Genomic DNA, 51,452 nt, shown 5'->3' with positions numbered 1-51,452 from the left:
CTTTGCAGCCCCCCCCCCCCCCAAAAAAAGTGAAAGAAGCACTCCAGACCCAGCTGGCAACCCTCTCTAGTCCCTCGCTGGGCCGTTTGCTCTTGAAACAGGTTGCTCCGTCTCTCTCTTTGGAGCACTCCTGCCAAAAAGGAACTCAATTATTTCCCAGCGGACAGCAGAAGTGGACAGCACTGACAATTATCAGCCAATATTGGCATCTTTAGTCTTATTTGAAATGCTCGAGGGCCACAGTAATAAGTTCCCCATCATTATTTATTGCAGCCAATGAATAAAATATCCAGAGGGGAGCAAAAAGACCTTAATTTTTAACTAATGCAATGTGGCGGGCCCTGATGTGATCAGGAGATGCTCCGTAAAAGCCTGATATAAAACGACAGATGCGCTTTCGTGTGCAGCGTTGTGTATTAACTCCTCTGAAAAGTGTGTTTTCGTAATAAGGGCATTATGCTCATAGCAGAGAGGCAAAGTGGCTGAGATCCATCTTGTTGTAGGTTCATGCCTTTGCCCCAAATAACATCAGATAAGAGAAAAACGAAATCAGCAGGCCAAAATGATAAGTCTTACAGCCACTCTTGTTTGGTGTATAAATCATATAATTTCTGTGCAAGCAGAACGGGCTCCTAGGTATATTTCCCCCCGTTTTCAAATACTTCTTCAATGATTGCCACTGCAGAGTCTGTAATCCATTTAACAGTAAATTAAAACGTATCTCTCGGCTTTAAGCTTGAGAGCAAATCTTGAGGCAATTTTACTCATACCTGCCGTGACATCTCCAAATAACATCAGGCCTGCAGAGCTGCTAAGAGCCACACAGGACCTTCAGACAAAGTTTCTATCTGGGCCTCCCCCGTATGACCCTGATCAAAACCAAACATCATAACAAAAGAAATCACTTGGCTGGCTGTCACCACCATGCATCTCTAACAATAAAAGGATCCACTTATCCATCTGTCTGTCCATCGGTGGTGGGCATAACTCCAAAAATAAAACAAGGAATCTCAAAACTGGCCACCAGCGTCTGGACAATCATGGGAGTTTTAGGGCCAAAATTGAAAGGGAATGTCCAGGACCTTGTTATATCCGGACCTCCCTCCCGCCCTTAGCTATTTGCAACATGAGCTAAGCTTGTGTAGGGGTTAAAGCAAAGGTATCAAACTCACTTGATACAAGAGCCAGACCTGACATAAATATCACTTTGTTGGGTGGGGTGATAAAATGGAATGCCATGTACAAGAGACAAGCATTTTTATGAGGGACACAGGCAAGCCCAATTAAAGCTATTATCTTTTACTCAAAAGACAAATATGCTCTCACAGTATTTCCTTAAAGAATATCCCTGATGCCTACTTCCACCAGCAATTATTGCTCATTAGCACTGAAAAAGTGTACAGCCTCATTAGCATTGGGAAAGTGCACAGCCTCAGCCATCTGGCTATAAAGGCAATGACCAGTTCCAGCCTGCGGACCCTATGTTTGACTCACCTGGGTTAAAGCATGGGAAGTCCAGGTTCAAATCCCTCTGCTATGAGTGTTTATTGAGTGATCTTGGGCCCATTACGCACTTGTGAGGGCAAAATGAAGGAGAGTTGGTTCTTATATGCTGCTTTTCTCTACCAGGAGTCTCAAAGCGGCTTACAGACACCTTCCCTTTCCTCTCCCCACAACGGACGCCCTGTGAGGGAGGTGAGGCTGAGGGAGCCCTGATATTACTGAAGAAGAGCTGGTTCTTATATGCCACTTTTCTCTACTCGAGGGAGTCTCAAAACAGCTTTCATTTGCCATCCCTTTTGTCTTCCTACAACAGACATCCTGTGAGGGAGGTGAGGCTGAGAGAGACCTGATATTACTGCTCGGGGGCAGAGAACTCTTCAAGTCCCCCTTGTGAAAAAGGCAGGATATAAATAAACGTTCTAACTTCTGTTCCTCATTTGTTACCACTAAGGCAGATTAATATTTGTTATCATGTGAGTGGAGGGGGGAGCAACCTTTTACTACTTTGATAGATTACGGGGAACTATTAACACACACATACCCCTTCTGTTCGGAATATTAAGAAAGGTTTGCTGCAGCACTATTAAATATGTTCTAAGATGCCAACCAGGATGGACAAGGAGTTCTGAAAAATAGGGGAGAGGAGGGAAAGTGATTTTGTGTGTGGCTTTGCTGCGTTGAGCAGGGGGTTGGACTAGATGGCCTGTATGGCCCCTTCCAACTCTATGATTCTAATTGGGAACACATGAGCAGCACATCATGAAAGGAAGGGACCAAAACGAAGGTGGGGAAAAGAATGAGAGAAATGTAGGAAAAAATAATGGAAGAATTAAAAAAAAAATTGTTACCACCAACTAGCCTTTTGCAAGACCTAGGCAGGAGCTGGGTGGAACGAAAGGAAACCTTAGGCCTTGTTCGGAGGCTGCATTCTGGCAAGGACTGTAGCTTTTACTCTCAGATTTTATCTTGCTCGAATGCCGGCTTGGCTGATGGGTTTAATATGATCTGATCAGCAAATGTTTCCCTTCAGCCTCCTATTAAATCTTTGCTAAAGGGCCCAGCCAGCAAACTCAGAGCTTTTTACTGTGTCCTTAGTGGCTGCAGTCAGAACTACATTGGGAATTTTTAAAAAATGCATTCTGCGAAAACAGCATGAGGCTTGCTTCAGGGACCCCCGGCTGATGTAGGCCCCCTGGACGCTTATTCCCTCACCCGGCAGCCCTGCAGGCCTATTGAACTCACCTGAGACTGGGTTGTCGGCCACTGATTCCCATTTCATCTTGTAAACAATGAATGGGTCCATTTCCAGAAGTGGCACAGGAGTAAACAATTGCCAATGGTTGAAAGAGGCCACTGTGGTTAGAACAAATAGGAGGGCAGAATGACTGGAGGCCTCTGTTTTCCCTGGAACCCCCATCCAGGGATAGCCGATTAGTAGATGAATTGACAGCTGGGCAGGACTCCGCTTTCTTCTGGACTAGCTGGGAGAGGAAGGGGGAGTCAGGCCTGCTTGTCTTGGGTGGCTTTAAGAAAAGATGACCATACTCTGAAAAGCCTCACCTGTTCAGTGACAGCTGCACACCAAACTGCTGTTAGAAGCACAAGAGATGGGGAATGGGGGGTGGGGAGAGGTCACTTGGCAACCTCATTTAGTGCAATTCACCTGGATCCTTTTAAATGTGTTTTTTCAATACTTGATTTTAGTTTTTCCTGCTGATATGATTGTGGTTCTCTCTTTATTTGCTATCCTGAGTATATGGAAGAGCAGAATATACATCCAGTCTGTACACCTTTGCCCCCCAAAGCAGGGTTTCACAGAACCTACTAGGGGCCCTGCACTAAGGGTGTGGGTAAGATTCCCCACCAGAGGCCACCATCTCCCTGTTTCTCGGCTCAAAAACAGCTGGTGGGGCAGGGGGACCTCAGAAGAGGGGAACAAAGACTCCTCCTTCTAAGGAGGACATCTGTAATTGCCCCATGTTTTCCTTCCTTCTGCAGCAGCTGAAGAGAAAGGCTTCTCAAGTGGAAAAAGCCAACTTCTTGGAGGAAGGCCATAAAATGAAATGGTACTGACTAGTTCTTGCCCCATTCTTTGTACTGGAAAGTGGCCCCGCACCCATGAGGGAGTGAAAAACTACCCCCCCCCCCAGGAATAGGATGCCTATGATAAACAAAGTGTCTGTGTGTGTGTATGTGGGAGGATTTAAAATCAACACAAGCAAAAGCAACTTCTGGTAGGAACGGAAATGGATGTACCAATTAAGGGTCAGCACAGCCACTCAATGCTGCTTGGCAAGTGGTTCGGCACTTCCAGATGTTTCCCAAAGTCAGCTGCAAACTGCAGAGTGGATTTCTGAACTCTGAAATGGAAGCAACAGTTTCTGTTGGCCCAGCCTGGCAAAGTAGTGGGAAGGGCCGGGCCCTTCTGGCAAGACCTAACCCAGCAGGGAGAAGCTTCCCCAAGGAGAGGCTGTGTGGGGTTTGTGCCCCAGGCCAGTGATCTCACCTGGTGCAATGGCAGTCTTGACCCACATGCTGAGGACCCTTGAGCCATCATGGTCCTGAGCCCTACTCACAGCCTGTGCACACAACTGTCCCGACCAGAACCCCGGGCCCCAGGAGGGAAGCCAGGCAGACTAGAATCACAGTAAAGCAGCCATGTGGTGGATGGGGCAAGGGTGACAGAAGGCAAATGTTATTTTGGGCAGCCTCAGCAAGATAAGGAAGCTTGTGACTTGGGAGCCAGGTCATCTTCTTTCCCTCTCTATCACCAGGCCTTGAGCCACTAACATCAGGACAGCTGCTGTCATTCAATTGGGTTCACTCTCTCCTATGGCTCCATTTCCATTAAAAAAATAACCACAACAGCCTGAAATTGAGTTGACATCATAGTGGGGTGCTTTTGCTTTAGCTAGAAGCATAATTGCGCTGCTAAGTAAGTTCATAATGTTAATATTTAAACCCCCCTCACTTTGTGATTAAAAGCAAGAGAATCTCTTTTTGAAAGCAAAAACTGAACTCCTGTGGCCACAGTGCAAACCAGGACATCTGATTTCCAGATATGCCTTGAAGGTCTTGCTGTAACTTTCTGAAGGTGGCTTTCACCAGCTGGGTAAGAAGAAAGGTGTGGAGAACTACATTCTTTTTGCCTAAACTGACTCTACTGGTCCCCACCCCCCGCAGGACAGAGAATCCGCAGGACAGAGAAGGCACCTTGGTGAGCCCAGGCTGGGGAGGCTGCTAAGGACGTCTTTGCAGAGGAAGGCAAGGGTCAGCCACCTTTGCTTCTCACTTGCCTTAAAAGCTCCTGGCCTGGGTTGCCTTAAGTTAGTCATACACAGAAAACCCCCTGGCATTTTCAGGTAAATTTCCCTCATCCCACTCTTTCTGTAGTATTCATTCTTATGTAAACCTCGGTCACAGCTTCCAAACATTAGCCTTTCTTGGGGAGGGAGCTCCAATCCCTCAGCCCTTTGGCCTTGCTCCTTGCTGCTGTCTCCAGCACTGCCACTTCCCTGCTGAGCTGGAGCTCCCAGAAAACCAGATGTGGTATTCTAAACATGGCCGCACCATGGCTTTCTACGTAACACATCACAACACTGTTTTCAGCCACAGTCCTTATGCTGGACACTTTCCCTATTTGCAAACTGTGGCTTGATGGAATCCCCCCCCCCCCGATTCTTCTTCCTTAATAGACCTCCCCACAATTTAGCACTACAGAGTAGGGAAGCCAGGCACTCCCACTGTTGGGGGGATGGAGAGGGGGTTTAGGGATGCCAGATCCAAGTCGGGAAACCCCTGGAAATTAGGGGTCGGGGCCTGCGGAGGTCAGGGGCCTCAATGGGGTACAGTGCCCTAGAGCCCCATCCTCTAAAGCAGGGGTAGTCAAACTGCGGCCCTCCAGATGTCCATGGACTACAATTCCCAGAAGCCCCCTGCCAGCAAATGCTGGCAGGGGCTCGTGGGAATTGTAGTCCATGGACATCTGGAGGGCCTACCCCTGCTCCAAAGCTTCCCTTTTCTCCAGCGGAACGGATCTTTGCAATGTGGAGATGAGCAGGCATTCCAGGAGACTCCCGGGCCTCACCTTGAGGCTGGCACCCCTGACTGTGCCAATGGAGGGAGAGGAGGTCTCTGTCAGGAGGGGGCTCTTGATTCCCCCACCCTACCCCACCGCACCCCCATCGCAATTGCAGGGCGCGGGGGTCCCCCGGCTGCTTTGGCTCCCCCGCAGGCTCGGGTAGCTGGGCGGGCCTGTGCACCGGGCGCCGCCCATGGCCTGGCCTGGCCTGGCCTCCGAGGCCGCGCTGAGCCAGGCAGGCCGCGGGCGGCGGGGCGGATCAAAGGTACGACCTGGCGCTTCGCCCCGCGCGCCCGGGGCTGGTGCGGGCCGTCGGGAGGACTGAGGCTCGCTTCAGCGCAGTGCCAGCCGGCAGCAGATGTGCCCGCCCGCCCGCCCTCCTTGGTACTGCGCGGCCGCCGCTCCCTCCGGGCCCCCGGCTCCGAAGACAGTCGGCCATTCTCTCCAGCTGGCGGCGGCCCAGGGGGACGGCAGGGCCCGAAGCGCGGCCGGCCGAGTCCCTGCCGTGGCGTCGCCGAGGCGGCCTTGCTCAGAGCGGGGTCTCTCCCCTTCCCCTTCCCCTTCCCCTTTCTCGCCGCGCTTTGCGGGTGGAGAGGGGCTGGCACCACCCACCCCGTGCCCAGACCAGCGAATCCGGCGGGAACCACCCCTGATCCCGTGGAAGGCTGCCCACTGGTCAGAGCAGGACGCTCAACTGGATGTAGCCTGATAAAACCTTCTCAGGGGGCAGCTGTTCCAGGGCCTCTATTGCTTAGTCCAGGGGTAGTCAACCTGTGGTCCTCCAGATGTTCATGGACTTCAATTCCCATGAGCCCCTGCCAGCGTTTGCTGGCAGGGGCTCATGGGAATTGTAGTCCATGAACATCTGGAGGACCACAGGTTGACTACCCCTGGCTTAGCCCACAATCTAACAACTTACCAATGTCCCCCAATTTATCTTTCCATTCGCTGTCCTTCTTTGCCTTAAAAACACCAGCACCATGAATGAGCCCCCTCCCCAAATAAGTTTATTTAGTGCAAAGATCAGGTTTTGCTTTCCCCCCTCTAAAGTATTGTTTTAAAAATTCCACCAGTATCTCCAGATGTACAGCTATTTTATACACCTCAGACCCATTTCTAAAATAGGTCACTGCCAGCTTTCACAAAGGAAAATAACTTGGCAATGAGTAACATGGGATTTCTGGGGGCTTCTAACGCTTCCATGCTCAAGAAAGCCACACTGGCAAGCAGAGCCAGCCCACCAGACGTTCCCATCAGCAGTAAAGCAGGAAGCCGGAGGCACCAAGAAGACTGTGCCCTGCCCTTCCCTGGCAGAGGCACTGGGCTCCCCTGAGTCAGGGAGATACATGGCAACCTCAGGCACCAGCCATGCAGACTACATTTTGACACTAGGAAAAGAAGGGAGTTTACTGTATGGCCAGTGGTGACTACTGACCTCATTGACCAAGTCATGCAGTTAAGCATCATCCCCATCTAGACTTCTGAATTAGCACTGCAATATCCAATCCAACTGCTCATTTTCCCAGGTATAATCTATGAGCCGTGTGTGTCCAGGGGAGGGGGGTTACATAATCCCTTTTCAGGCAATTGGCCCTGGACTCAGGAGCTTGCACACTGTTAGGTGTCACTGAAACCCTGTTGAATGAAAGGTAAAACACGAACTATGGTACTAGGCAAGATGCCTATCTGAAGCCTCATTTAATTGAACTCAGTGCTCTGGATTATTCTTGCCTGAAGTCTGTGTTTTTGTAGAAATCTGTCATGTGAAAGGTTTGACGCTTGGGTTAAAGTAGAGCTCAAAGTGGGCAGCAAGGAGGAAAGAGCGTCCTGTCCCCCCACCTCCAGGGTCGAGGCAGGGGTCATGTAAAGCAGGGGAAGTCAACCGGTGGTTCTCCAGATGTCCATGGACTACAATTACCATGAGCCCCTGCCAGCATTTGCTGGCAGGGGCTCATGGGAATTGTAGTCCACGGACATCTGGAGGACCACAGGTTGACTACCCCTGACCCCTTTCTCACCTAGATATCTCTGTTTCTCCCATGCTGTCCAAAGTTGGCTGGCCAGATTGCATGTCACAGTCACATTAATCACCCAGCCCAGTCGCTTGGGAGCCTCTGAGTGCGGTTTCTAATAACAGAAGGGTTTTGTTTATGTGTGTTCAGGCTTCTAGAATGCCTGGCTGGAAATCATTTTGGACATTAGAGTGGAAGTGAATAAGGGGGGGGGACCCTAGAATATTCAGGGATTGGAAGGCCTGGGTAAAAATGGGGAAACATCAACAACCCCTCATATTTATCCCCCTTGAGGATTCCGTTCCCCATTTTCCCAAGGATGAAAATGATGGGGATTTAGAGGAGCCCTGGGGGTGGAAACTCCCATTAAATATTTCCTTTTTTGGCATGAATGAAGGGGGGGGGAGAGAAGGTTTTTCTCAGTCAAAATGGGAAGTATAAAGATTTTTTTATTGTGAGAATCTAGTGGGGAATGCTGTCAAGTCACTGCTGGCTCACAGTGACCCTCCAGGGGTTTTCGAGACAAGAGATTTTCAGAGATGGTTTGCCATTGCCCGCCTCTGCGTAGGAAGCCTGGTATCCCTGGGTGTGGTTACCCATCCAAATACTAACCAGGGCAAACCCTGCTTAGCAGCCAAAATCTGACAATGTCAGGTAGCCTCCACTATCGAGCTCAGAGCATCTACAGTCTTAGAGAAGGATCATTTATTTCCAAAGATATAGTTATTGTTTAATTGGAATTAATTTTGTCCCAGTGAATAGGCTATAAGATGTGCGATGATAACCCTTCATTGAAGATTGAAATGGGTACCTGTGTTGGTCTGAAGTAGCACAATAAAATCAGAGCCCAGTAGCACCTTTAAGACCAACAAAGATTTATTCAGGGCGTGAGCTTTCGAGGGCAAGCACTCTTCGTCACTCAAAAGCTCATGCCCTGAATAAATCTTTGTTGGTCTTATAGGTGCTACTGGACTCTGATTTTATTGGTTTTCATTGAAGAGTTCAGTTATTGAGTTGTTATAATGGTTGACTGTATGTCAAATCTGATACTACCCCTAGTGTGACTGTAGGAGACTGCTTTATCCAAACAACATGCTTTCTCATTCACTACAACATTTGGGTTTTCTACTTTCAATTTTTATTTTGTCCTATCCTCCCAGATGGCCGAATCAAAGATCTATGTGCTCAGTTAGCACAGAGCAAAGCAACTAGTAGCTCTCTCCAGTATTTAGGTTTATATGCCGTTTTGCTTGTAGAAAATGAAGGTATTTATATGTTCATACTTGGGCATTTCATAAATATGCCAAATAGGACACTTTTATATTCTAACTAGCTTATAAATAATGCATGTTATACTGTTACATTAGTAAAACGAAAGCAGGTTTGATCAAGAAGTGGCACGTATTTCAGTTTCCCCCCCCAAAATGTCTATTATTTTCGGGAGAGGGCGAACCAGGAAAAATATTTTCCCCCATGGCTTCAAAATTTCCAGAAATTTTACATCTCTGATTCCTGATGAATATAGATGATTGCCCACTGTCCATCAAGCATTGCTAACATAAATGTATATATATATAAAGACACACAAATGGGATGAAGAGTTCCAATTTTTGTAGGTACCTCTTACCCCAGTGTTGTCTGGCTGGGTTATGGACCAGCAATATCAGACATAATCTACCCATTTGCTAAGGGTTTTAATAAATGCTGGGGTGGGATGGGGAGGCACACCAGTGCAGCTGCTGTGTAGCACTGGTGGTGGGAGGCATAGTACACAGAGAGTCCTCTGGAGGTGAACGTCCATGCTACCAATGCAGAACTGTAGCCTAGTGTCGCCACCATTAGTCTGGAGTCTTGAAAAATGCCCCTTCTGTATCTGCCTCAGTCTAATGACCTCTACATGATCATGCTGGTTAAATAAAGGTGGTTTTGTGGGTAGGAAGGTGGTCCTGAAAAATGGGATTAGGTTGCTGAGGCCTGCCCTGTGCTAGCCTCCCAACTCATCGTCGGACCATGAGGAAAGCAACACAAGTCTGGAATAGAAATTCTGGCAGAGGTCCAGCATCATGGAGTGCTAGCGAAAAGAACTGCAGCACCTTGAGAAACACAGCAACCCCAATGGCCATGCTGGGGTGTTGGGAGATGGACAACAGCCACATTCTGCACCTCTAATGCCATGCACAACTTGCCAAGGGGCTCAACTGGCAAGAAAAAGTTCAGTGTCCAAGAAAAACAAAACAAAAACCTGGCCTTGGAGAAGCAGCCAGCATCTGAACATTTCATATAGCAACTGCCAGATGAAATACAGTAAGACACAGCAATCTAGCTTGGACTCGGATCCTGCTAAAATCTCAGGGCATGGCTTGGTGGATGTCCTCTGAACGTAGCACTTTGTAGACCACCCAGTAGAAGATGTTGAACACCAAGAATGTGAAAGGGAAGACAGCCCGGGAGATGGTGTCAATCCGCTTGGCCCTGTCCAAGTAGCGTCTTCGGATCGTCTCTCCATCTTTCAGGAGTGAGGTTGGAGGTGGTGGGCTGTATATCTTGGGGCTGTCCATGGCTGCTCCATCCTTCATGTGCAAGCAGTGGCCCAGGCCATAGCCCCGGAAGTAGAATCGGCTTTCACGAACAATCTCTTCTTCCTAAAGAGATGGAAGGAAGGGATCAGAAAGCATTGCACAGGCATGTCATCTGGTGAGGCTGCCATTTAAGAAGAAGAAGAAGAGTTGGTTCTTATATGCCACTTTTCCCTACCCGAAGGAGGCTCAAAGCGGCTTACAGTCACCTTCCCATTCCTCTCCCCACAACAGACACGCTGGGGGGTGGGTGAGGCCGAGAGAGCCCTGATTTCACTGCTCGGTCAGAACAGTTTTATCAGTGTTGTGGCGAGCCCAAGGTCACCCAGTTGGTTGCATGTGGGGGAGCGCAGAATCGAACCTGGCATGCCAGATTAGAAGTCCGCACTCCTAACCACTACACCAAACTGGCTTAAGAGTTCCCCTGCTGGCTTTTGTCCAAGGACAGCTCAGGGGAACAGGGCCAGTATATAAGTCCAGTATGGCTTGGCCAGCTGTACTTGACCCATCATTCTTCTTAGGCACTTTTTGCCATTAAAGGTGCAAAGCTTATGCTCTAATGTTGAGTGCTACATTTCTTTTTGCACTCGCTGGGGAAAGTGGGGCTGCCCTGGAGGCACCAGCAGCCAGCCAGCCACAACAGCAGCACAAAAGTGATGGGGGTGGGGAAGGCGAGAGGGGGAAGGAACCTCTGGCTTGAGGAGTATACTTTCTCGTTGACTCCAAGTGGCCAAATGAAAGCCATTCCTTTCAGAGGGTCCCTCCAGCACGGAGGTTAGTGGGGCAGCGGAGAAACTTGCTCTTGAAGCTTGAACCCAGTCAAAGCTAATGCAGGTCAGCAGGAAAGGGGACAGAGCAGAAATCATTAGCACTGGTTGCTTTCCTATTGTGCCCTGTGAAGCATCCTGTGATACTCAAAGGCCTGCATACACCAACATCCACTATGCCTGGCCAGTTAAAAAAACACACACCATTTGTGCTGCTTATTTCTGCATCTTAGTCCCAACTCCTTGCATTCTACTTTTCTCTTCCTCCTTCTGTCCTCATCTGACTCTTAAGAGCAGTTTGATGCATCCCAGCTCCCACCCCCCAATCTGTGCATTTAGGGGCTTGCAGGCAAAAGGGGGAGGTGAGGGAGGGGGAGGGCTGGGGTAGGGCAGGTGCACATGAAGTCCCGGGGGAGGGGGGAGCTGATGAAGGGGAGTAGGTGGGTTTGGTTTTTACCCTGGAGTTGGTGCTGCCGAATAGAGAGAGGGTCTCAGACGTGGACTCGCTGCTGGGCAGGGCATCCAGTTCCCGCAGGGACTCCAGGCTGGGCGTCTGGCTGGTCAGACCCTTTTAAATCCAGCAGTGAGTGCAAACAGAAACAGGACAGTGGGTGACTGAGGGCTCTGCTTGCACAGATGCGCTTTGGGCTGGTTCACATATGCACACACAACATTGTTCGCTGAGAGGTCTGCACAACTTCTGAGGATTAACCAGCCCTGTGTTTTGCAGTCCCAAGCAGGCTCTTGATGGGCTGCGGCTGGCAGGTGCCATTCGGCTGGGGAGCTCAGGAGTTGTGCTGACATGCTCAGTGACCTCCCACTCAATGCTTCTGCAGAAACATTTGAGGTGAGGGTGTCCAGCGAGTGGCGTTAAGGTGATACCGAGAGCCAATATGGTGTAGTGGTTAGAGAGTCAGACCAGAATCTGGAAGACCAAGGTTCAACACTCCACTCAGCCATAGATCCTCACTGGGTGATCTTGGGCCAGTCACACACACTTTGCCTAAACTGCTTCACGGGGCTGGTGGGAAATTAAAATGGAGGAGGGGAGGAAAAAGCCGTGAGGCTCTTTACAGCCCTGTTGTGGAGAACCATGAGGGGTATAAACAAACCAGCTAACAAACCAATAAACAGATGCTTGTATTTGTGTGAATCCACCCCAACAGAGTAGGGAGACTTCCAGATCAGAGTTAATGACAAGGCTGAAGGCATTCTGGGATCTTGCAGTCAAGCCAGGCATGTTGGTATTTGGGGGGGCTGGACATGATGTCTGTCTAGCACAGGGGTAGTCAACCTGCGGCCCTCCAGATGTCCATGGACTACAATTCCCATGAGCCCCTGCCAGTGAATGCTGGCAGGGGCTCCTGGGAATTGTAGTCCATGGACATCTGGAGGGCCGCAGGTTGACTACCCCTGGTCTAGCAGCCTGAGAATCTATAAAGCTGTTAAGGAAGCCAAAATCACAGGAGTGTTTGGTTAACACTTGATGAAAAATCCTGTGCTAAGGAGGAAGTGAGCTCAGCATGGCCCCTGTGCTTTGCAGAACTCCTTGCCTCCGCCTGTCAATTGTATGCAATTGACTTATAAGTCAATCAATCCCTTTAATTGGCTTAATTTCTGCAGGTTGCTGAGTCTTGCCTTTTCCAGCACAGAATGTAATTGGTTTGGACTTTCGGACAATGCAGAATCCACATGGTGGTTCTAGAAGAAGATCACCCGGTGCAAGGAAGAGGAGGGAACAGCAATGAGTGGGGAAAAGAGGCAGAGATGGGGAGAAGGAAGGAAGCAGCACAGTCTCCCTGACCCACTACTGGGATGCGACCCTTGTTCTGGGGATCAAGCCTGCTTGAATGGAAGCCACCGTGTGCCCATTGTCTGTCCCCCGACCCTAGATATGTGGGGTATGCAAAAATCCATTCTGTACATGCTCAGAGTCACGTTTTGTCATTAAATGCTTCACACATACCTAGGCTGCTCCTGGCACAGGTTATTTCTCTGGCCACTCCTCAGGAAGCAGCACAACCTGAGTGCCACCTGCTTCTGTGTTTTGCAGAGAAGCCAACTATGGGCCTACTGCACCAGATGATGGAGTGGGAGGGGAGCAGGCCCTGCATGGCATTTGAGGTCCTGTGCTATAGTGCCTAGAGGCTTCTCTGTCAAGGGTCTCTACGGAAGGGAAGCTGCCTGGTCTGTGAGGTGGCCTGCTCTTCCACCTTGCCCACTGACTACCAGCTAGTCAATCTACTTCCAGGTTGTCTTTCAGGTGAGCATTATTTGCCCTGTGAACGTAGAGCTGGTGGCTCTTGAGGCCCTAGGCAAAAGGGCTGTAAGCAAGATGCTGCTTTCTGTTATTTTAATGCCTTGGGATTCGCACTTGCAGCCTTGTTCACTAGAGGGCAGCCCAGCCATCCCAATGAGCAACAGGACCCAGATGAGCAACCAAATGGAAATTCACGCATGGGCCAGAGGATGCCCTTCCTGGAATGCTTGGCCAGTTGCCAGCCATCTCCTTTCACCTGCCTCTTTCCTACCCAGATGATTGTGAAAGTTCTCCCCCTCCCCATTCTGTGAATGGTGCTGCTGGAGTTGCATTTTGGCCACCCCCTGCCTGCAATAGACTTGAAACAGGCTAAGGCAGGCCGTGAGGGCCAGCCTTCTGTCAGGTTACCTGCCTTAGCTGTGTTCACCACCTGCGCGAGCTCTCTCTGGCCAGTGGTTTTTCTCATCAGATTACAATTTCTAACCAGCAACCACCTTCCAATCTGGGCCCTTCAGCGAGGTATGAATTGACACATGCTGAGCTCTATGTCACATTTAAGAGGCCAAAAGTGGTAATTTAGAGGGTTTTAAATTTTGTGTGTGTGAATTCAATGTACCTTCAGTTGTCTAGAGGTGGTTCCACTGAGGCCCTCCTCTGTAGATTGTTCCAGACCATTCAGAGAAGCTCATCTAACTTTGAAAACACTGGGGGATCCTCCCTGTTTTGGGGGTAAGTCTGGAAATCTTACTGTTTACTCCTACTGTTTTGGAAGTCTTTAGATTTTCTTGTCTACAATGAAACCAGTTTGCATGACAGAGATGTAGGGAAAGTGAGGGGCTTTTTGAACGCAAAATACCAGTGGTCGTGATGGAAGGCAGTTGAAATGGATGGAGGAAACTTGTGTAAAAATAACTTCCATTTCCATGAAACGTTGACTTTTTTGCTGGGGCAGGTGGTGAGCAACTAGCTTACGTTAGAATCATAGAGTTAGAAGTGACCTCCAGGGTCATCTAGTTCAAGCCCCTGCACAATGCAGGAACTCACAACTACCTGCCCACCAACAGTGACCCCAATTTCATGCCCAAGTGACTCCTCCACCAAAAATTCTCCAGGATCCAGCCTGGCTTGGAGGAAATTCACCTACCATCCTACAGTGGTGATGATCAGCCGTTCCCTGGGTCTGCAAGGAAGGGCCACGAGAGACAAACACTGGCACATCCCTTCCTGCCCACCCGCTCACAATCTGCCTAAGCTCATAAAATAAGCATTTCTGTCAGATGACTATCTAGCCTCTGCTTAAAAACTTCTAAAGAAGGAAAACCCACCACCGCCTGAGAAAGCCCATTCCACTGAGGAACCATTCTGTCAGGAACTTTTTTTGGATGTTTAGCCAAAAATTCTTTTGAATTGATTTCAACCCATTTGTTCTGGTCCGACCCTCTGGGGTAGCAGAAAACAACTCTGCTCCATCTTCTGTATCAGGGGTAGTCAACCTGTGGTCTTCCATATGTTCATGAACTACAATTCCCATGAGCCCCTGCCAGCAAACACTGGCAGGGGCTCATGGGAATTGTAGTCCATGAACATCTGGAGGACCACAGGTTGACTACCCCTGTTCTATATGAAAGCCCTTTGAGTATTTGAAGATGGTTATCATCTCCCCTCTTAGTCTTCTTCTCTCCAGGCTAAACAGAGCAAGCTCTCTAGAAGAAGGCTAATCGGCCCAGCTGCTCTCTGTGTTGGAGGGGGCTCATTTATTGCACCAGGGAAATGGCAGCCCTGCAGCCCTTGCCTCTCCCGGTGGACATTCTGCCTGGTGGAGAAGGCTGCTGGGGAAATCCCATCCCACAAGAAGCCAGCCCAGAGGAAGAAGGGGGCTGTTCCCACCGGGCCAGGCCCACTCACCATCCGCTGCCGCCGCTGCCTTCGGCGGAGGCGCATGAATTCCTTGTGTTGGCGTGAGACAAAGTTGACTGCTGCATACTCCAGCAAGGCGGCAAAGACAAACAGCAGGCAGACAGCCATCCAAATGTCAATGGCCTTGACGTAGGAGACCTGCAAGAGAGAAGCGGTGTGTCAAGGTCAGCAGGAGGGGCCCTTTTGCTCACTCGCTGCATCCAGGCCACATGCACACATGGTCTCTCGGGGTGATCTATAGCAGTGGTCCCCAACCTTTCTATCACCGGGGACTGGTCAACGCTTAGCAATTTTAGTGAGGCCCGGGGGGGGTAGTCTTTTGCTTTCCCGCTGGCCCCCCTGACTTCCCGCTGCCCACTGGGGGGCGCTGCCAGCAGCAGCTGCGCAGTGCCACGCCGAGGGGGAGCCCCAGCCATGGTGGCCCCTGGAGAGCACCAAAGGTGAGCCGGCGGCAGAGTGGCAGGGCAGCCCCTGAGGCAGCAGCCAGGGAGGACAATGAGGAGGAGCCGTGGCCTGGTACCGACTGATCCAGAGACCGGTACCGGTCTCTGGACCAGGGGTTGGGGACCACTGATCTATAGCATACGTGCACTATATTTGCAAAACTTCACATTTAGCTTACAGCATCCAAGTCTCAATAGCCAAACAGGTCCTGCCTTGGCTAGTACTTGGATGGGAGCCCACCAAGGAACAAGAGGGCTGCCCAGCAGTGTCTCTTGTCTTGTCCAGATCACCCAGAGAGCATGGAGATTTTTGCAGGTTTAACTTTCTTTGATTTCTCCCCTAAACGCAGGACCTCAAATGCCACGCAGTGCTGGCCCCTTCTTCTCAGCAGCTCCCAGACCAACCTCACTGTGGATTCCTATAGGCCAAGCCTGAGGCTTCTAACGCTGCCTCACTTTGGATGGGGTGGGGTGGGGGATGGAGCCAGTCCCCTGTGGCAGCATAGCTTGAGACGATGTGCATGGCTGTTTGTGCTGGCCTTGTGGGCAGACAAATGACGGTGACACATTTCTTGGTCCCTGTGATGCAGAGCTGCTCCGCTAAATCTACAAGAGGAACTTGGGCTCCTGCCCACCTCTTGGAGCCGTAGAAAGAAGACAGGGCAATGCTGGCAGCAATCTGAAGGTGAAACGGGCTGTTGTAACTTGGAGCCGTTGGGAGCAGCACGGAGCTGTGCTCCTGACAGCAGAATGGCCAGAGGACTGCCCATGAAAGGGCCTCAGCCAAGAAGGTTGGCACAAGCACCTTCCCCCGGCTGCCTCCAGATCTGCATTCTTGGAACTAGGCAAGGAAGCGCAGATTTGGTAAGAGGAGGCAGGCAGCCCCAGGGGAAGGGGCCATCAGGACATGACTAATGCCACCCCCTTCTTGCCGCCCAAGGTTTCTGAGCAACAAAGCCATCTGCAAAGTGTGCTGTCCAGAAGCAGCAGCATTTTTCTTGGGATACTATAAATACCCCTCTAAGCAGAGGGGCCGCAGATGTCAGCAAAGTGGAGCTTGGCAGACAAGGGGGACCCTTCCTGGCAGGGTGAAGATGGAATATTGAACTTCTGCTTGGCCTGAGGCTGGCTCTGTAGGATTGTCCAAACTGAGCTCTTGAAGGGTAGCAACCATCTCACCCCCCTCCATTTACCATCTGAGGACCTCCTCTGGAGTAAATTAGTATTCGGTTACCTTCTCATCCCCTTGCTTACTTGAGATGATGGTTGTAGGCTTAACTTACTGTGATTTCCCCCCCTAAATCAGGATTTTTTTTTTTTGCCATAACGTTGCAGCTGATTTTTGGCGATCCTGTGGGATTTTCAAGGTGAGAGATTCAGAGGGGGTTGCCATTGCTTGCCTCTGCTTTGCAACCTGGTATTCCTTGGTAGACTCCGTCCAGGTTCTAACCCAGGCTGACCCTGTTTGGCTTCTGAGACCTGATAATGGGATACTGTGTGTGTGATACTTCATGGGATACTTCAGTGTGAAGTTTTGCAAATATAGTGCACATATGCAATAGAAAAGGCCAGGATGTTAGTGAATAGTGACATTTACTGGTCATGGCAATGCTTTTAGGAGACCTGCAAAGAATCTCAGAAAGCATCTTCATTCCCCAGTAAGTCTCAAGAACCACCAAGTGTCCCTGGCAAATAATATTTCACTCCCATCATTATTGCTAAATGGCAACATTAAATAAGGCATACAAATAGGAATCCAAAGCAAGCCTTGCCTCATGGCAATTTACCACTAAATCCTGAGAACGGATACTTCTAGTGAGCCTATGTGATTCCCCTTCTCCTCACCACAACAACACTATGCTATCATAGGAGATAAAGACTCATACACCTTCCCCTTACTTCTTTTGCTTATGAATGACTATGTGCAGAAATGTTTTATCATAACCTGCATGCGATTCCTTGACATTATCTCAAGAGGAGGCACAGCCAATGGACAGGGACGGCAGGGAGGAACTATGGAACATGTGACAACCTGTGCTATTGTGGAGGGCCCTCCCACTCTTTTTTTAACTCAAGCAATAGGGGGGGGAGGGAACATGAGAAGTGGCTCATGTGCAAGAGGTGACAACAAGAATTAGAGACATTTCTCCTGCTTGCTGGGTTTCTCTGCATAAAATTCCCATTCTCCCCCTTTCCCTGCCCTCTGGCACTGACCTTTGGCAGAGATGCCCGAGAACCTGCGCTCTGGGTAGTCATCGTTAGCACTGTGGTGATGCCGAGTCCCACACGGGCTGGTGCAGCATCCATATTAATCCAAAAGGAGACCCAGGAGAGAATGACAATCAGCAGGCTAGGGATGTACATCTGGATCAGGTAGTAGCCCATCTGTCTTTCCAGATGGAACTTCACCTCAATGCAGGTGAACTTCCCTAGAAGGAGAAAAACGAGGGCAAATTCAGCAGCAGAGCAGATGTCGTGGAAAGTGGCACAGGGGCTCATGCTGGTCACAATCACAACATGGTTTGCTCCTTGCTTCTGGAAGTATTCATATGTTCCACAAAGGCCACAAGCAGGTAAAAAGGTAAAGGTAAAGGTATCCCCTGTAAAAGCACTGGGTCATGTCTGACCCTTGGGGTGATGCCCTCTAGCGTTTTCATGGCAGACTCAATACGGGGTGGTTTGCCAGTGCCTTCCCCAGTCATTACCGTTTACCCCCCAGCAAGCAAGCTGGGTACTCATTTTACCGACCTCGGAAGGATGGAAGGCTGAGTCAACCTTGAGCCGGCTGCTGGGATCGAACTCCCAGCCTCATGGGCAAAGCTTTCAGACGGCTGCCTTACCACTCTGCGCCACAAGAGGCTCTTCACAAGCAGGTAAACAGACACAATTTTTAAAAAATCCCTCGGGAAAGACCCATCATCTTGCTGCACGCTCCAGGTCATGCTGGTATACATGTGTTAGGCAGGGCTAATGGTCTACACTGGAATGGTGAAGGGGCTACAACTCACCAAGGGAGGTTTGTTACCTGTGTTGTAAGATTTTGTGCAATAGCCCAGATCTTTCTCTTCCCGTAGAATAAACTGAGGGAGTGTTAAGCCTTCGGCAACCTGGACAGCTTCCTGCTCCTTCACCCACTCAAATATCAAGTCGTTCATGGTGTAGCCAACTGCAAGAAAAACGGGAATGCAAATGAGAAAGAGAAGGGCCATGCAGAATGGGCCTTCCCAGTGATCCATCCAGAGGCCACCTTCAGCCTTCTCTAGCAAACATCCCTTCCATTCCCTGGACTGAACCATCACAGGTAGTTCACTTCCCTCTTTGCTGAACCACAGCCACCTCCCCCCCTTGTTCTGCTTCCCAGCAACTTCTTAGTGCTGCCCTTCAGCCCTTCCTCCCTTTATCTTCCCACCACTCCGGAAATGCTTTTCACCAAAGAACTTTGGTAGCATCTTGTTCTACCCAACCCCCCTCTAATGAGCCTCTTCCTCTCCTGATTAACCATCCTTTACTCACCTTGAGGTCTGTCTTACACCCTACTCATTCCCCATAATTACTGACAATCCCATTGGCTTTCCCTGTTTGTGCCTGTCAAATGTTGGTTGTTCCCCCGCCTCAAGTAGGGACCACATATCTTCTGCAGAGGACCTGGAACTCTATCGATATGATGAACCACAGAACTTACAGCTCTCCAGTTGCATGGTGCATGTCTGGATGTCCATAGGGAAATTCTTGAGATCCATGGGACAGGAGAGGATCAGTGTCAACCTGGGCAGGGGAGAATGAAGGAGAGGGGAGGGCTGTGAGTGCTCTGTATGAATGCCTGCTTTGCTATCAGGCAGCAGTGCCAGCGAGGGGCAGAAAGAGAGGGCAACTTCCAAGCATAAGGCAGAATGGAGATCTTGCTTGGCCCACCTGATGCTGTAGAGTACATTCCCATTCTTGAAGATGCGCAGAAGTTTGTTGTCTGTAGTGACCTCGTGGAAGTTGGCTCCCTTCTCATTGGCAAAAAACAAATCTGGCTTCCAGATGGAGTCAAGCATGGAAGGGTCAAGATCCAATGAATCACCAGGGTACTCCCGGTAAGACAGGCGTGGGTCATTCCACTGCTGCCGTAGGAAGACGTTCACTCGGTAGTCCTAGAAGCCCAGAGTCTGGGTTACATAAGTACTTGGGGGGCAACACTGCACTATGTACATACACACACACACACACACACACACACACACAAATTGCTAGCCTAGTGGCTTCTGTAGCTCATCTAGAGTGAGTTGCATATCTGTTCCTTGTGAGGGAGATAGGAATTCAAGGAACTGGGGGGAATTCTAGCCAGTATGTTGGGCCTTAATCTGACTGCTCAATTGCTAGGGATGAGTATGTCCTTGACCTGGCTCTGCACTACGTAGGGATACTACCAGACCTGGCAGGAAAAAGGGGGCTTTTTGCACGCCTTCAAAATAGCACAATGGTTGCCAATTGAAAACGCTACTGATTTGCTGTTTTGCACAACGTCGTCGACAATCTGCCACACACCTGAAACCAATCTGCAAAAAGCGCTTCCTTGTAGCGCTTTCAGGGAAATCCCCAAAAGTGGATTCACCCTCCGGAAAGCGATACACTCCTGCAACCAATCTGCAACACTAGCGAAAAAGACCTGTGCGTTAACATTGTTGCGGTTTCTACAAAGTCCCTCCCCCTGGCTCTCTTCTCTGATCTTCTGGCGAAGCGATCGCCATTTTTTTTTCTCCGAGCGAGCGGGGATAAACGCACCAGCGAGCCTCTTTCTGTTTAGAGGCTTCCCTAGCTTCAGTCCCTCCCCTTTAGTCACTAAGCACAAACCACAGAAAAGCCCGTTTGCTGATGTATTTTCACTTTAATTTTTACACATTCATTCAGCCGAAAATCGGGCCCGTGAGAGGGGGGGGGATTTTTTTTTTCACTCAGAGGAAGCGTGGCAACGATCAAACGACAGCTCAAACACATTAGGCAGCTGGATGGGTCTCTCCGTTGCAATGAATCTACACAGATTCGTTGCAATGGGTCTTTTTTTTTTTTTAAACCTTTCTTAAAGGGCAAGGGGCTGTTTGGGAGCATGCTAACGGCTGCCCATTGGCTGCTTGACGGCCAGGGGCGGGACGAGCTTGGCAATAGCGCTTCCTTTCTAGCGATTTCTGCCGAGACCGGAAGCCTGTGGGAAACGCTACAAAACGCAACTGGATTCCACTACAAAGGCAGGTATGCATAACGACGAATTCCACTATTTTAAATGGCGATTTTTCATTCAGTGACCAATTTGCTACAAAGATCCCGGTGCGTAAAGCCCCCCAGCTTCCTAGAAAGCATGAAAATGTAAGGCTGTAGGCAACTGTCAAGTTATTTTATCAGAGCATCACAGAGAGTAATAATTCACAGGTCCCAGGAAAGGAGCCCCTTCTAAAAACAAGCTCCCAATCAGTTCAGCCTCCCATATATGTAGGTTTTAAAACCATCTCATAACAATAGCTTTTACGAATTGTCTCTTAACAATAGCTTGATCAGGGTGCACATTCTTGACTAATCGTAGAACTTCAAATGCCATACATGGTTATCTGTACTTCATTATCCTCTTTAAATATATAAGAACTATTAGTTCATTCTTGTATTATAACAAAGTATATTTTAAAAGAGTACAGGTTTCTCATATGCTCTCAATTTGATCTTTGAATGATATATGCATGTTGGTGTACCTCTTGCCTGGAATTAACTGAGCTGATAGAGCAGGGCTAATTAGATGCCTGGGGATTCTTAAGGGCAGGGGTAGTCAAACTGTGCCCCGCCAGATGTCCATGGACTACAATTCCCATGATCCCCTGCCACAGTTTGATCACCCCTGCTTAAGGGCATGGGGATAGCTGATTCAGGCCTGACGAGAGTCATCCAGAACATGACGGACAGGCCTGAAGGCCGTAGCCCCGCCTTCTGGTGCCTTCTTAAAACAAGACTTCTTCCTCTTAAAAGAAGAGTTGTTTTCTAGTACCCTGCTTTTTACTACCCGAAGGAGTCTCAAAATGGCTTATACTCACCTATCTGTTCTATCCCCAACACAGAGTTGGTGAGCCTGAGAGAGCTCTGAGAGATCTGTCACTGCCATAGGGCCACCCAGCTGGCTGCATGTGGAGATGACTGATGCTAATCATGACACCAAGCTGGCTCTTAGTAGCTCCCTCACTTGTCACATCATGCCCCTGTGCTTGCCCTTGGAGATCTGCTCCAGTGGACAGCTGTTATTAGAACTGGGTTTGAATCTGAGAAATCCATTCGCATTGCCTTGCTCTGGAGGTCTGGGGGGAGGGGACAGAAGACACTGTATCATTAAGGAGGAGAGAGGAAGTGAGAGACACCTTACCATCGTGGTTTCTGTGACTGAACCAAAACTGTTGATGAAGATGTTGCATGTCACGTTGACGGGCGGGCCTGCAAGCCAGTGAAAATGCATATGTGAATGGATATATGACACTGTCTGAACTAAATGGGCGGGAGAGATCTTTCAGGGGCTCGGGCACCACTTGCTTCCCTCCCAGCTATTTTGCCTTCCCCACCCCCACCCCAGGAAGCTTGCACCCTGCTGGCGGCTGGTTGGAGAAGGGGCTACTGGATCACGTGGGTTTTGGAACTTCCACGCAAGAAGTCAGGTCAGAATCTGCATGCTGGGCTTCTGGCTCAAGTAGCCATGCGAGTAGAATTTACCTTTGAAATTGGGTCTGATGCGAGCATCGTATCCTGATGTTCGGCCCATAAGCTTGTCCAGGAAATCAGAGGGAGACATTGGCTGTGGGAGGCTCCGTGGGGCTGACTTGACTTCTCCCTTTCCTGATCCCAGTCTGAGGAGCGAAAAGAGAGATCAGTTGGTAGACCTCCTTTCCCCAAAACACACTTCCACCAATGTGTCACTGCCAGGCTGGAGGAGGAGGACACCTGACATTTCACAGGCTTTTAAAATGGCCCCCTACAGCAGGGGTAGTCAAACTGCAGCCCTCCAGATGTCCATGGACTACAATTTGCTGGCAGGGGCTCATGGCAATTGTAGTCCATGGACATCTGGAGGACCATGGGTTGACTACCCTGGAGCTGGACGTTAGAGGCCACTACAAATTAAAAATAAGAACAAACAGACAAAACCCATCTTCTTTCATCAGTTTACTGCTTTACTTTAATTGTACTCTCTTCAATCCCTGCTCAGGATTTTTGGGTCATTTTAAGATTGCAGCAGCTATATCCTGCCCAGGAGGTGAACAGCTCTGCTCAGTAGGGAAAAACAAATTAGAGGGAACATTGCTTAGCACCTCATTTTAACTGGTTTGCGTTGCCCGCATATGCAGTGTTAGTTTGCTGGAGATCCTTGGCTGAGTAGGCACTACGTTGTCATGCTAAGCTGAAACAAGATGACAGTTGCGTGGCATATTTCATGGATATGTTTTGTATATGCCCCTGGCATCATTTGGTTGGAGTGGGGGAACAGAACCACACATTTCCTAAGTGAAGAATTGCCCCTTCTGCACAGAGCCAAATGCCCAGGGGTAGTCAAACTATGGCCCTCCAGATGTCCATGGACTACAATTCCCATGAGCCCCTGCCAGCATGGGGCTGGCTGGGGTTCATGGGAATTGCAGTCCATGGACATCTGGGGGGCCGCAGTTTGACTACCCCGATACCACCCCTAGCAGTTGCAATTCCTCCTTAAAGGAAGAAGATTACACCATGTCCTAAACTTCTTATTCTCACTGCCAAGCTGACCCTGCTATGTAAAACCTCCACCTCCCCATCTGCAGCAAAGAGCAAGTCCATGTTCTGCTAGTTCTGTGGCAAACTCCAGGCAGCACATGATCGTGAGCATAGTCAGAATGCAGGGCAGCCAGAAGCTCGCTGATGGATATTTCTGAATCGGGGGACTTCCAGCTCCAAGGCTGGGAGTTCTTGGGATGGGTTAACCAAAGTCAGCTGCCCTTGGGGCACAGGGTGGGGCCTTCCTTGGGGACAGAGCCAGGCGAGAGCTGAAAGGGTTGCTGCCCTTCAGGATGGATGGGCTGCTGAAGGTTTTGCTCCTTAAAAAATTATGTGCTAGTTTTGGGCTGGCTTTTGTTTTTGCCTTCCGGGGCTTGCTCTTGCAGTTCAGAGCTTGCAGCTCTGAGAATCAAAGGCACCTCCTGGCAGCTCTCCTTGGAATTAGGGCTGTGCCCCTGTTCAGCCAGGCAGCTTCAAGCAAGTAAGCAATCAATACTGAAGAAATCAGTACTGCACAAAGCCCCCACCCCACTCTGGCCAACAGAGCTGCCAGTCTTCTTCCTTCCCCTGCCCCCAGGCCTTTAGAAAGCGGCCTTCTCAGGAGCAGCCCTTTTCATCCCTCAAGGGCATTAGCTGTTCTGCAGAACATCCAAACTCCAGGGGACTTTCTCAACTCTGCCCCCTCCTCTTCCTCTAGCTAGTGAAAGCTGCAGGAGTCTCTCTGCAGTCTTGATTTGTTAAAATCTGTTTGTGCTGAGTCTTGTTCTGAGGTTCCACCCGTGGCCTGCATGCAAAAGACACTTTCTGAGCAGCATTTAAAAGGGGCTAAGAGATGCCCCCCCTTCCTAGCTCATCTCTTAGCAGTAGAAGTAAATGGAGATCTTTTCAGCAGCACTGGGCAGCAGCTACTACTGTTTCAATCTCCCACCATCCCATTCTACATGTCTGCTAGTTCTGAGGAGCTGAGCTGGTCTCCCCCAAAGGTAACCTGTCCCCCCATCATTTGTACAGCAAACCCTAAGTGGGAAATGGACTGATCCATCTCCTGAGCAACAAAGGGATAATTCCTCTGCCACAGATCTCCCAAGGCTCTTGTCAATTTGAATAAAACAAGCTTTGCCTGATCTGCTCAAGGCCAAATTCTGTTGCTGAGACCTTCACTCCAGCTTAGGGTGGCCAGCATGTTGGAAAATACCTGGAGATTTTGGAGCCTGAGAAGGGTGAGATTTGGAAAAGGGAAGGGCTTCAATGGGGTATAATATTATTATATTCCACCTTCCAAAGCTGCCAAAGTCCACCTTCCAAAGCTGCCATTTTCTCCAGGTGAACTGACTTCTGATGCCTGGAGATTAGTTGTAATCCGAGGAGATCTCCAACCTCCACCTGGAGGCTGGCAACCCCATTCTGGCCCCTGATCCAGCTATCTGGTACAAAATAAAATATTTCAATCCTGACAGTTCGCAGTCTTTGCAAGTAAAGCAAACTGTGAGGCCACAGCCTTCCTGAAGTCCAACAAGAGGAACTTTGAGAAGTCTGCTGTACTCAAATTCATATCACTTAAAAATATTCTGCAATGCACGAGGGGACAGGGGTAGGAGGAAACAGGTAGGTCCCCTGGACTTCCTGTTCTGGAGCACAAGCATCTCTTTGCAAGTGACCAAAGAGCGGGCTTAATCTACAGGTCTTTCTTCAGCCTTGGAGTAACTGTAAACTTAATAATAATAATAATAATAATAATAATAATAATAATAATAATAATAATAATAATAATAATAATAATGATTTTATAGCTTGCCCTTCCCAGTTGGCCCAAGGCAGGTCATGAAGATACTGGGGCAAAGAGGCAGGTTTTTAACAAATATAGAAATATGCATCTAAAATGGTTGTATTGTGGCATTTATTATTTATCTCCCAAAGCAGACTCCTCATCCTCACAAGAGTCCCATGAAATGGGCTGAACTGAGCACATGTGGCTTGTCCAAGGTCACCCAGTGAGCTTCCATGACAGAGTGGGGATTGAGCCTGGGTTTCCCAGATCCAACACTCTAACAACGATTGCACATCACTTCTTGGATAGCACCAAAACTTCCAATGGAAGAGAGAGATTCAATTTCCAGGGGCACACAAAGCCCCCTATGGGAGAGTTGCCACCTAAGAAAAGTGGATGGCCCTGAGTTAGGTGGGAAGACCTCTGAAGGACGTCCAGGACCTTTTGAGTGCGGCTCAATCGATAGCTGCCCTTATGAGCATGCCTCGCCGTGCGCTTGCTTCTTGCTATCTGAACAGTTTCAGACAGAGTCTGACACAATTCTGAGTCTCTGGGGGTTGCAAATAGTGAGGCAGCCTGCTCGAAAAGCAGGCTGACAAAAGAGCTACTAGCAGCAAATCCCAGCTCCCAAGTGCTCAGCCCCGGGGAGAATAGAGAATGCCAGGCTCTCCCCCTCCAAGAAGAGATGCCACAACAAGGCTCTGCCAATGCTGCTCACGCATGCAACGAACCCGCTCCTGCAGCTCAATTGCTGATCAAAACAGGAGGGGCTGTGAGAGCAAGGCACGCTATGGGGAGGGCAGAATGTACAACTGGGACAATCATTCTGGGCATGGCTGCACAGTTGGGCTTGCAGCACAGAGCTTGCTGCCTCTCTCTGTTGAGGAATTGGGGGGGGGGTTTGGTCCCTCTGTTTTGGATCTCCCTCCACGCCTCTGAGATGAGAGCAAACACAATTTTTAAAGTTTGTACTGGGATTGAGAACATGGGATATTGTTTGCACCTGAGATTGCATGTGCTTGTATTTCAAGGGATGTGGATCTGGTCAATGGATCATGGAGACTCCCTTTGACTATGTGGTGCTGGTTTTCCCTACTTGAGGAGCAAGCCTTAGATTAGCAGCCAGAAGACTAAAGTTTTCCATGCCTACAGGCAAACTGAATATCACCCTGGAGTGACCATAGCAGGGAGTGGACGGAGTCGTCTACTAGAAGGGAATGCAAAAAATTCCTGACAGTGCTACTCTTGCTTGCCGTACCTCCTTGAGAATTGTAAATTTGCACAGGCAATAATTCTCCCCTCCTTTCTAGAGACCCACAAAGCAATCCTGACAGTGCTATTGTTACATTCCCTGCCTCTTTCACAGCATATCTACAGAGGCCAACTAAACCCACAGCTTGGACTGTATTATTTCAGCTTAAATGTGAGTGATTCTGAAATTTTGAATGTAAAATGGAGACCAAGAATCATTAGCTGCAAGGCACTGGAAGGCCATGGGGTCCAATTGCACACAAATATGCATACACTGGTAGGGAAAAACACTGCCAAACCATAGCTGGATTATGGCAACCCCTTAGGGTTTTCAAGGCAAGAGTCATCCAGGGTATTTTAGAATCACAGAATGGAATCATAGAGATGGAAGGCACCTCCAGGGCCATCTGGTCCAATCCCCTGCACAGTGCAGGAACTCACAACTACCTGACTACCCACATTTTATGCCTCCCCAAATCTCCAGAATCCAGCCTGTCCTGGAGGAAATTCACCTATCACCCCACAGCAGCAATTAGCCATTCCCTGGGTCTGCAAGGAAGGGCCACAAGAGACAAGCGCTGGCATGTCCCTTCCTTCCCACCCACTCACAATCTGCCTAAGTTCATAAAATCAGCATTTCTGTCATATGCCTATCTAGCCTCTGCTTAAAAACTCCCAAAGAAGGTTTATCATTGTCTGGTCCTGAATCATAGCCCTGGACTGCCTTGGGAATCTGCCATCTACATACTAACAAGGGACAGCGCTGCTTAGCTTCCAAGATCTGACAAAATCTGACTAATCTGGACCATCAAGGTCAGGGGTAGTCAGACTGTGGCCCTCCAGATGTCCATGGACTACAATTTCCAGGAGCCCCTGCCAGTGAATGCTGGCAGGGGCTCGTGGGAATTGTAGTCCATGGACATCTGGAGGGGCACCATTTGACTACCCCTGATCTAGGTCATAATAGGCTCCTATTATCCGAAGGCAAATATTTTGTACAACAATCTGTATTCACCCACACTTTAACCACATGGGAAACATTTGGGGCTTTTTTTTTGCTGAAATTTCACTAAACGTAGTAAACCCAAAAATGTAAGTGGAGCCCTGCTATATTGGACCAGTGGTCCATCTGGTTCAGCATCTTCTTGCACAAAGAGACCAGCCAGTTGCACTGGAGGGCAAACAAGTAGAACATAAAGTACTTTTGCAGCACCTGTCTATCCTGCCTCTGCCACGGCCACCCTTACAAACGGATAATGCATTGCTTGCAACATCCACATCCACAAGATATGAACAAGCTAGGTGATTAGATACCACAGAACCTCCAAGTGGGGCTACCTCTGCAGGTCAGACCGAGCTTGAGGGGAAATATAAGCAGAGTCCTGCTGGATCTGACCAATGGTCCACCTAGTCCAACACTGTCTTGTACGTAATGGTAAACAAGTTGCCCTGGATGGCCAACAAACAGCACACAAAATCCAAGCCCCCTCCCCCACCCCTTATTCAGAGATAAACTGTTTCTGGGTGTAGAAGATCCATAGCTACTAGCCCTTAACAGACCTGTCTTCCATGAATCTGCCAAATCCCCTTTTAAAGCCATCTACACTCATGGCCAATTCCCCATGCTGAGTTCCCGTTTTCCCACTCCCTCACCCCCAGCTGTGCTCTTCTCCTATGGAAAAGAACCTTTCGGGCCCTGCACCCCCCACATTCCCTCTTGCTACGTTCTGCAGCCACGTCAAATCTTCCTTCCCTTCCCATCATGTCTCCAGAGTACAGGCTGTGTTCCTTTGCAAGCAGCCCTGAGGGTGGGGGGAGGGAGGGTGGAAGGAAAGCTTTCATAAGCCACTCAGCATGGAGGAAATGAATGCTCCATCAGCTCCTTCCAGCCTCCCAGGTGGTGGTGACCACAGTTAGGCAGTAGTAATTGCCAGGATTGCGAGTCCTGGCCCTGGGTGCAGGTGGGCTTAGAGAATACACACAAGAAGGGGCCCTCAGCCGAATCTTAGTGCAGATGAACTGTTTGTTGCAGCTGGCCAGTATAGTAGTGCATTGCTAAAGCCTTGTTCAAATTTCTTGTAAACTAATTTGGAAAAGACCAAAAGATCATCTAATTCAGGGGTAGTCAACCTGTGGTCCTCCAGATATTCATGGACTTCAATTCCCATGAGCCCCTGCCAGCAAACACTGGCAGGGGCTCATGGGAATTGTGGTCCATGAACATCTGGAGGACCACAAGTTGACTACCCCTGATTTAATGGGTTCCTGGACAACCTAGCATGGACCAAAAGCGAATCCCGGCCACAGTATGTGCTGCGTGGATCTTTCATCAAGGAGGTGATGCTGACAAAGCACACCGCCCTACAAAATTCATGCGGCCAGCCAAGAGGTAGGTGACAGTGGAACACAACGTAACCACTTGTGCTCACAGTGGGCAGCAATCCAGCTCACAGGTTCACCTTGCCGTTAGTTTAGCAACTCCTGTGGTTTCCGCTATACATTGCACTTCAGAAATGCCAGATCTCCTTGGACTCCTTTTCACTGGCAGGTCTAGATGCCACAGAATGCTATGGAATTCACATCAGGTACACACATCAGCCGTCGCTTTCTGAGGGAGAACCAACACACCCAAAACCGTGGGATGTCGGAGATAATTTTGAAAAGGATAATAGAGGCCAGAAGCAAGAGTTGTGGAACTAGGCAGCCCTGCCAGCTCAGGTGAGCTCGGAAAAGACACCACCATTGCACACAGATTGCAATGCTGCAGATTCTCGGAAGCCCTTCCCCCTTTACAAGCCTCAGTTCCACGCAAACTCATCCCTGGACTTCCAGTTGTCACGGCAGTGGTCTGAATCAGGGGTAGTCAACCTGTGGTCCTCCAGATGTTCATGGACTTCAATTCCCATGAGCCCCTGCCAGCATTTGCTGGCAGGGGCTCATGGGAATTGTAGTCCATGGACATCTGGAGGACCACAGGTTGACTACCCCTGGTCTGAATGATTCCTGCAACCTCACTGGCTGCTTCCACATTTCTCTGTTGCTCTCTGCGTGTACAGAACTCACAGCCTAGAGATGCAGCTTTTTGAGCAAGTCAGGAAGCTTAAGAAAACCTGGCATTTGCTTAAAAGCATCAGTCTCAGTATGATGCCCCCTCGAGCAGTTGCCTGGTCTCTTCCAAATCTGAAGGGGCACCTGAAAATGCCCATCTTTCTGCAGCATCCAGAGGCACCAGAAACATTCTGGGGCTCATAAGGCACGATGCTTATGAACCCTTGAGGCTTTCTGTTGACCTCAAAACATTATTCTCCTACACAGAAGAATTTCAGAGGCAGACTACAAAGGGAAATTGGCTGTAGCAAGCAGTTGAAATAGTCTCAGCCAAGTCTTGATGGGAACCTAGGTGCTAACTTGATGGGAACTACAGCTAATATTTTGAACCCCACCCCTTTCTGCATGCCTTCTGTGACTTCCTGTTGTGTCTGCTTAAGGCACTTCTGCACTCTCTAAGAACAGTTGGGGGAGTCTCACACCTATTCTGAGCCAGATGATGTTGGATTCGATCTTGCTTTGAGCCAGCCTCACTCATGTCGTAATCTCCCTCCCACCCCCTCTATATCCCGCTCTGTACATCAATGGATGGCCAGGCACGGGGTGAAGTGAGCTCGGACTCAGGAAAGCTGCTGCAGGAGGACATGGAGGCAAGCCACAGGTGCTGCTGGGTGGGTTTTATTGGCTGTCCCTTGGGAATCCTCAGAGGCCCTGGGCTTCCTCCTTCTCACTGCAGCTGGAAGATCCCCCTTCTTCAGGGCTCCAGACCTGGATGGGCCCTCATCAGCCATGGCTTCAGACCCCCATAGGCGACTGTAAGCTCGGTTCAGGCCGCCAGCAAGGAGCTGTCCAATGGGCTTCCCTGGGAAGGGAAGGGTGCTGCCCCACCTGCGGATTCCCGCGCCCCTCCCCTGCTGCGACTGTTTGCCCCAGAAGGGGGATGTGCCTACAGGAGAGTCAAGCGGACCTGGCCCAAGGGAGGAGGGGGAAAGCTCTGCCGGCAAGGACGCCTTCGACTCGGGAGAGACAGGCGAGCTTGTGGCCGACTCCTCTCGCCCTCTGGAGGCCAGGTACCCCTGCGCCCCTCGCTCCCCGGTCCTCGGAGCCACATGGCCAGGGGGCTCCCGTACTTTTCGGGTTGGCATGTCGCCCGGCCTGGCTTCCTCCGCCAGCGCAGCGCCTTGAAGGGAGAAGCTGCAGCCGCGGAAAGTCTTCCTCCCTCGTCCCCCCGCCCCCCAGGGCTGAGGTCCGCCTCCATCGCCCGCCCGCCCGCCTTCCCCTAGGGGCCAGAAGGAGGAGGAGGGAGGCAAGACCCCTGGAGCGACCCCCCGGGAAGTCCCAAAGAGGCGGGGCACGGGAGGGCTGGAGCTGGGGGGGGCTTCTCCTTCCCCCGGCTCAGGAGGGGAACCTCCCGGGTGCTGAGGGTGAGGTTGGGGGGGGGGCTCTGGGCGCGACCCCCGCAGAGAAGTAGAACGGAGCAGCGGGGAAGGCAGGTGCGCAGGGGCCGAGCGGGAGCGGGATTCGGCGGGGCTTCCAACACATCGCCAGCCTTCGCGTGCCTCTGAGCACGCGCAAAGTGCCCCTTCCCCCGCCCCGCCCGGACCGAAGGCGGCGCCCGGCCGTCCAGGCGCTGCCACTCACCTGAGCAGGGCGCCGAGCAGGAGCAGGAGCTGCGTTCGCATCCCTCGGCCGCGCGGCGTCCCCCGCCGGCAAGGGAGGCGGGCGGAGAGCGAGAGCGGTGGCTGCGCCCCAGCCCAGCGAGGCGCGCAGGCATGTCCCGCTCCTCAGCGGCGCCGCCCGGCAGCAGCAGCAGCAGCAGCGCCGCATGGAGGCGCCCCGACGGCCGAGCGACGGTCACCAGGTCGGTCCCGCCCGCCCGCTTCCCGGTGGGCTCCCCTCGCAGCAGGCGCTTCCGCGGCTCTCCAGCTAGCTTCGTCCCTCCCCCCCCCGCCCGCCCGCCCGCCGCGCCAGCCGGGAGGGGGCTGCCCGCGTCAAGGACGGCCCCGACGGCGCGGCGCTTGCTCGGCCGGCAGCTTCAGGGCTCTGGCGCCAGCCCCGCTGTCCCGCTTCCTCTGCCTGTGCAGCGCTGCTCAGGAGGACTCGGCCAGGGCGGCGGCTCGGTCGGGAAAGGCGAGCATGTGCAGAGCTCACCCCCCCTTCTCCGCCCACCCCACGGGGCCGGAAAGGAAGCTCTGCCCGGCGCCGCCTCTTTCGGCTCTTCTTAGGTTCCGCGACCTTGCATTGCGGCGTATCACAAGCGCATACGGAGAACCCCGCCGGGCCCTGGGCGCCGCCTTCGGCTGCCTGCCAGGTTGTGGGCTCGCCTTCTGGCCTCGGAGCGGGGCGGAGAAGTCCCCCGCCCGAGTTCCGCTGCCCTTTTGACTTCGAGTCCCACCCAAAGTTCCACGCAGAGCCCCGCTCCCCCACAGCAGGATCGTCCCAGAAAAGCCCACAGTACCGAATGCCATATGCCAATCTTTTGGGTTCCAAAAGACAGACAGCCAATCAGAGAGCCAATGGGGCAGCAGGAGACAAATACCTTGCTTACCTGAAGGTAGAGGGTGGGCTTAACAACAGCCCGAAGAGGTTGCCTAGCCGACTCCGGTTCTCCAGGAAGGGGTGCCTCGTCCCCCCTCTTGGCTCCCCTTGCAGGGCACTCCTTGCAGGGCTGGCAAATGATGGGCTGCCCCGTCCTAACTGGGGCCAGAGGGTGTTTTGCAAAATAAGGAGCACCTCCCTTGTTGATAAAGAAAAGAGGAATATGTGAGTTTGTCTCAGGAGGACTTCCCAGCCCTTGAGCAGGGGGCAAGTGAAGCCCAGCACCCACCCACCCACCCACCCAGCACCCACCCACTACACAGTCAAACGATCAATGTATTTGCTCATTGAGGGAATCCGGACTAAAGCAATGGTGCCCGGTGGCCTCTGGGCTGGAACATGGCCTGACCCCCCTCCCGAGGTCCAGCCTAACCTGGACAGGTTCTTGGGGAGGCAACAGGTCACGTTCCCCTGCTTTATGTGCTCTGCTATGATGGTTTCTTTGAAGGCAGCCTGGATGCAACACAGGAGTCGATTAATTCCTCCACATCCCTATGAGCAAATATTTTGGAAGGCAATTCTAATAAAAGGTATGCACTCCGAATATATTAATTCCTCAACAGCAAAAATTAGCTCCCCTCCCCCTTCCCCCCACTCCCGTCTGAAGGAGCGAGAAAGGAACGAGAGAAAACATCTGGAAAGAACTATGAAAGGCGGGGGAAGGGGCTGGAACAGGAAATGCCGGCGGGCATCTGGCTGCTTTTCACCTTAACTCCTGGGGGGGGGGGAACCCGCAATTGCTGTTTGTTCCCACTGCAGGCTAAAATTAGAGGATAGCAACCGGGGGGGGGGGAGATCGTCTGTGCTTGGGCAGTGGACACGGAGGCCTCTCGCCTGGCGGCGGCGGCGGAAGGTGGGGATGCTGATGAGCAAAGCGACGCTGGGCGCCCTTCTGGCTGCTCTTGCGGCCATTTCTTGCCTGCAGAGGGCCAAAGCGGCAGCTCTGCCTTTGCAGGTGCGCTCAGGAATTTGCGCAGACGTCTTCTGCGACCGGGGGAAGCTCGGCTCAGAGTCCGGGACGGGGCTGCCGGTCTCCTGCTCTGCGCTGTCCAACTGCTGAACCGCCGCGCTCCTCGCCGTCTCACCATCCCACTCCGCAACCTCGTGGCCACGGGTCTCCCGCGGTGGTGAGTTGCTCGTGTGCATCCATCCACCACCAAGTGCAACGCCTAGCTTCGGCTGTGCCAATACAAAAAGCCCCCTTTAAAGCATTTCCTGTAGTGTGAAAGGCTGGACCCTGCATGTGGGTAGCAGGCAAGGCTCATATTCAATTTGCTACAGGCTGGGAATCCAAATAGCCGGGGAAAAGGGAAGGCAAATCTTTTCTTCTCAGGGGATGGCCCAGAGCCTCCATCCATGTGTCCACCTCAAGTCAGAACATTGCAAAGGAAGGGACCGTTCATCTCCAAGATCTTCCAGGTAACACTGGTGGTTGGAAAGGCATTCGTCATGCTCAATAGGCATCTGTCATATGTGGACAGGCCATTCCTCTGATAGATCTTCTGTGGGGAGAATAATGATGGAGAGAAATACCCACTGAATTTTTTGCTGACACAGCTGAGAGAAAAACAGTTACCTCAATAGGTTAAATGTGTTGTGAATGTCTCGCAAGACTCCTGTTTATTTTTATCCACTTTGAAGAACCTCTTGGGTCTTTCTTTGGAAAGCTCCTCTTTTCAGGAGTCTAATTGTTCATCCTCTTTAAACTGGGTTGGATGCAAAATTTATCAAGCTGGTTTAAATATAGACATGTAGAACAGCCACTGTCAAGCTCACAGCCATCCGAAATCACTGGGTTTCCATGTCATTTCAACTTTAAGAAAGTCGCATTTTGGAAAGCAATTGATGGAATCAGAACTTCTGGGACAACAATGCTCACTGCCTCCCCTCCTACTCAGCATAGACTTCACGCCGTCTTAGAATTCCTTCAGCATCCATGAGTCAAATGATGGGTAGAAACAGTTGGGAAAGGAACTCTAATAAAACCAGGATGGGATTCTTGAGACCCCCGCATCTCTTTGGGGATATTGGCATTTCTGTCGCTCCAACCAGCTAATAAAATCCATAAAGTAAAATAAAACCAGGACAGAAACCCAGGGAGTATGTCCTGATCAAGGATTCCTGAACTATGGATCCACATACCATAAGAAAATCCCCATTGGATCAGCCCAGAGGATCATCCAATCCAGCATCCAGTGGCCTACCTGTTGCCCTAGATGGCTAACCAAAAGGGCACAGAGGCTGAGGTCTTCCCCTGATGTTATACCCTGGCACTGGTGTTCAGGGTCTAACCATTTTTAGAGTGCTGATCAAAGTGTTTTCCTCATTAGAATCATAGAATCATAGAATCATAGAGTTGGAAGCGGCCATACAGGCCATCTAGTCCAACCCCCTGCTTAACGCAGGAACAGCATCCTGCCCTCCTCCAAGTGACAACCTTTCAAATACTTAAAGAGGGCTATCATGTCCCCTCTCAACCTCCTTTTCTCCAGGCTGAACATTCCCAAGTCCCTCAACCTATCTTCATAGGGCTTGGCCCCTTGGCCCCAGATCATCTTCATCGCTCTCCTCTGTACCCTTTCAATTTTATCTACGTCCTTCTTGAAGTGAGGCCTCCAGAACTACACACAATACTCCAGGTGTGGTCTGACCAGTGCCCTATACAATGGGACTATGACATCTTGTGACGTCTCCATTGCCACGTGGAGCATCTACTATTTGCTTTCTGAACACTGTACGGGACTCTTCCTCTCACCTTTATAATGACCAATTTTCAGCTCCCCTGATCATTCTGCTCACAAAAGTGTTGCCCCACAGAGACCTTGGGAGCCTCCTCCCTCCTTCCTATACCAGTGCATCTTGACAATAGCCTTGCAGGGGACTGAGAGCACAGCTTAACCTCAGGGTGCTTTTGAACACAAGAGACTTAAGCTGCTGTAGCTGGTGTCTGACATCTCCCTCCCTGCCATCATTATTGCTGGAAAAAGATTGTGAATATTTAATATGGAGGAAAAAGGGGAAAGTGACAAATGTCGAGGATCCTTCAACTATAAAGAGTAGGCTGCCATGGATACTGGGACCTGCTGACAGTTTCGGGGCAGGATTCTGCTCCACTCCAGGCTGAAGGAGGCCTGGTTTACACCAGGGAAATGATGGCTATTCACTGCTTGTATGCTCAGATCAGGGTAGGGTGTGAATGCTTACCATCCTTGGTGAGTGTTTGTATGGAGCCGTTGGTGGCAGTGCTTACAGGTTGCTTGACCTGGATTCAGTGTCACCATAGAAGTCAATAGACAGACCTGCAGCCCTCTTCACACCAGTGAGCGGTCCCAGTTCCACAACTCCCTGAGGTTGGTGAATTTTCAGTTTGTGACCTCACATTTCAGGACAGCTATGGATAGTAGCCCAGCTGAGAGACAAAGCTTCACACGGATCACCTCTTCTCTCCTGCAATTGTCTCATTTAAATAAGATCTACGTTTTGCTTCAGGGCATCTGGAAGTACTCCTGATGCAAATGTTAAAAGGGCTACTGAGTGAGTGGAGCCTTCAGTCTCCAACTACAAGGGACATTTCTTTGTTTATCTCCTTATCAGAGTGATGGTGGTTTTTTTTAAGCTGCATTATTGCACCTAATAGAGCCTCTTGTGGCACAGAGTGGTAAGGTAGCAGACATGCAGTCTGAAAGCTCTGCCCATGAGGCTGGGTGTTCAATCCTGGGTGTTCAGGTGAAGGAAAAAAGCTACAGCACTAGTTTGCTCCTGGTGCCTTTTTACCCCTACTCAACTCCACCATAATCTATAAACCCTCACAGGCAGCTGTGGAGGCAGGCTGGGAGGGAGGGGGGAAAGGAATTCGGCAATGAGCTCATCTTCTTGGCTTTCTTCTCTCCGCCACCTGTGAGGGAATCCCTGAGCGGAGTGAGGGACAGCCTTTCTTGTACAAAAGACTATTTTCGGAAAGTCTGTTGGATGTGAAATTAATATTGTACAAAAAGTAACCCTGGGAGCTGCTTTCCTCACCCTCTGCCAGGATGTTCCTCTTGCCCTTTGCCTGCGCTAAGATACTGACTCTGTAGATTCTGTAGCGATCCCCACTGGGGGGAAATCGCTGGACCCTGGCTCCCGCGTTCCATGAGACACCGCGCACAATGCCATGCTAATGAGAACGCGTGATGACAATAAATAATACAAGTCTAAGATACTAATAAATAAGTCATCACCACTTGGCTGGATCCTATCCCTGCTCTGCATTTCTCCAGCGTGAAAGCATCAGCGCCCAACAGCACTTCCCAGGCATTCAAAACCGAGGCCTCTCCAAACTGCAGGCAAGAGGAAGCAGGTGGTGCAGCTCACTGGTATCTCTCCCAGACTGACTGCAGATGTGGGCATATAAAGCTTCACTCCCATGTCAACTCTTGGGTAAGGTGGCCAGATTGTCCCACTTTTGGAGGGACATCGGGGGGTACATGGCCAATTGTACTTATGTTGAAATTTAAATATATATATATATATATTACAATACTATTTTTGCGTTCTATGCATTCTATGAAACTTTTTGTTGCTCCATATAAATTTTTAATCAAGAACCTGCCCCCCCCCAGGTCAATGGTGTCCCACTTTAAAAGATAAAGGTACCCCCTGTGCAAGCACCGAGTCATGTCTGACCCTTGGGGTGACGCCCTCCATCGTTTTCATGGCAGACTCAATACGGGGTGGTTTGCCAGTGCCTTCCCCAGTCATTACGGTTTACCCCCCAGCAAGCTGGGTACTCATTTGACCAACCTCGGAAGGATGGAAGGCTGAGTCAACCTTGCGCCGGCTGCTGGGATTGAACGCCCAGCCTCATGGGCAGAGCTTTCAGACTGCATATCTGCTGCCTTACCACTCTGCGCCACAAAAGGTCCCACTTTACCAATGTTAAAATCTGGTCACCTTACTCTTGGGCTCTTCTCCCAGAGAGAGGAGTGACTCAGTGAGGTGGGGAAGGGAGAGGAGTCCTGTTGAAATCCTTGCCCCTCCTCGTAAATAGTTCTCACAGGTGTTGCCTGACTGAGGCCTACTCCATCTTCACCAGGAGCCTTCAAATGGTGCTTTCACGAAAGGCGGCAGGTCGGCTCTGCTAGGAGAGTGCAAGGTGAGAGGAGTCGGTCATCCCAAACGGCATTCAGTCTCTCCATCTCAGTGGCTCTTCTCCAGGGCTAAAAATACCCAGGTAGTTTATGTGGGAGCCAAGCAAGAGTTGCCTGCAGGCTCCAGTGAACAGAATCAGAGGAGAACAGTGGTGAGGGGGGTTGGCCTGGAGCCACAGCCTCCTCAGGAGTTGACAAAGCCTTCACTGGCTCCATCTGACCCTGTCCTGGCTCTCTTGAGGTCGGACAAGATGGTGGAGGGGTGCGTGCATGAAGCAGTGGCTACACCCAGAGCCAGCTTGGTATAGTGGTTAGGAACTCAGACTTCTGATCTGGTGAGCCGAGTGTGATTCCCTGCTCCCCCCCCTGCAGCCATATGGGTGACTTTGGGCTTGTCACAGCACAAATAAAGCTGTTCTGACGACCAGTAATATCAGGGAGAGGAAAGGCGATTGGAAGCTGCTTTGAGACTCCTTCAGGTGGAACTGAGCAGTAATATCAGGGCTCTCTCAGCCTCCCCTCCCTCACAGGATGTCTGTTGTGGGGAGAGGAAAGGGAAGGTGATTGGAAGCCCCTTTGATCCTGGTAGAGAAAAGCAGCATATAAGAACAAACTCTCCTTCTTCAGTAATATCAGGGCTCTCTCAGCCTCCCCTCCCTCACAGGGTGTCTGTTGTGGGGGGAGGAAAGGGATGGTGATTGGAAGCCACTTTGAGACTCCTCTGGTAGAGGAAAGCGGCATATAAGAACCAACTCTTCTTCTTCTCTTTCTTCTTCTCCTTCTTCTTTGGAGGGCTTGTTCCGTGGAGTGTGGGAGGGGGCTGAGGTGGCTCAAACTCCACCCCACCTCCGCTCTCTTCCTTAGCAGCTGGAGCTCTGTTCCTGCATCTGTCTGGGCAAGAAAAACAATTTTCTGGCTCATGTACTTGGTCCCTTTAGGGTCTGGCTCTTGCACGGAAGGGGGGCAGAGTCAATGCTGAAGTGGGTAGATAGAAGATTCCAGTGTGGAAAGCAGGACCAGTCAGGTGGGCTATCTTTTCACCATATTCATGGCAAAAGTTTGAACTAGCCTTCCACCCCAACCATATGCCAAGCTGATTAGATTAATTACTTTATCTTCACTGGGAACCACAGGTTAAGCTTTCTCAGCCAATGTGGTATAGTGGTGAAGGGTGTCAGACCGGCATCCAGGAGACCTGGGTTTTAATCCCCACCCATGCTACAGAAACTCCCTGAGTGACCTTGAGCCAATCGCACTCTCTCTGCCTAACCTACCTCACAGGGTTGTTGTGAGGATAACATGGAAGAGAGGAGAATGATGTAAACTGACTTGCGTCCCCTTTGGAACAAGAAGTGGGGTACAAATGAACGGATGGATTAGTTAAATACATAGTAACTGTACCACACAGTTACTGCGAGGATAAAAGGGAGGCGAGAGGACAATATTGTAAGCTGCTTTTGCTCCCCACTGGCAAGTATAAATATCTAAATAATAAATAATACACTCTCTGGAGTTAGTAACATGAATCAGTATTTGCATTCCATGCACAAGCACATATTGTAAGCATGAGAATGCCTTTTTCCAGGCCCACATCTGTCTTGAAGAGGGCCGCTTCGTGAGCTGACGCCTCTGGGATCGACCATGACTGCCCCCTGATTGCTGCTTTTGCTGCTCGCATCCCGCCTCCCTTTTTCTGGCTTAGGATTTTCCCACCCTGAGCTTTAATGAGAGCAGTTTGTTAAGCTTGGCTGTGAGGATGAATAATTCAATGCAATGGGAAGCCCTAGAAAGAGAAAAGTCCACAGACTGTGGGAATAAGTGAGAACAGCTGCATCTCATTAAGCGGAGTGGGGGGGGGGAAAGAGGGAGAGAGGGAGGGATAGAAGTGGCCAGTGCAGGTTGAGATGGGGGGGGGCATTCCAAGGGCTCCCTTTAGGTAGCAGAAGGGAGTCCTTTCCTCTTTTGTCATCCCGGGCACCCAAGTACTATTTTACCACAATAAATCCTTTTTTTTTTTTTTGCAATTGCTTTGTTCAGGGAAGATCTTTTATAATTGATGCCTTTTATTCTGGATAACCTTGTTTTAATTCTATGCAGTATGGTTCCCCCCCCCCTATATTCTGTGGCTTTTAAAAGATTAAGAGCCCTGGGAGTAGACGGGAGAATGGAGCAGGTGGGGAAGCGGAGAGGGAGATTTGTTTTTGGCACTTTACTTGCAGTGATCTAAAAATACAGGCTTCTTTCTGCTGGAGATGGGACCTGGCAGCTGACCAGCTGTGTCTGAGACACCCCATTGTGCCGACATTGCAAACACTGCTCAGGTAGACTCTGCCACTTCCCTAACAGAGTCACCATCCACAAAATAGCTGTTGTTGATAGTTCCGGAGTTGTGTCCGACCCATCGCAACCCCATCGACAATGATCCTCCAGGCCTTCCTGTCCTCTACCATTCCCCACAAGATAGTAGCCAAAGCCAAAAGTGAAGATTGGGCCTTGTTCTGCCTTGGCATGCCACATTCACCCTGAATCTGCAGCCCAACAACACCAGGGTCCCATTTGCAGTCTGTTTGCCTTGGTTCTCAGGGCTGATCTTTGCAGCTGCAAAAATCCTGGGCATAAAAGAGTGATGGAGTAGCCGGAAGAGTCAATTCCTCCTTTGAACCAAGGGATGGGCTGGAAAGGCCCTCACAGCACGCAAGCTGTGTTGGGACTGGGACACTCCCTCCAAAATTTATGCCCTTTATATATCCCAGGAAGATAATCCATCATGGAGCAAACCTCCCCTCCCCTCCATTCATTTTAATCTTCCCATCTCTGCAAACAGTCAAGGCAAGAACACTCACTGCTTGTCTATGGGAGCCTGAAGACCTGCTGGTTGCCATGGTGATCAGTAAGCCCTGAGGATGAAGGAGAGAGGAGGAGGAGGAGGAGGCTTTTGTTTGCTGGTTTTGATAACAACAAGGACTACTTTTTCCCCAACCTCCTTCTCCTTCCAGGTCATCAGCACCAAGGGACACCAGCAGCACAATGGGAAATGGAGGTTTGGGGGAAAGGAAGGTTTTCCTCCTGGGAGGGGCTGGACAGAAAAAGGAACACAGGCATAGAAACAGGAGATGGAGTTTGCCAACTTTCTCCATTCCTCCACCCATATCTTACCTCCTTTAGCTTCCCATTATTATTGTGATGACTGTGACTGATTTGTTTAATAAAAGGGCAAATATACCCCCCGCACAAAGATACATAGAAGAAAAACACAGGGAACTGGATATACCCACAGGGGTAGTCAAACTGCGGCCCTCCAGAGGTCCATGGACTACAATTCCCATGAGCCCCTGCCAGCAACTGCTGGCAGGGGCTCATGGGAATTGTAGTCCATGGACCTCTGGAGGGCCGCAGTTTGACTACCCCCAAGAGCAAGCAAAGATGTTGCTCCACACAGGGTGTGACACCATTATTTGTGGGCTTTAACATCTCCACATTCTGTTCCCTCCTTTTCTCTTGCACAGGGCTGGGAGGTGCAAGTAGCAGCCTGAACGTTTCTCTAAGTGGTGAGAATTGGGCTATCTGGGCATGGCATTAGAGGAAATTATAAAGAAGCTGTGGATTTCTTTGAGACCTCAAGTGGAACACAGCAGACTCCCTGGAAGGCCACTCCCATCATCACTTCCCCACCTTGGCAAACAAAAGGTGGCTGGGAGAGGGGGCTTGCAGAGGTTCTTCTGATTGGTCCTGCAGCGTGAAGTTCACATGAGGGAGACCTTCTTCTGCTAAGCCATGGCTGCGTTCCTGCCTGTTAGGCCTGCAGATTCCTTGCTGGCCTCGAGGCAGGTCGCCAGCTAGCAAATAATCCACAAGCCTAAAAGACTTGTGCATTGCTGACAATAACATAACACCTGGGGATATGGAAGGAAGAAGGCAGCACACAGCTGGAGTCTGGAATCCCAAGTATAAACTGCAGTGCTGAAAGTTTGGAGGACTACAAAAAACAAAACAAAAACCCTCTGACATTTAAATGGAGATTATTTGGTCTGGAATTGCTGAGGGAGGATAGAATCGGAGCACACCCCCCCCCTCCTCTAATATTCTTCTCCCTGACTCACAAGTGATAGGTCTGGAAGGGCATTTCTGAGTCATGCAAATCTGTCCTCTCCTGGTTTTATATCTCCTGGCCATCCATTTCCCTTTTCTCTTGCCCCTTCTCTGTGACAGACTTTGCACCACTCCAAGAAGAAGGGGGAAGGACTGGAGCAATCTGGGAAGAGGCATCTGTGCCAAATGTTTGAGCACCGTTAAGTTGTTCCTGTTTCCTGCTGGGTGCTGAGTGAACAAGCAGAGACCGACTGGGCTGGACTGTTCATTAGGCCGTGGAGGTGGGTAAGGGGGAGTCCACAGAGCCAAATGAAAGCTGCTGCTGTGGTTTAATAGTTTGGTGCTTTCTAAAGTAGTACTTAGTAGTACAAACTTAATAATAGTACTTAATAGTACAAACTTTCCCAGCTGAAGGGAAAACTGACATGGCACCTTAGAGGTTGAGCAGCAGAAGAACATGCTAACTATTCAAATACAAATATTTATTATCATTCATGTGCACATTTACAACTTTAAAAACATCAACATTAGTCTCACACTATTGCACAAATCCAGAATATATTGACACATGGATAAATGACCAAACGTGCTTCGGTCTGTTTTGTTGTTCACGTGATTTTTAGCCTGACCATGAGAGCTGCTTTTTGACCCCTCCTCAGTAAATCCTCTTTCTCCCTCGCTGGTCGACACACACACGCTTACAATGACATTTCTCCTGGGTCTCTGTAGCTCACTACATCCTCACACTATTAAACTTTTAGGAGCAAAGATTACACCAGTATGCCAGAGAGAGCCTTCCTGGGCTGATTACACGGTGCAGATAGGCTTGAGCATAACCGTTTGTGGCAAGGGCTGTATCTGGCCTGCCTCTGTGATCCTGTGCCCTAGTTCTCATGCAGTGGGTGCCATATAAAATCACCGTTGTTTTCTGATATACAGTAGTAACAATAAACAGTGAAACACCATCTCCCCTGAGAAGGCAGGCATTGACATTTGACGAAGAGGATAGCCAGGTATGTCTAGTGCAGGGGTAGTCAAACTGCGGCCCTCCAGATGTCCATGGACTACAATTCCCATGAGCCCCTGCTGGCAGGGGCTCATGGGAATTGTAGTCCATGGACATCTGGAGGGCCGCGGTTTGACTACCCCTGGTCTAGTGGAATGGACTGCAAAAGAGACAATTCTATGAGGCTGGTCAAGTGTGACTTGCTCATTCTCTGAACACCTTCTGCAGGGACAGACTGTACAAAGAAAGCAACCCATTTCTTGAGTTTGCCGACAGGGTGCTGTGCATCCATGGAAACAGGTATACCTACGCATCTCTGGCAGCTAAACAGAAGGAAAGGGGCTTTTCTTAGGTTTAGCGGATAATGGCGTCCTGAACCGATGTGATTTAAAACTTGATTCTGTTTTGAAGGTGAAGCCATAGTTCACACACAGAGGACACGGGAAGGGCAAAAGCATCCAAATAAGGCCAGCCTGTCCCAGTGTCCCCTTCTGAGGGGGGGGGGGGATCCACCAGGCACAGGAACGGAAGCTAGGACCAGAAGAGTCACAAGGCCCAGCCACAACCCAAACCTGACTGATAAGCTTTCATAAGCTTGCCAGGTCAGAGGGAACCAAGGGGGATTCTTGGAATGTTAGTGGCCCTCTGGAGCAGGGGTCTGCAACCTGTGACAGCTAAAGAGCCAAGTCTACATTAAAAGAGATCAGCAAAGAGTCTCCGTAAGAAAATCCGTTTGCGTAACTGAGACTATGCAACTTAAAATAATTGATAACTGACAAGTGGGTATAACCTTAAAGGTTTTGCTGCTCAAACACTAGCTGTTGCTTCATGAAGAAGTGGGCACACACTCGCTCTAACAATCTGTAACATAAATAAAGTCCAACTGGGGTGCTGGGAGGAGTTGGGACTCATTGCCTACCTGATTGGCTGTCTGTCCAATGAATGGCCATTTAGGTAGGCTGTCCTGCCACTGACCGCATCCTCCACCAACTTCTTCCATGTGGAAGAAGTGCCAGCCCACAGTAAGCCAAGCAGTGAGCAGGAGCTGGGAGGGAGGAGGGAGGGCCTGGTACTGTGGGCCTGGGGAATGGGGAAGGGAGGCAGCCCCTGCCGGAGCTCCCCTCACCTCAAGCAGGGCTGCCAAGATTGGGGGGAGGAGGGAGCCTGCCCCACCATTTCTTTCTCCGCTCTAAGCAGCCACAGCAGCAGCCTGGAGGGGGAAAGGCTAGTGCCTGTTGTATTTTTCTTACAACAGGCTTTTCTGCTAGTCAGAAATAACTAAACACAGGAGCACCCTGCACAATTGCAATGGTTTTATTTATGCAAATAAAATTTATTTATTCTCCCAGCACAATTGTTTTAGTACACTGCTGGTTTGCCCTTAGATTACTGGCAGCTCTTCAACATTATCACTTCCCTTTCTGCAAAGGGTCTCTAGGAAGCCCTTTAGTGCCATAAAAAACTTAGCCTGCTATTTCCTTTGCATACTGGCTATTGCAGCATCCTACCTCCCGCTCCAATATCACTTAATGCGAATATATTTTCTTTTTTTGAGATTCGTCTTTGGTTCTATACTGAGCCACGTGTGCCTCTGAAGCCTTGGATAACATCACAGGTCTGGGCCTGCTTTGGCCTGCAATCCCAAGCAACTCAACTAATGGGAACAACGTAGCAGAGATGCAACTATCCCCTGGTAGTTCCTGACAACTGAAGACAACCTGGTAACTAAGGTGTCTCCTCCTTGGGTTGGTGCAGGCTGGCTGTTCTCATCTCAAGCACAATCCGCACTTCTCTCTTTAGCATGCCCTAAGAAGGCCGCGTCTGTGCTGAGCACAAGGACTTCAGCTTGCCAGGCAGGCAAACGGCCCGTGCATGGGAGGTTTCTGTCCCAGGCAATCAATAAAAAGCCTGACAGGAGAATGTGTGACAGACTGCCTGGTCCAATTACCAGGGAACTGGTTCTGCGGCCAGCGATGGGGAGTGTGTTCCTGGGCCATGACTTGCCCTCTGAGGACTCTGCCTGCAACTAATTGGCATGCAAGATGAAGCCCACCCACCTCCATCCTTAATCCTCTTCTCTCCAGATGACATGATCTTTATTAATAGGAGGGAGGGGTGATGTCCCAGCGAGGGAGAGCCCCTTGGTGGAGGGAGCTGCAACTTGCTCTCTGGGTCGAGGAGATTTTGCATGGCTCTTTCACCCCTTGGCTGGCTTCCTTACCTCCCTAGTGGGGCTGCCCTTCCCTTTGTTTTTGAGATGCAGCGGCTGAGCTTGGGGCGGGATAGACTATGTCCTCTGAAGGCAACTCTCTCACAAGATGGGTGGCTGCCTGTAGATGCAAGGCCAGGGAGGGGGAAAGAGGAGCAGCTAAGGACAGGAAGAGGATGGCCTGTGGATTCCTTCAATGCCATAGAACAGGGTTAGTCAAACTGTGGCCCTCCAGATGTCCATGGACTACAATTCCCATGAGCCCCTGCCAGCGAATGCTGGCAGGGGCTCATGGGAATTGTAGTCCATGGACATCTGGAGGGCCGCAGTTTGACTAACCCTGCCATAGGACATGCCTCCTTTCCCTCCTAGCTTGAGAGCCCCAAACGCTCAAGCTGGGCCCAAAAGAGGACACCCTGGGAAGGTTATAAGTAACTAGATAGCATATTAATTATAGCAAGGACTTATTGAGTGTCCACAGTGCCCCTTTGAGTGATACATGGATGCAGCCAGTGATCCCTTGTTTCTATGTCTTCCCTGTTGGCTGACCCCGCTCCTGGAATTTCCATGCATGGATGGAAATAGAGAAGGTGATATCTGTAAGCTCGGTTCTTCTGGGTCCTTTAGAATGATGAATCACCTCCCTGCCCTGCCTCCATCCCTTCCTTTCACCTCAAAGGGCACCACTCATGTTTCCCTTCCCTCTCCTCAGTGCTCCATCTCTCCTCCACCCCAGCTTAGGCTTCTTTCTCTAGCCCTGCCTGCTGGGCTGTCTCGGTCTTTCTCTCTGCACTTCCATATCTCCCCCTCGTTCCTTGTTCTTCCTTGTCAGCAGCCTTGTCTCTTCTTCCTCGCTGCATCTCTGCTCTTTCTGTCACCCTCCCGCTGCCTCACAAGTGGCTGAATCAGCAGGCGAAGCAATTCTTGCTCTCTTATCATGCCTCCTGCACTAACTACAGCCAGAGGGTCACTCTGGGCTCCATGGCAGGGCTGTGATCATTAAAGTGACTCAAAGGAAGGGAAGGGAATTCCAGGAAGGGGAGGCCAGGTGACATGATTCTCCTCCCAGGGAGTGTGGCATTTGTCATGCAGCAGCTTGAGTGCATAATATTACTTCTGCACATGGGCCCCAGTTTGAGAGAACAACTTGAGGCTTCAGAGAGACTTTAAGGTAAAGGTATCCCCTGTGTAAGCACTGAGTCATGGCTGACCCTTGGGATGACGCCCTCTAGCATTTTCTTGGCAGACTCAATACAGGGTGGTTTGCCATTCCCTTCCCCAGTCATTACCATTTAACCCCCCTGGGTACTCATTTTACCGACCTCAGAAGGATGGAAGGCTGAGTCACCCTTGAGCCGGCTGCTGGGATCGAACTCCCAGCCTCTTGGTCAGATCTTCAGACAGAATGTCTGAAGAATTACCTCCCTGCGCCACAAGAGGCTCTTCAGAGAGACTTTAGTAATCAGCAAACACTGGATCTCACAAAACCATGTGTGGGAGTCACAGAAGAAATGCTGCCCATATTCCATTCACCTGAAAAAGCCAAGAATTTTGACCATGTCCAAATTTGATGTTATTCATTGTCTCATTTGTCACCATTATTACAAAAGCTTTAGCAGTACAAACCTGGATGAATATGCAGATTCGTGGACCAGAGAAGAGCACACCGCATCAGAGCGGAATGCCAAACAAACATTTGCCATGAAGATGACAGCAGAAGAAGTGAAATCTTTTAGCAAAGTCTCCCGATGCAGAACAAGTTGAACTAAATTGAAGCTCTTGGGAATTATGAAAATATATCTCAGCATCCAGAGAAAAATAAGATCCTGAATAATAATTCTATCTGAGCTTAAAGTAGAAGTGCCAGTAGGATACTCATCAATTTTAATTGCAAATAACGTCAATAACTCTTCCCTTAGAGCAGGGGTAGTCAAACTGCGGCCCTCCAGATGTCCATGGACTACAATACCCACGAGCCCCTGCCAGCATTCGCTGGCAGCGGCTCATCGGTATTGTAGTCCATGGACATCTGGAGGGCCACAGTTTGACTACCCCTGCCTTAGAGCAACCACACATCATTGCTCAAGGCATTGTCATGGGTGGAAAATCCGATGCTGATCTAAGGCGAACGGCAAAAGGTACAACCCTGAATGGACAGGGTGGCTACAGGAGGAGAATGGGTGGGGGGAGGTGAAACAGAGATGGTGGGCTAATAAAACTAAGGAAGGTAAGGGGCAGCCAACTCTGGACACCAACAATTCTTGTCAGGACTGAGCACAGAAGGTCAGGGCGAAACCACAGTGATGCATCCAAGGGCATCTACAGCCTGTATCTTTAAACAACAACAACAGGAAGAGAAAGGACTAATCTGGCCTTGTACTTTTCTGGTAACTTGAACGCAGGACAACCACCATAAACCAGCCAGGATATCTTTCTCTTTATTGGTTGGCAGCCCTGGACTTAGGACACTGTTAACAAGAAAACCAGAAGACTGCAGCCTGCAACCCTTCTAATGCACCACTCCAACTTCCGGTTCTTCAAGGCAAGAATAAGATGTGCATCTCACTACAGCATGTCTGCACAGGTCCTTGCAGATGCATGTTTCTGCTGTGGGTTCTCTACCTTGGGAGTTCTACAAATCAAGAGGACGTCAGTTCACTTGCACTGCTTCCTTGTGTGGTCCAGAGAGTACAAATAGCATGGAGGGGGTATGGGGGAAACAGGGAAGGTGAGGGAATTTGAGCCAAAGGGATGATGGGAGGGGATGTGCCCATTCTTCCTTGTAATGTCACAGAGAATGCTGCCTCCAAAATGTCACGCCTTTCCTATTGTACGGCATATCTTCCTTTTCAAGCCATCTTCTTGGGTCTTTTCTTCGCTGTTGGAAAAGATGTTAGCATTCAGCAGGGAGGCGTCTGGGGTGGATGTTCCATTTCAGCCTTGAGCCAAGAACCCACTGGATCTAGGTCAGAGAGATCCTTGCTAATTGCTTCTTTCTAGCCGCTGCCAACAGCCATCCAGGGCAGCTTATTAAGAAGACGGATGAGTTCAACATGCAAGCAAGTCCTTCCCTAGGAAATCCCAGCCCTTTCCCTCACAGCACTGGCAAGGCAGATGTACAACACCTATGAGAAGTAGTCTGTTTGCAAGTGCCTGCTGGAAAGAAATTAGGCCTCTGGTTGGAGGCAGAGAGAAACAAAGCACCTGCAGGGAGGATACTTGCCCTGTCCTCGGGCCTCATCAGTGGGGGGTCTCAACCTGGTTCTCTTACATCAGGAATTCCCAAAGGTCTCACTCCTCAACATTCCCTAAAGGGGGAAAAAGAATACTGAGGGCCATTTCGCACGGCTTCAAAATAGCACAATGGTTGCTAATTGAAAACGCTACTAATTTGCCATAACCCACGACGTCGCAGACAATCTGCAACACTCCTGAAACCAATCAGCAAAAAGCTCTTCGTTGTAGCGCTTTCAGGGGAATCCAGAAAAGTGGATTCACCCTCCGGATAGCGATACACTCCTGCAACCAATCTGCAACACTAGCGCTAAAGACCTGTGCGTTACCATTGTTGCGGGTTCTTCAAAGTCCCTCCCCCTGGCTCTCTCCTCCGATCTTCCGGCGAAGCGATCGCCATTTTTTTTTCTCCGAGCGAGCGGGGATAAACGCACCAGCGAGCCTCTTTCTGTTTAGAGGCTTCCCTGGCTTCAGTCCTTCACCTTTAGTCACTAAGCACAAACCACATAAAAGCCCGTTTGCTGAAATAAAGTCCCTTTATTTTTTACACATTAATTCAGCCGAAAATCAGGCCCGTGAGAGGGGGGGGGGGATTTTTTTTTATCACTCGAGGCAGCGTGCCAACGATCATACAATCAAACGACAGCTCACATTAGGCAGCTGGATGGGTCTCTCCGTTGCAACGAATCTACCTAGATTTGTTGCTATGGGTCTGTTTTTTTTTTTAAAAAACCTTTCTTAAAGGGAAAGGGGCTGTTTGGGAGCATGTTAACGGCTGGCCATTGGCTGCTTGACGGCCAGGGGCGGGACGAGCTTGGCAATAGCGCTTCCTTTCTAGCGATTTCTGCCGAGACCGGAAGCCTGTGGGAAACGCTAAAAAACGCAACTGATTCCACTACAAAGGCAGGTATGCATAACGACGAATTCCACTATTTTAAATGGCGATTTTTCATTCCGCAAACAATTTGCAACAAAGATCCCCGTGCGAAAAGGCCCTGAGGTTTGAATTCAACGGAGGAAGGGGAGGTAAACAGGCTTAAAAACTGATGAATCTTAAGAAGTTGGCTGAGATTAAGAAGGAAAACAGAGCAGATGAAACAGGGTGATGGAAGGAGGCAGAGAGAGCTGAAGAAGGGAGTGGCTGGAACGGCAAAAGAAAAAGACACACCCACTAAAGGTGTTGAAAAGCAAAATAAAACCAGCAAAGAGGATTCCAGGCGGAGCTTCTGGAACTGGTGAGGAGGAAAACAGAAAAACAGCCAGAGCCACAAACTCCTAAGTGGGGGCTGTTGGTAGCCCACCCAGTAAGACACTACATGAATGCTGCCGTCCTTTTCACTGACTCATCACCTCTGGATTGGTCACCAGGTTGTAAGGTATGGTATCGGAAGACCTTTTAAACACTGTCCAGTTCTTCAAATTGTTATGATTTTTTTTAAACTTCAAAGCAAATTGTTTAAGTTGTGACTGGTATTACCCATTTTTAAAATTTTCCTGCTCCGTATTAGCCCTTTAAACCGGTCCCTAAATTTTACTAGTCTGCCAGCTCTGGCAGGTCATAAGGCTGCCATACTTCATCTGCTGATATCTACAGCTTATATTGGTACTAAAGTTAGAAGAGTAGGATGTTGTTAGGTGCGAAGTCGTGTCCAACCCATCATGACCCCGTGGACAATGATCCTCTAGGCCTTCCTGTCCTCTACCACAGGGGTAGTCAACCTGTGGTCCTCCAGATGTCCATGGACTACAATTCCCATGAGCCCCTGCCAACTCTTCTTCTAACTAGGTGAGGGGGCACATGTAGACGATGAATGACATCGGGGAGAGATTCGCTCCCTGGGGAACCCCATGTTAGTGCTGGGAGGTACTCTCCCCTGTTGCCATCCTCTGTCCCCGCCCTCGGAGAAGGAACTGCAGCCATTTCAAGGCTGTGCTCCTTATGCCGGTGGCAGATATAGTGGATGTAACTGTGCCATTATCAATGTTCATTTCTTTGCAAAGTGATAATTTGCCCTTTGCCAGTGAAATGAAGATTCACATTGCTCTGCCACGTTATTTTCCTGCATTGATGTTATCTGAAAGCAATTCGGTGAGCGACGTCTCTGAGCCTGCAACGTTGGTGTCCAGAATCCAGGAAGCTGACAGACTGAACATGCTGCTTGCTGCCCCTGGCTTGTTTGTTTGCAGATCCAGCTAATGTTGAAGGGACAGCTAGAGGGGCCAGTTTAAAAGCCGGCAACCCTAAAAACATGATCCAGTCCTTGCACAGAAGGATGAACCAGATTTATCTAGTATATTTTTATCTTAGCCTTTCTCCCAAAAGCTCCAGGCAGCATACACAGTTCCTTTTCCCCTTCTTTCCGTCGCTCTCTCATATTCCTGATTTGCCTGACTCGATTTCTAGATCAGGAAACGCTGGCAGTCAAAAGGACTGATCTGTCAGTCAGCATAAACTGGCAGCTTGCATAAAATGTCACTTTCTGCTAGGGAGACTGCCAGCCTCACGACTCGGTCTTTGTGTTCTAGACATCCAATCAAAACACGACCAAACCTCCAATCTTGGGGAGGAAATTACATTTAATGTGATCTGCTAGGCTGACACACTAACAAATTCTCAACTCCACTCGGCCCCGTCCTCTCTGAGTTGAAAAACTTCGGGCAATGGGGGAAAAGAAGCACTTTTAAAACGGGAGAATCCTGTTGAGGCTACAAAAACCAGCAGCTGGTCACATCCCTCTTTAAGACCAGAATGGACATACAGTTCCCTGCAAACTCTTTTTCCTGGGGTGAGATCGGGGGAAGGCATGACAGATAACTGATTAGTAGATTCCCTCAGCTCTCTTGCACATTGTTTACCAAGAGATGTTTTTCAGCAAAACAAAAGTTCAAAGCACAAAAGACAGTGACTAAATAGTGATCAGTTCTCAGGGCTTTTATATGGTTATTGGGAAGCACACGGACCACAGAAAACATTAGTCTCTTAGCATGGCTACCTTGGCCATCGCCACAAGCCCCTGGAAGCGGACAAGGGCTGCAGTCATTTGGCTGCTGGACCTGGGTGGCTCTGTGCATAGCCATCAATTGCAGTTTAATCACAGGGGACAGCCCTTACTCCATGACATCTATTCTATTAGAATGTGCAGGTAGAATGCTGTAAGAACTTGGCTGCTCATCTTTACCTTAAGCTCTGCTGAGCAAGCTGGTCTTGCTTCCATGTAAATATGCCTAGGATCAATCTGGTTGGGGCTGATCTTGGGTTGCACTGGAAGGGCTGGTTCTGAGCTAAAGTCCATCCTCTGGACTTGGGGGAGTGGGAGTTTGGACTCTGCTACCTCTGCCTTCCTGAGCACATAGAGGCTGCCACCTTCTGGTCGCATGCATCCCTTGCAGGGCTATCAGCCCCTCCAAGCAGCCCATATTCTGGAAAGGGTGTTGTTCTTCCATCGCTAACTTCTATGTAAGCAATGTAAGTCTATTTGGGTGTAGTTCAGGAGGCAAATAGGCTTTCCTCCAAGGAAATGAGAAAGGGAACAAGAACACCTTCCCCTCTTCCTTGCTGCAAGCAACACTTCCAACTAGTTGTCTTCAGGAAGGCATGTATACAGACCCGGCTCAAAAGGAAGAGATACATGAGCTTGTGTGAAATCAGGCCTGGGTCTCCAGTTGTCCTGAGAAGCGTGGCCACCCCCTGATAGGGCTACAGCTGGCTGAGAAAGAATGTCTTGTTCCCTTTAAGAGAGGTTTAATGGGATGTGATTGGCCAGGAAATATCGTTTCCCTCCATGCCATGGAAAGTCTCAGTT

The 51,452-nt window shown here is 50.0% G+C and overlaps 1 protein-coding gene across 1 annotated transcript; it reads right to left on the bottom strand.

Annotated features, from left to right (window-relative positions):
- Nucleotides 1–8,535: 8,535 nt before the first annotated feature.
- Nucleotides 8,536–31,292, bottom strand: LOC143822901 (glycine receptor subunit alpha-4). The gene is made up of 9 exons (XM_077308608.1): nucleotides 31,026–31,292; nucleotides 22,283–22,416; nucleotides 21,942–22,009; nucleotides 19,472–19,695; nucleotides 19,242–19,324; nucleotides 18,585–18,725; nucleotides 17,774–17,988; nucleotides 15,105–15,254; nucleotides 8,536–10,238 (listed from the first exon to the last, which is right to left on the bottom strand). The coding sequence occupies exons 1-9, from the start codon at nucleotides 31,064–31,066 to the stop codon at nucleotides 9,945–9,947; spliced, it is 1,350 nt and encodes a 449-aa protein (XP_077164723.1). The 5' UTR covers nucleotides 31,067–31,292; the 3' UTR covers nucleotides 8,536–9,944.
- Nucleotides 31,293–51,452: the final 20,160 nt, after the last annotated feature.

The sequence above is a fragment of the Paroedura picta genome, chromosome 13 (genome assembly GCF_049243985.1).
Source record: "Paroedura picta isolate Pp20150507F chromosome 13, Ppicta_v3.0, whole genome shotgun sequence".
Lineage (NCBI taxonomy): Eukaryota > Metazoa > Chordata > Lepidosauria > Squamata > Gekkonidae > Paroedura > Paroedura picta.
This window is presented reverse-complemented; position numbering and strand designations above follow the sequence as displayed.

Coding starts and splice junctions, on each gene's coding strand:
- LOC143822901 (XM_077308608.1), bottom strand. CDS start 31,066: ATGCGAACGCAGCTCCTGCTCCTGCTCGGCGCCCTGCTCAG. Junction 22,010..22,282: donor CATCAGACCCAATTTCAAAG/GTAAATTCTACT, acceptor ACTGGCTTGCAG/GCCCGCCCGTCAACGTGACA. Junction 15,255..17,773: donor CTCGGGCATCTCTGCCAAAG/GTCAGTGCCAGA, acceptor TCTCTCTTGCAG/GTCTCCTACGTCAAGGCCAT.